General features: G+C 46.5%; 4 protein-coding genes and 2 non-coding genes across 15 annotated transcripts; 2 read left to right on the forward strand and 4 right to left on the reverse strand.

The window, feature by feature from the left end:
- Positions 1-23,921: 23,921 nt before the first annotated feature.
- On the reverse strand, positions 23,922-24,063 carry LOC120972991 (small nucleolar RNA Z247). The gene has a single exon (XR_005767120.1). It is a non-coding gene; the product is annotated as a small nucleolar RNA Z247 (small nucleolar RNA).
- Positions 24,064-24,587: 524 nt separating this feature from the next.
- On the reverse strand, positions 24,588-31,977 carry LOC109758761 (E3 ubiquitin-protein ligase UPL2). 10 transcript variants are annotated; one of them, XR_012201474.1, is made up of 10 exons: positions 31,531-31,974; positions 30,304-30,399; positions 30,029-30,217; positions 28,413-29,908; positions 28,265-28,308; positions 27,618-27,779; positions 27,445-27,507; positions 27,296-27,315; positions 26,367-26,455; positions 24,588-24,917 (listed from the first exon to the last, which is right to left on the reverse strand). It is a non-coding gene; the product is annotated as an E3 ubiquitin-protein ligase UPL2 (transcript). The 10 variants fall into 10 exon arrangements; XR_006663799.2 differs by adding an exon at positions 26,546-27,207 and having other exon boundaries at positions 30,304-31,972; XR_012201471.1 differs by adding an exon at positions 26,546-27,207 and having other exon boundaries at positions 27,296-27,507; positions 31,570-31,969.
- Positions 31,978-45,396: 13,419 nt separating this feature from the next.
- Positions 45,397-47,579, forward strand: LOC109758781 (actin-depolymerizing factor 7). The gene is made up of 3 exons (XM_020317646.4): positions 45,397-45,575; positions 46,712-46,977; positions 47,075-47,579. The coding sequence occupies exons 1-3, from the start codon at positions 45,573-45,575 to the stop codon at positions 47,223-47,225; spliced, it is 420 nt and encodes a 139-aa protein (XP_020173235.1). The 5' UTR covers positions 45,397-45,572; the 3' UTR covers positions 47,226-47,579.
- A 340-nt stretch (positions 47,580-47,919) lies between these two features.
- Positions 47,920-50,482, reverse strand: LOC109758782 (uncharacterized). Its single transcript, XM_020317647.4, has 4 exons — positions 50,066-50,482; positions 49,472-49,849; positions 48,428-48,693; positions 47,920-48,340 (listed from the first exon to the last, which is right to left on the reverse strand). Exons 2-4 carry the CDS (start codon positions 49,805-49,807, stop codon positions 48,172-48,174), a joined length of 771 nt encoding a protein of 256 aa, XP_020173236.1. The 5' UTR covers positions 49,808-49,849; positions 50,066-50,482; the 3' UTR covers positions 47,920-48,171.
- Positions 50,483-54,202: 3,720 nt separating this feature from the next.
- On the reverse strand, positions 54,203-55,574 carry LOC109758766 (chalcone synthase 2-like). The gene is made up of 2 exons (XM_020317633.3): positions 55,403-55,574; positions 54,203-55,203 (listed from the first exon to the last, which is right to left on the reverse strand). The coding sequence occupies exons 1-2, from the start codon at positions 55,557-55,559 to the stop codon at positions 54,203-54,205; spliced, it is 1,158 nt and encodes a 385-aa protein (XP_020173222.3). The 5' UTR covers positions 55,560-55,574.
- Positions 55,575-69,431: 13,857 nt separating this feature from the next.
- On the forward strand, positions 69,432-70,216 carry LOC109758783 (histone H2A.2.2). Its single transcript, XM_020317648.3, has 2 exons — positions 69,432-69,717; positions 69,812-70,216. Exons 1-2 carry the CDS (start codon positions 69,514-69,516, stop codon positions 70,064-70,066), a joined length of 459 nt encoding a protein of 152 aa, XP_020173237.1. The 5' UTR covers positions 69,432-69,513; the 3' UTR covers positions 70,067-70,216.
- Positions 70,217-70,617: the final 401 nt, after the last annotated feature.

Raw genomic sequence — 70,617 nt, forward strand, 5'->3', positions numbered from 1 at the left:
GAAGGGTTTCGGAATATTTGGGAATTTATAGTGCAAAGAGGGGGTGCGGGAGGCCACCTCTACAACCTCCGCGACCCTGATTCGGTCTTGCGGTGGCATGGGAGTGGGAGGCCTTCAGCAAGAGGGGTCAGATCTCGACTCCCCACTCAGGTGAGCGACGGACTCCATGACTGGCCTTTCATGTGGAGGCGTCAGAACTCATCGGAGACCGTACCCTGCAGGATTTCTGAAGAGCACCTCGCCGGAGCCAAGTCTGGTCACCAGAATGGGAGAGATCCCCTGTTTTGCAGTGGAGATGCTTTTCTAGGCCCCACAAGTCAGAGAGCGTAGAGGCAAGGAGATGGGTGTGTTTCCGAGTCTGGTCCAGAGTGTTGAGGTGGAGCGGCCACGTGAGGAGGAAGATGATGCCATCAAGGCATACTATGGACAGCTGTGGGGGGATGGCTTAAATCTAAACCCTAAAGCCCCCTCTGTCCTAGTCTGGATCGAGAAATCCCAACTCCTCCGTCGCAACTTCGCCGCCACAGACTGCCACCCTGCTGGAGATCCGGGCCGCCACCACCCACCGGTGAAAACCTTGGTCCTCTCGGAGAGTGAGTGGGAAGGAGTACCGCCCAATTTCTCAGATCTCGTTGACATGGCAGAGGCACAGGGGCGTCGGCGAGGGCGCGGCAAGCGCGATGACACCAGGAACCAGAGGAGTGTGGATGGGCACCAGAATCAGTCCGACCGCATGGATTTTGGTCAGAGCCATTGGTCGCAGCAGTTTGATCCGCAATTTGGGTGGCCGCCGCAGCAAATCCCGTTTGGATTTGGCCTCCAGGGTGCTCCTCCCCCATGGTTCCCGGGTCCTTTCATGCAGCCACCCATGATGAATCAATGGGGGGGCCCGGAGAACTGGGGGCAAGGACAGATGCAAGGAATTGTAGGGGGGCAGCAAATGCAACAGTCTCAAGGCCAACAATTCGAAGGGTCACCTGCAAATCAGATGCAGAACCAGGGTCAACTAGGGCAACAGATCTCGGGACAGAAGAGTAGCAAAGCCAACAAAGGGAGCAATAACTATGCACAGCAGCAGAAGAAGAACAAGCCACAAACCAAGAGCAAGACAATTGGTAAAGGCAAAGAATCTTCAGATACTGACTACAGTGATGTTACCTGCTACACCTGTGGGGAACCTGGGCATCATAAAGCTCATTTCCCAACCCTCCCTCATGCTTCATTTGCAAAATGGTGACACACAAGGTTGAGGAATGCCCAGTCAGGAAGAAGCCAAGGAATAATGCCAAATATGCTGGGAGTGCAGCTTCAGGCTTGGGATTCTTCAGGATTGATGTACCTGACATGAATGAGCGGCATGTCGGGAATGTGAAGAATGTTGGTATAGTGTATATTGAAGCTGGCCAAGTCACAAAGGAGGAATTAGCCCATAACTTTTCTGCAATCTATAATACCAACTGGCCATGGCACATCAGGATGCTGGACAGTTGGACCTTCCTAGTAAAATTTCCACCACATATCCCAGTAGCCATAGTAGCTGGATATCCTAACTTTGGTCTGCCTGAGATTGAAGGGGTGTCAGTGAATGTGGAAGAGTGGAATGGGGAGATGGAACACCATGCAGAATTACAAACGGTGTGGCTCCAGTTAAGAGGAGTTGCACCCAACTGGGCAGAGTGGTCAGTGCTAGAACAGTTTGCATCAGTCCTAGGCACCTTGGTTGATGTAGACTGGCAAGTAAACTTCAAATCCTCCTTTGAAGTGGTGAGAATCAAAATCAGATGCAAGGACTTCACCAAAATTCCAGCTGAGAGAATTTTTGGGATAGGAGATAATTGTACAAGATCAAAACTGTGGTGGAACCTCCCGTGGAAGAAGGAGAGGATGAAGACCTCCTAGATGAAGATAATGACAATAGCAAGAAAAAGGAGTACAGGACAACAACAGCAGTGGGGCTGGAGCTGGAGGCTCCAATTCAGCCCCTAAAACCCCTTCTAATCAAACCAAGGGAAGTAGTACCAGTTCAAAGGCTTCACAGCAAGTCAGGCAGAATGTGTTGAGTTATCTCCACCAGCTACAAGACCCCATTTCCTTGGATGAAAGTTTCAAGTTGCTACAAGAAATGGAAAATGGTGAAGAAGATGAGGAAGACAGCAACATTATGCTTGATGACCAAACAAGTGAAGTGCAGGGAAGTGAAGATCAAGATGAGGTAGTATTCAGTCCAAGTCTCACAAAAGCTACAAAACAGGTTCCTCTCCATCAAATGTGGGGCCCTGTTTAGGCACACATGAGAAGCACTAGAGTGAACATTGGTGATAGGACTATGCTGGAAATAGCTACGGGATCCAAAAAAGTGCAAAACCTTGAAGAACCTAGTGGAAACTTCAAATGTACTATCAAGAAAAACCATTTTGATAACTTTTATGACCCTGTATTTATTTATGTAGCAAAGAAAGTAGGTATAGAGGTTACTAAGCAAAAAACTTCTTATGCTAACATAGTAACTAAAAATCATCCTCTCGAAGATCCTGAAGGGCTCGGACAAGGAGAGATTGAAATGGTGAATAACATTGTTGAAAATAGAGATGTGATTAGAGATCAGGGCCTGGGCAGACTTGTAGGGTTAAGGTGCCCAGATACTGAAGTAGAGTCTCCTAGTACACCTGAAGGGTTGAAAGTGGTCTTTTCTATTGCAAAAGACCAGAGTCAAATCTGGTCCAAAATCTATAAACATAGGCGGGGCAAGCACCCCAAGAAAGTCTTTTTTAGATGAATTGTCTTTTTTGGAATATAAGAGGGATCACTACACATGGAAAGAAACCCTGTATAGTGGACACCCTCAACAAAACTAATGCTAGCATAGTTACCTTCCAGGAAACTAAGAAAGAAGAACTTTCTGCTACTTTCCTGAAGTCTATTAGTGGTAGTAAAAATTCCCAATGGCACCACCTCCCAGCAGTAGGGTCAGCTAGGGGGGTGTTGGTTGGAGTGGATGCAGATATGTTTGATATCATGTAGTGGAGCTCTCTCAAATTTTCTGTGTCATGTAACCTTAGAGTTAAATCTAGTGATGTTTGCTTTAGAGTAGTGGTTGTTTATGGTTCTCCATATGAAGAGTGAAAAGATGATTTCATCTCAGAGCTGCATAGCTTATTTGTGGATGATCAACTTCCAACTCTAATAGGGGGAAACTTTAATCTGGTTAGATACCAGCATGATAAAAGCAATGGTAATATTAATCACCATTGGGCTGACAAGTTTAATGCTTGGGTAGAGATCTGAGTCTACTCGAGATTAAGATGTCAGGGAGGAAATTCACTTGGGCTAACAATCAAGGTGACCTCATCATGTCTACAATAGATAGGATCTTTTGTACTACGGAACTAGATGTCATCTTCCCTTTGAGCACATCCCAAGCTCTCCCTAGAACAGTTCTGCTCTGGGATTCAGGCATTGGGAGCATCCCTAGGACATCTAGCTATAAGTTTGATAAATGGTGGCTATTACACCAAGACTTTAAAGAGCTCGCTATCAAAAATTGGATTGCACCAGTTAAGATGACCAAGCCTATAGATGTGTGGCAAGAGAAAGTAAGAAGGTTTAGAAGATTCTCTAAAGGTTGGAGCAAAAACATAGAAGCTGGCATTAGAAAAAAGAAGAATGAACTTACCAATGAATTTGATATGCTAGATATCAAATCTGAAACTACACATCTGTCTGATGTGGAGAATAGTAGGATGCAGAGCATTCTAAGAGAACTTCAAGCTATCTGGCTGAAGGAAACTAAGGCTAGACAGAGATCTAGAGACAGAGAGATCCTTGAAGGGGATAGAAATACTAAGTACTTGAATGCAGTAGCTAATCAGAGGAGGATAAAAACCCTGATACATGCTCTTGATGGTCCTGATGGTACCACATGTGACATCAATGAGATGCTGAAAATAGCCTCTGGCTTTTACAAAGATTTGTTTAAAGAAGAGGATAGAGACGGCTTCACCCTAAGTCATGATTTCTTCTCCCCAGAAGAGAAAATCTCTGATGACAAAAATGAAGCCCTCCAAGCCCCATTTGCTAAGGAAGAAGTAAAAGAGTCCATATTTGGTTCATACTCTAATGGAGCTCCTAGACCAGATGGCATCTCCTTCCTCTTCTTGCAGGAATTTTGGGAAACCATCAAACATGATGTAATGACATTGTTTGAGGATTTCCATTCTGGTAATTTAGACATTTACAGGCTTAATTTTGCCATGATTACACTTATTCCCAAAGAGGAAGATGCCACTAGCATGAGAAAATTTAGGCCTATTAGTCTATTGAACTGCATTTTTAAAGTCTTCACTAAAGTGCTAACTAACATACTTGATGTCATTATGAATTTCCTGACCTCTAATAATCAGTCAGCTTTCATTAAAGGGAGGTTCATCCTTGAAAGTGTAGTGACTGCTCATGAGGTCTTGCACTCCACTTACCACTGTGATAAACCAGGCCTGGTGCTTAAACTAGATTATGAGAAGGCTTTTGATAAAGTTAATTTAGACTTCTTGATGGAAATCCTTCAAAAGAGGAACTTTGGTCTTGTATGGATCAATTGGATCCATCAGATCACTCATATGGGGTATGTAGGTGTCAAGGTGAATGGAGTGGAGGGTAACTTCTTTGTAACTAACAAAGGATTAAGGCAGGGGGACCCTGCTTCTCCCCTGCTCTTTAATCTAGTTGTAGATGTTTTGACCAAAATGCTTGTTAAAGCATCCTCTCATGACCTAATTAAAGGGCTGGGCTCTGATCTCATCCCTGGAGGGGTCATCTGTTTGCAGTATGCTGATGATACCATCCTCTTCATGGATGATGATAAGAGATAAGCCTCTAATCTTAAGAATGTCCTAACCTGTTTTGAAAAAGTCTCAGGTATTAGAATTAACTGTGCAAAAAGGGAACTAATTCCTTTAGGTGTAGAAGAGGGGGATGTAGCTTCCTTTGCTAATATCTTTGGGTGTACTAGGTACTTTTCCCATAAAATAGCTAGGAATCCCACTGCATTATGATAAGCTTGGAAGAGAGGACATCCAACCTCTTATAGATAAAATCCTGAGGAGGATGGCTGGATGGACGGGAAAGCTACTATCTTATCCTGCTAGGCTTACTCTCATAAAAGCATGTCTAGCTAGCATTCTAGTCTATCTGATATCCTTCTTTAAGTTCCCCAAATGGGCCCTGGACTTAATTAATAGTCAACTGGCCCATTGCCTATGGAGTGATTTTGAGGGAAATAGAAAACTCCACTTGGCTAATTGGCACTTGGTCCATATGAAGAAAGAGCATGGAGGCCCAGGTGTCCCAAACATCAAAGATGTTAACCTTTGCTTGTTAGGAAGCTGGGTTAAAAGATATGCACAAGACAATGGGAAAATCTGGAAAACCATTATAGACAACAAATATATTAGGAATGTCCCCAATATATTTGCTAGCCAGCCACAAGCACCCTCAAAATTTTGGCAAGGTGTGATGTGGGCCTCTAAAGCCTTAAAATTTGGCTATAGATGGAAAATAGGGAGTGGGAGAAAAAACAGATTCTGGGAGGATATCTGGTTTGGGACCTCACCCCTTTCTGTGCACTTTTGGCATTTGTATTCTATTTCTCACCAACAATGTGTGACATTATCTGATGTCTGGGATGGGGAGAGTATCAAGCTTACATTTAGGAGAGTTTTTACCCCTGCTATGATGGAGTATTGGTACTGTCTTGAGCAAATCATTAAAGAGACTGCTCTCTCCGATGAGGAAGATGCTATGATCTGGCAGTATGAATCAAAAGGGGAGTATACTACTAGCTCTCTCTATGCTATTATAAAGTTTAGGGGGGTGCAGCCTGTCTATATTCCATTTATTTGGTCTATAGTTGTGCCACCCAGAGTGCAAGTTTTTCTGTGGTTGCTGGCCCACAATAAGCTGATGACCAAAGATAACTTGCTCAAAAGAGGGATAGAAAAACCTCCAGAATGTGTGTTCTGCTCTGAGCATGAAACAGTAGACCACCTGTTTTTCGAATGTGTGGTTATGTGTGTTCTGCTCTGAGCACGAAACAGTAGACCACCTATTTTTCGAATGTGTGGTTGCTAGGAAACTCTGGAGTGATATATCAACTTTCTTTTCTATGGATTTAGGGGCTAACTACTTCTCCATTGCCAGATTTTGGCCGACTAACAAGAAACATGCAGCTATGAATGCTTTTGGGGCTTGTGTCTTGTGGAGCTTGTGGAAAAATAGAAATAATCATGTGTTTAATAATGTTGTCTAGTCTGACTTGAAGCAGATATGGTGGCAAGTCTGGAGGATGCTCAAAAGATGGGTGATACTATACAAAGGGGAGTCGTTGGAGATGATGCAGAAAATCTCGCTCTGGATATCCAACATCCTAGCTGCACCCTTCCAGTTGACAGTGGGGTGACGGGGGGAGAGGTTGACACTGAAGGTGTCTCCCAAACCTCTATGCTTGCCAAACTGTCACTGAGGACGGGGGAGATCTATGGAAGCAGAGCAGCCATGTTGTTGCTCGGCTTCAAGGTGCTCCAACGAAGAAGACTACTCAGACCACAACAAGCCCAGTTACCCCTCTGGATCTGCCTGCCTCGCCGACCCAACCGCTCAAGAAAATGAGGAGTGATGTTCTGGAGCGGGTCAAGATGGTGAGCCTGATGCTGGTCGCAGAAGACAAAGCGAGGTTGGCCGAGACACGTTGGACCCGGTGAAGGAGCTGCTTCAACGATGCTGCCCCCTGTGTTAGCGAGAAACTAGGAGAGATTTTCACCTAATGTATGATAAAGTGTTAAGTAGTTGGGCTGGAGGCCGAGGCGTTCTCTTTTCTTTCGTTTTTATGGTGTTTGTGAACCTGGAACATGCTCGATCTAGGAGCGTGATGTAAGATTGCTTGGTTTCATTTGCTAATGGAACCGGGGGGCCAAAATCCCCTGATGATCTAAAAAAGAATTACGTAACTCAAGTCGTCTGCGTCCGGTGGCCGGGCGTAAGTGCCCTGTAAGTTAGCTCGGAATGCGTCTTCAAGGTCCTCCCAGCTCCCTATAGAGTTTTCAGGGAGGCTATTCAACCAGTGTCTCGCTGGTCCTTTAAGTTTCAATGGCAAGTACTTTATGGCATGGAGATCATCTCCTCGAGCCATATGAGTGTGGAGAAGGAAGTCTTCGATCCACACTACTGGGTCCGTAGTCCCGTCGTATTGTTCAATATTTACGGGTTTAAACCCTTCTAGGAACTGGTGCCACATCACCTCATCTGTGAAGCACATTGGGTGCGCGGTGCCCCTGACCCGAGCTACGTCGCGTCGAAGATCGGTTGATCTTTGAGTTCGGTATTGATCCTGAGCTCTGTCGTTCCGATCGCGCCAGGCGTGTCCTCTTGATCCGTAAATAGACCTGATCTGTCCGGCTCTATTGGCTAGATCCTGACGAGGGTCGTATTTGTAGCCCGGGGGAGCGGGTTGGTGTTCAGCTCCGTCAGCCGTCCTGCCGTGTCCTTGAGGTGGATGATTGGGTTGGTCTGCTTGATTGTACCTTGATGGTATGGCCGTGAGAGCCTCGTCATCAAATTATGGCAGCAGCTTGCGCTCAGGATATCTCTTGGTTTGTCGCTCGTAGCCATATCCCTCTTCGGCAGCCAGGACTTTAGTCCACCTGTCATTGGGGGTGTCCTGTTCGGCCTTCAACAGCTGATGTTTCTTTTTGAGGCTTCGGGCAGTGGCAATAAGCTGCCGCTTGAAGCGCTCTTGTTCCAATGGCTCCTCGGGGATGATGAACTCTTCAGAGAGGGGCGGATAGTTACTATCTTCAGAGTCGTTGAGGTCTTCAGGGTTTTCGGGATTGAACTGGCCCTCCTGCTCCTCCGATCTGTATTGCTGGTGTTCAGGGGCGGCGGGGTTGTTGAGTTCATCAACGTTATCCGGGCTGTCATCCTCCCCGATGCCAGTGTTACTTTCCTGGCCCGACGTGATCTAGATTGGCGCCGCTGTCGTCGGCGTTTTGGTGGTTCTTCAACGGGCTTATCCTCACCTTGTTCGGGAGTGCCGTCGTCATCCTTCTTGGGAGTACCCACCATGTAAACATCGTAGGTTGAGGTGGCAGTCCATCGCCCGGTGGTGGGCGGGGTTCGACTAAGTTCGGCTTCGACGTCTTCGTCCATGCCGCTTGTTTCCTCAGAAGCGTAATCTAGCATGTCGGTTAAATCCTCAACAGTGGCTATGAAGTGGGTGGTGGGTGGGACGCAAAATTCCCCGAGTCTGGCCTCGAGATCGGGCTGAGCACGAATCGGAGGTAGATTCTCAGTGATGGTTAGAGATTGGATCCGGTCCAGCACCTCGTTTAGTAATGCAAGCTTGGGCGGGACCGGTGGTACTGGGGTCCGTGGGACCGCACTCAGGATCAAAGGGCCCGGGTGTGTCCGGCAGACATCGACTCCGGATGTCCGGATGCTGGAGTCGAGCTCCTAACCGGAAGGGAGTCCGGATTGGCAGTAATGAGTCCGGTCAAGGTTGACTCCTGGTTCACGGATGATGAGATCACGTCCGAGCTCGAAGCTGGGTTCGTGATGAGAGTAATGGGCTTGGCGGGGTCTGACTCCCCGTTTCGGATGGTGAGAACAGGCCCGGGCTTGGGGCTGGTGAAGTGAGAGAGTCGGCCCATGGACGGGGCCGGACAGTAGGTCCAAAGACGTCCCTTCGGGGTCATTGGGCGCGCTGGGCGAAACCACGAACCCTTCAAAGATCAGATCGCCTCGAATATTGGCGATGTAATCCAGGCTTCCGAACCTGATCCGACAACCAGGGCCAAGCTGTCGACCTGGTCTAGATGACCGGTCGAGTTGGCGCGTAGGACGAAACCGCCGAACGCGAAGAGCTGGCCGGGGACGAAAGCCTCCCCGGAGACGATGTCGTTGTTGATGACAAGGCGAGCCATCGATCCTTTCAGCGACCACACAGCTGAACTCTCAATAAAAGCACCAATGTCGATGTCAAAACCGTGTCCATGCACCTCGGCGTCCAGGAGCTGTCGCGGCAACGAGAGAAGGTGGGAGGCGCGGGGTACTCGAGCCACGGCGTGTTGCCGCCCTCGATGTACTCGAGGACGGCCTCGAGCGTACGCCCGGGGACGCCCCACCACTGCCGCTGTCGGTGTCAAAACCGGCAGATCTTCGGCAGGGGGTCCCGAGCTGTGGATCTTGGATCAATGGGGAACAGGAAACATGGGACATGATGTTTACCTAGGTTCAGGCCCCCTCTAAGAGGTAAAACCCTACGTCCTACTTGATTATATTCAATGTGGATGATTACAAGAGTTGATCTACCTCGATATCGTAGTAGCTAAACCCTAGGGGGGGTAAGCCTATTGTTGTTCTGCTATCCTCTACGGGCTAAGCCCTCCGGTTTATATAGACACCGGAGGTCCTAGGGTTTGCACATAGTCGGTTACAGAGAAAGGGATAATCACGCCAGGACACCAAAACTTGCCTTGGAGAAGACATTAAGATGGCAAGGACTCCTATCCGGACACAAGGTTGGCCTTCTGCTCCGTACTCAATGCGGCCCAGCAATCCGGCCCATACCAACTAGGCCGGTCACCCGAGGACCCCCTAGTCCAGGACTCCCTCAGCCACCGCCCATCGGAGTTGAGGCGTGTAACACCCCTAGTGTCAAGCTACAGTAATCCTCTACTAATGAGGCCATGTCACCACTGTTACTGTTGCTAATCTCGCTTAGGTTCAAATCCGTTTGAATTCAAATTTAATTTAAAGTCAAAATTTGAAGTTTTCATAATGACGAAACTAAAATGTGCAAATGTGGCAAATAATTCATAAGTATTATTAGTGAAGTAACAGAATTTTTATAAAATGTTTAAGTGCTCAAAATTAAATGAAACAATGGCTTAAACAATTATGTAAATTCCTTTTATAATTTCTAAAATATCAAACTATTTTATTTGAGGCGCAAACTTTTTGTGGCAGAGGGTTAAACTAAAACATTGATTTAGATGTTGGTCTGCTTTTTTTTATTAATCTAAAATAGTGTAAAAATATAAATAAAACAGTAAAACAAATAAACAGAAACGTTAAAAGAACAATAAAAGCAAACGTTAAAAAAATGAAGAGAAAAGCCCCTCCCCTCCCCTGGGCCACTTGGCCCAGTTGGCCTGCTGGCCCAGCAGCCCACCTCCATCCCTCCTGTTACCTCGCTACAGTGAGGGCAGGGGGCGTGGAGGCCATCCGTCGGCCGACCGACGCCGTGGAGGCCATCTGCCGGCTCCCCCTCACCTACAAGACCACGGCGCCCCTCCCCCTCGAACCCTAGGACGCCCCTGCCTCTTCCCCCTTCCTCCTTGCGCCGCGCCTCGCTCTCCCTCGACGCGCCCGCTCGCCCGAGCTCGCGTACGCCATGGCTGTCGACGCCATCGCGGCCACCGTGCTCCCCACGCCGTACGAATTTGTCTCGAAGCATCCTCGTCGTCGTCTCCTTCGTCCCCGGCCATTGAATCAAGCCGGGAGGGCCTGTACGCTCGCCATCAAGCTCGAGTCATTCGCGTACATCGCCGGCCGCCATCGCCGATTGCCTCGTCTCCGGTCCACCTCAGGCCTCCTCGTCACTTCCGTTGGAACCGTTGTGAGCTCTTCTTCCAAAACCCCCTCTCCCCCTGTCGATTTCGTCGCCGTAGACGCCGTCCCCGAGTTCGTCCGAGCCCCCCGCGTACGCATACGCGTACGTGCGTGCGCGCTGTGCTACTCCTGTGCCGCTGCTTAGCTGCTGCGTCTGCTGATGCTTTGCTGCTGCCGCGTTGCTTGCTACGTTGTTGCTGCTTGGCCGCGGCCGATGCTCGCTCTCGGGTGGTGCGCTGCTGGTCCGTTTGCTGCTGTCGGCCGCTCCGGCGCCCTGCTTGCTGCTGCCGCTAGTGCTGATAGTGCTGCTGCCGCTCCTACTGCCCACTAGCTAATGCTGCTGCTGCTACTTGCTCATGCGGCTGCGTTGGTGGTGGTGGCCATGGCCATGGCCGTGTGTTTTGTGTGCGTGTGTGCAAATCTCTACTCCTAAGGAGCAGTTGGTAGTCTCGCTTCCAGGTTTTTTTTAGTCCCACCTTTCATGGTTTTTTTTGGTACCTCCTCCCACCTCTGACTTATCCACCAGAAACCGAAAAAACCTCCTCCTGAGGCCCCAACCCGCACCCATCCACGTACCAAAAAATAGACCTACGAAGGTTAACCAACGAAAAAAGACCTACCAAGATTAACCAGCGAAAAAAAATCTAATGGAGGAGTTGGTAGTCCGGTACGGTTTATTTTCAACACTTTCCTAATGACAAAAGATCACGGATCTAACTTTCCTAGCTTAGCCAAATCAACGAATATCTTTCATAAATGCAATTTGCTTTAGGAAACAAATAATAGATTCTTTCCTACCTTAGCCAAATCAACGGATCTCTTCCATTAATGCAATTTGCTTTAGGAAACAAATAATAGATTCTTTCCTACCTTAACCAAATCAGTGAATTTCTCTCATTAATGCAATTTGCTTTAGGAAATAATAATAGATTTTCAGGAGACAAATAATGGGTTTAATACGGTTTATTTTCAACACTTTCCTAATGACAAAAGATCACGGATCTAACTTTCCTAGCTTTGCCAAATCAACGAATCTCTTTCATAAATGCAATTTGCTTTAGGAAACAAATGATAGATTCTTTCCTATCTTAGCCAAATCAACGGATCTCTTCCATTAATGCAATTTGCTTTAGGAAACAAATAATATATTCTTTCCTACCTTAACCAAATCAACGGATCTCTTCCATTAATGCAATTTGCTTTAGGAAACAAATAATAGATTCTTTCCTACCTTAACCAAATCAATGAATTTCTCTCATTAATGCAATTTGCTTTAGGAAATAAATAATAGATTTTCAGGAGACAAATAATGGATTTAATACGGTTTATTTTCAACACTTTCGTAATGACAAAAGATCACGGATCTAACTTTCCTAGCTTAGGCAAATCAACGAATCTCTTTCATAAATGCAATTTGCTTTAGGAAACAAATGATAGATTCTTTCCTACCTTAGCCAAATCAACGGATCTCTTCCATTAATGCAATTTGCTTTAGGAAACAAATAATAGATTCTTTCCTACCTTAACCAAATCAGTGAATTTCTTTCATTAATGCAATTTGCTTTAGGAAATAAATAATAGATTTTGAGGAAACAAATAATGGATTTAAAGAAATTCATAGGTAAACCATCTCTACTACTTATTAAACAAGAAAACATGTACATCGCTAAGTGTACCCAGCCTAACGTACACATAACAACATAGCTCAATTATAACCACACGATCAGAATCACTTAATTTAATCTAATCCAGAGCCAAAAACGCGCTTAGCAATTTACCTAGGCGGACGAAAACTCTGCCGTACCAAACGTTCCGCGCGCCCCGCGTCGACCCCGGTACATCGTTTCCTAATCCAAGGAAAGGAAAACACAATCCGATATCGAAAGATCCCTGAATGCAGGTGAGCGACGCGGTCAACACGGGGAGGCGGCGGCATCTCGAGGGAACGGTGATGGCCAAGTTGTGGGCTCCGGCGGGGCTGCTGTGGATCTGGCGGATGGCAGCAGGATCGGGTCGACGACGGACGGCTCCGGCGAGAGTCGAAGGGACGACGGCGGCGGCTGAGCTCCTCCATGGCCTGCTGCGGTTCCAGGGAGAACAGAAGGAAGGGAGGGGAGGAAGGGCACGGCCAGCAGGCTCTCACCTCTCTTACCTCCATGCCGCCGTCGACACGACCCCCGAGCCTAGACCACGACCCATGCGACGGGACCCCGCTGATGCCGGCGGCGGTGCCGGGTTCCATGATCTATTCGACTTCATGTGTCGAATCATCAAGTCCGCACCAGCACTCCACCGGGCCCCTCAGTGGGATCGGCGTCCGTATCAGCTCCTGCCTCTGCAAGTCAAGGGGTAGGCTGCTCGATCGCATCTCCAAGAGTCCCTCGCCGCCACAACGCCTGCAATCGCGGACGGCCGTACCTGTCGACGGGAGCGGCTGAGCAGGGGACATCCCGCCGATCCGATGGCGGAAGGGCGAGATAATGGGCAAGTCTACCTCGGGTTGAATCTGGACACCAGCGAGCTCCTTGCAGTAAACCAGGTGCTGGACTTTTGCGTTTTGTTTATCAGGTTTGCACTGTGTGAATCACGCCGGTCCGGCTCTCACCCCTCTCTGACCTCCATGCCGCAGTTGGGCGCTCCTTCGAAACAAGATTATCGTGTCCAGGTATACAGTCCGCCACAAAACTCTCCCGTGCAGTGGGCGTACAGAAGGTACCTTCCTCTCCTGATTTTGTATATGGCAGTGTAGTACTATGTGGTTAACTGAAAACGAAGAGTAAGCAAATTAGTTCCTGTCAGAACAACTGTAGCCGGCATCGCCGCCGTCGCTTATGGAGCTCCACACCATTCCCCAATTGTACGAGAGCATGTTCAATCTTCGCCATTCTATACTATGTGCAAATGGTCAACTCTTTTCCAAACAAGAAGATATGAGGATTAGGCATATATGCCCCATAAGGTAGCTATATTCATGTGTTGTAGTGTGGATTATGGTCACGCTCTGTCTTGGACTGCAGATAGCTAGGTTAACAAAAATGGATACTCTGCATATTTTCTGAATTTTTAGTAAGGTCTACATGAATAAGGTTAGCAGTAGTTCTGACTTGGGGCACTGGTTAATTCTTCACATGCAGGAACGTGGAGAGATGGTGGGCTCCAAGCCCATGGTGATTTTATTGTGCTTGCAGCTTGAGATGTACTTGGTCCAAATGAAAATCATCATTTTGAAGGGTTAGTAGATGATGCACGTATATAGTTAGATCTTAATTTTGTTTATTATTCAAAATGCTTGTACCCACTAGATTTCATTTTTTTACCTTGAAGGAGTATTATATTACTATTATTTGGAATCCACCTTGATCCTCCACTTCTATTTTTCCTAGGCAACTTCGCATGGAATTAGGATCACTTAATAAGGTTCTGGTTTCTTTTTCAAATTCACTTGCTTTATGCATGAACCTATTATAGACTTGTTGGTGTTGATTTGCAGTAAGAGCAAATGTAATATTGTTCTCATCAATTTCTTTCATAGCATGTGTAATGCGTTATAACATCAGTTTCATTGGATTGGAGAAGGTGATAAACATGCAACCATTCTTACTCGATGATATGAATACTTCAGGAGCAATGGTGGCATTTGTTTGCACATTAGTATTCCATTATGTAGTAAAGGATATGGTCTGGTAGTCATTCTTTATCGTTATAGTTATTGTCAAATGGTGGAATATTGCTGCCTAGCAGCTCTGGTTCATGCGTGTGTGAAAAACAATGTAAAACCATTTTTGTTGCTGTAGAATCTCATGAGTCGTATGAAAAAGAAGGCTAGGATATTTATATTTTTTAATTGTCCAGCTGCTTGTGTTACAGATCTGGGCATACCTTTTGTTTGAGATAAATTTGGGCATAAATTGTCACAAATAAATGGGTGGCGTTGGGTCAAGGTTCAGGAACCCAGGGGCATCATGCTTCTTTTGAGCCACATGGGGAGAATTACATCCATGTATTAGAAAAACTAGGTGCCCGCTTAAACAGAAAAAATACAACTCTTGCTGACCGGGAGCTTCATGGTAGTGGCTAGAATTTAATCAGAGATCCATGTACAGGTTGATTGTTATGAAACCATGCGATGGAATCTTGATGTTGACAATGTCCAGAAATCTGATTCGTCAGAGACAAAATCCAACCTTAATTCCCCCATTCAGATCATGAAATATTGGGGTTAACAGTTTGCGATGTAAGATGGGTTGAGATCTGCTATACGTTAACTTTCTTTTGTTCAAATGTTTTCTTTTGTTTTGAAACCTTAATGTTTTCTGTTGTGGGGTGACAATGTCTGGGTTTATGCTAACAAGCAAGAAAAAGGTTATATGCAATGAGTTCCCAATCTTGAAATATTGAAATATTGAAGCATATCTTGGAACGATGGAGTTCCCAATCTTCATGGTAGATGATGGGACACTGGATGCTGAAGTTGCTTATTGTCTCGCGTAGAACAATAGCATGTCCTTATTTTTTGCTATGTTTTGCCCATGTTGATTACGATGGCATTGTTTTGAACATTCTATCTGTGTTGATAAAAAAGGAGATGATTTGGTATGCCCTCCTTGCAGAGGATCGAGCCTGGTCGGTTGGTTCTTGGTTGGGTGTTGTTGAGACGATCCAAGCCACCAGCAATTCGAGCTTGTCTTCATGGTGTGTAATTATATTTAGGTAGACAAAATCCCCTGATGATAGCCCAAAAAGAAGATTCGGCGTGACATGGAGATAAAGTGTTGCGTGCGGCAGGAAAGAGACAAATATATTCAGAAATCCAAACCACCAGGATGACAGTTGCGAGATGGCGATTGGATGGTGCTGACACATCTTGCTAGCGAGGAGGCTGTTTGCCGAAATTGGACTTTGGATTGTTATAAAATTTCAGTTTAGACCAATTCTTGTTAAACATAACATGTTATTGTGACAACTATTATGAAAAAAATTGATTTAGATAATCAAAATGATGAAGAAATTCCTAAACTTACGTGCGCTGCACGTGCACCCTTTCCAATTTGAAGGGCTGCTTATCGGTTTTAAATCTTGAAGTTTGCACGGTCACTAATATGACCATGCTATTTTAGAGTGATAACCTTCATTTCAGGCAGTAATGAAACTTGAAATGCTAGTTGACTAACAGTAATAAACACCAAGAATACTGGTTGATGTTAATGGGAATTATGATTAGCGATGATTCATTTTATGCTCTGGTGGAACGGGTCAAGCCGGTTTGCGCGGTGAGTATTGACCATTACTTATTTTCATACTAACTACATATATTGTTTGTGCAGGATGGATATGAGTTGAGAAAGCAGTTTTTATTATACTTGCTAAAACATCGTGGGAATGAAGCTAAAGACAACTTTCCGTATATTGTGAAAGAATTTCTTAAGCGTATAACCTAGATATTGATAATTTTATAATAGATGTTTAGTTGGAACTCCATTAAGTTTGTTACATTGACATGCCGTTAATTTTTCTTTTTGGCAATTTACATTGCAAAAATGTACTTTAATTATTAAATAATTGTGTCTGTGTTATATTGTCCGTACGTGTGAAATTTAACATGCATTATCTTTATATAACTCTTGCAAACTATTTCAAGAGCCCGTGGCAACGCACGGGCATTGTACTAGTTAGCTTAGGGGCTAACTACTAGTTAGTTTAACTATATACTAACCTATGACAAGTGGACCCCTAGACTAATTAATCTAATTAGATAAAATATTTTAGTTGCTGCCTATGACATGTGGGTCCCTGGAGATTAGAATAAATAGCCAAAATAAAGCTGCAGTCCATGACAGCTGGGTCCCGCTGCCACTGTTCACTTTGACCGGTCAACTCTGACTGGGTTGTTGACTGGGTCAACTGGACCCCCTGGACCCACTGTCAGCCTCCGGTGGCCCTGCCGTGTGCACTCTGCTGGGTGCACATAGCGATTTCACCTTTTATTTCGAATTAATAACAATTTCAGAATATTGTTTAAATCTTTGAAAAATCATATAAAATAATCTATAACTCGGATGAAAATGTTTTATACATGAAAGTTGCTCAGAACGACGATACGAATCCGAATACATGGTCCGTTTACCTGTCAGATGCCTCTAACTATCTGAACATGGAACATTCCCCTCCGGTCATTTGTCAGACACAGGTCCGGAACCGGGAAAACATTCCCGGTTGACTTCCCTCTTCGCCGGTATCGTGTAGCACCGCGTTAGAACACGTCTAGCTCTGTCTGTTGTCCTGTTATGCACTTGCTTGCTATGTATTTACTGTTTCTCCCCCTCTTCTCTTCGGTAGACCCCGTGACGATGCTGATGCCCCTGTGATCGACTACATCACCGACGACCCCTCCTTCTCGTCTGAGCAACCAGGCAAGCCCCCCCCCTTGATCACCAGATATCGCCTATTCTTCTCTATACAACTTGCATTAGAGTAGTGTAGCATGTTACTGCTTTCAGTTAATCCTATTCTGCTGCATAGCCTGTCATTGTTGCTACAGTTGTTACCCTTACCTGCTATCCTACTGCTTAGTATAGGATGCTAGTGTTATCATTGGCCCATGCTATACTACTGGGCCGTGATCACTTCGGGAGGTGATCACGGGTATATACTATATACTTTATATACATGACACATGTGGTGACTAAAGTCGGGTCAGCTCGTTGAGTACCCGCAAGTGATTCTGATGAGGGGGCTGAAAGGACAGGTGGCTCCATCCCGGTAGAGGTGGGCCTGGGTTCCTGACGGCCCCCGACTGTTACTTTGTGGCAGAGCGACAGGGCAGGTTGAGACCACCTAGGAGAGAGGTGGGCCTGGCCCTGGTCGGCGTTCGCGGATACTTAACACGTTTAACGAGATCTTGGTATTTGATCTGAGTCTGGCCATTTGGTCTATACGCACTAACCAACTACGTGGGAACAGTTATGGGCACTCGGCGTCGTGGTATCAGCCGAACCTCCTTTTGACGTCAGCGACTGAGTGGCGCGCGCCGCATTGGACCGTAAGCTCGCGCTTGTATTAAGGGGGCTAGGTCTGCTTCCGGCCGCGTACGCAACATGCAGGTGTGCAATGGGCGATGGGCCTAGACCCCTGCGCGCATAGGATTTAGACCGGCGTGCTGACCTCTCTGTTGAGCCTAGGTGGGGCTGCGACGTGTTGATCTTCCGAGGCCGGGCATGACCCAGGAAAGTGTGTCCGGCCAAATGGGATCGAGCGTGTTGGAAAATGTGGTGCACCCCTGCAGGGAAGTTTATCTATTCGAATAGCCGTGTCCCTCGGTAAAAGGACGGCCCGGAGTTGTACCTTGACCTTATGACAACTAGAACTGGATACTTAATAAAACACACCCTTCCAAGTGCCAGATATAACCCGGTGATCGCACTCTAACAGGGCGACGAGGAGGGGATCGCCGGGTAGGATTATGCTATACGATGCTACTTGGAGGACTTCAATCTACTCTCTTCTACATGTTGCAAGATGGAGGCTGCCAGAAGCGTAGTCTTCGACAGGACTAGCTATCCCCCCTTATTCTGGCATTCTGCAGTTCAGTCCACCGATATGGCCCTTTACACATATATCCGTGCATATGTAGTGTAGCTCCTTGCTTGCGAGTACTTTGCATGAGTACTCACGGTTGCTTTTCTCCCTCTTTTCCCCCTTTCCCTTCTACCTGGTTGTCGCAACCAGATGCCGGAGCCCAGGAGCCAGACGCCACCGTCGACGATGACTCCTACTACACCGGAGGTGCCTACTACTACGTGCAGCCCGCTGACGACGACCAGGAGTAGTTAGGAGGATCCCAGACAGGAGGCCTGCGCCTCTTTCGATCTGTATCCCAGTTTGTGCTAGCCTTCTTAAGGCAAACTTGTTTAACTTATGTCTGTACTCAGATATTGTTGCTTCCGCTGACTCGTCTATGATCAAGCACTTGTATTCGAGCCCTCGAGACTCCTGGCTTGTATTATCATGCTTGTATGACTTATTTATGTTTTAGAGTTGTGTTGTGATATCTTCCCGTGAGTCCCTGGTCTTGATCGTACACGTTTGCGTGCAGGATTAGTGTACGGTCAAATCGGGGGCGTCACAAGGCGGCCGGGGGGTTCGACGCCGTTCGTGGCAGCGAGCTGGTCGGCGTGGCGGCGTTCGAAGTACGCCGTCCACAACGTGTTGCTGTTTGGGGCGTACCACGGCGCGTTCTGCGCTCTCCGGCAGTGAGGACCGGATGCGCACGATCTCGGACGGCGCCGGTCGACGGCAGCGGCACCGGGACTCCGTCGGTGCTGAGCCTCCACAAGCCCGACACCCACATGTACGGTGGCGCCGGGTAGTTTGCCTCATAGAGGGGGCGGGCCATGGCCTCATGCAAGTGGTGGCGGCCAAAACCGTTGGCCGCCGCTGCGTCATAGGGGTAGCGCTCAACCATGGGAGTGAGGTCTTCGCGGCGGAGGAGAGAGGCAGCGAAGGAGGGAGGAGTCGCCGGCGGGGAGAGGGGGAGGTTGCGGGGAAGTTCCACGGCGAGGGGTCGGGTTTTATAGCGGCAATGAGCCGGGGGCGGGCCAACCGCGTGTGGATGCGTGGCGGGGGAGCGGGGAGGTGGCGGGACGCGCGGCGGCACGCCTTCACTGCGCCGCCCGTGAATGTTGACCGGCGGCAGACGGCGCGGCAGCCTTGCAGCGCGTCATTGATTCCCCGCGGGAAACGAGGCGATGAGGTTGACGTCGAGACGCGCAACCACTGAAAAGGCGGGTCCCCCCCGTATTCGCGCCAAAAACGATTCACCTGGCGCCCCCGAGCGCCCCACAGCGCGCCGGGTTCAGCCTGGGTCCGTCGGCGCCAATTTCGGCCCTAACCGGTAAAAATTGGGCTCCTGGGGGCGTGACTGGGCCGGTTTTTTTCGCGCCGGCGCCAAAAAATGGGTTTGGGGAGGCCTGTTGGCGGCGCGAGTGGAGATGCTCTAAGGAGCTGGCCTTGGACATTCCCACGGGAAACCTCGGCATCCCACAGCAGACCTTGGCCTCGTTGGCGCAAATATTTATCGGCAGCACTAGAATATTTGGCACACGATAATGAATGTCGTTTGTTAAATAGTACAGCATATGAATAGCACAACATTGGGGGAAAGGAATGAAAGATTGGTTGAAGCGTATGCCTCTGGCAGGGATGCGTTGCATGTTATATAGATCGACAGGTTTACAAGATATGGTAGTTCGGTTGGTGTTGGATTGATCCTCAAGAAAGCTATGCAGAGATGAGGATGAATCCTAACAACAGCAACTACCTTATTACAATGACCCACGCAACACATAATCCTACCAGACGTATATACGGTTTATATTCATACCGTCTATATATGTACAATACTTTCTAACACGCCCCCTCAATCACAACTTCACCAAGTTGAGATTGCTCTTAAAGTCTTCCAATTTCCGCCATGATAAGGCCTTGGTAAAACCATCAGCAACTTGATCACCTGTGGGTATAAAACGAATATCTAGTAGCTTGTTAGCTACTCTTTCTCGAACAAATGATAGTCAACTTTTATATGTTTAGTTCGTGCATGGAACACTGGATTTGCTGACAGGTATGTGGCACCAATGTTGTCACACCAAAGACGAGCAACTGGTGAATGAGCAACTCCAAGTTCACGCCGAAGAGCTTGGACCCAAATAATCTCAGCAGTTGCATTAGCTAAGGATTTATACTCTGCCTCAGTACTTGATCTTGAAACAGTAGCCTGCTTACGTGCACTCCAAGAAATCAAGTTGGGACCAAAAAACACATAGAAACCTCCTGTTGATCTTCTGTCATCAGGACATCCTGCCCAATCAGCATCCGAGAAAGCACTAACAATATTGCAAGTTGACTTGGTGAATTTTAGCCTGTACTCATAGTACCTTTAAGATATCTCAAAATCCTTTTAACTGATGTCCTGTGTTGAGAGGTCGGAGAGTGCAAATACTGACAAACTTTGTTTATCGGGAAACAAATATCAGGTCTTGTCAATGTCAAATATTGCAAAGCACCTACCATACTTCTATACCTTGTTGACTCTTCGGCCCCCAAAGGCTCTTGACAGCTTTTCAGATGTTGAGAGAGGCATGTTTTAAACCTTGCGACTTATCATACCTGCATGTTTCAATATATCCATGACATATTTTTCTTGGGTCAGTAGAATGCCATCTTTCACCTTCTTTACTTCAATTCCCAAGAAATAATGTAGATCTCCTAAATCCTTTAAGGCAAAATCTCTCCTCAAATCTGCCAACAATGTTACAGTTGCATCTTGTGATGAGCTAGCAACAATAATATCATCAACATAGACCAACATAAAAATAATAATCTTTCCTCTTCTATAAAAGAACAAGGAAGTATCCCCCCTTGATGGTTTAAAACCAAGTGCTTGAAGTTTGTCACATAACCTGGAGTACCATGCTCGAGGTGCCTATTTTAGACCATACAAAGCTTTGTCAAGTTTGCAGAGATGATTTTCCTTGCCTTTTATCTCATAGCTAGGTGGTTGTCTCATATAGACTTCTTCCTCTAGAACACCATGAAGGAGCGCATTCTGAACATCCAATTGCCTAAGACTCCAGTTACTGGATACTGCAACAGAAAGAACAAGTCTGATAGTAGCTGCTTTAACAATAGGACTAAAGGTATCCTCATAGTCTATACCATATCTCTGTTTAAAACCCTTTGCTACTAGCCTTGCTTGTATCTATCAATTTGACCATCTGCCTTTCTTTTAATCCTATAGACCCACCTACAATCAATAATGTTTTTATTTTTTGTTGGTGGAACTAAATGCCAAGTCTTATTTTTAATAAGAGCATCATACTCATCATTCATAGCCATTTTCCATTTTTTGTCACTTAGAGCTTCTTGCAAATTACTTGGCTCACCAGTGGTTGTCAGACCTCCAAAACGAGGTTTTAACTTGTCATACCTGACCGTACCGTCTGTACGTATCTGAGGTTTCACAATACCATGTTGTGATCTTGTTACTCGAGTTGGCACACCAGGTGCTACTGCAGGATGCGGTACAGAAGATCTCATAGGGGAGGAGGCAGCCGCACAGGATCCCGTGTCGGATCCGTCAGTGGCAGAGGATCTCGCGTCCTGTCGCTCCAGAACCGCGCCGGACGCGCCACACGCCGCTCCCGTATGGGATTCCTCCACGTGGCCGCCGGTGAGAGGGGGTCGCCGCTCGGATTCATGCGGCCCATCCCGAGCCACGTGGTCACCAGAGGTTGGCCCGCCTGGGGAGACAGGATCTCGCGGGCCAGCCCGCGACGCGCGGCGTTCGCTCGACGGAGTTTGTGAGCCCGAGGAGGATTCGCCCCCTGAGCCGCCTGCGCCACCTGCGCCTGCTGCTGCCTTGGGATCAGTTGCCGCAGCACCTGAATCAACCTCGCGTTCAGCGCCATGCTTGTCTTGTTATGGCTGCATAAAATCATGAATAATGGCTAGATTTTCTCCATGATTAGCAACAGAATTAGTATGAAAATTAGCCTGCTGATCAACTACACGTTCGCCCTCGTGATCAATAGGCTCAGAGAGAGTTGTGTTAGGAAGCAATAAGACCTCAGAGCGAAGGGGGGTGCCTGCATTTGGATTTAAGGAGGCAAAAGGAAAAACTGTTTCATCAAAAGTAACATCACGAGATATGTAAACTCGTCCAGCAGCAACATCTAGGCACTTGAAACCTTTGTGAAGATTGCTATATCCAAGGAACACGCACTGTTTAGAACGGAATTCTAATTTTTGGGAATTGTATGGACGAAGATTAGGCCAACAAGCGCACCCAAAAACTCGAAGGGAATGATAATTTGGTTGTTCTTGAAACAGACGAGTTAATGCGGTTTCAAAATTAATCACTTTGCTTGGGGTGCGGTTGATCAAATATGTGGCTGAAAGAAAGGCTTCATCCCAGAATTTTAAGGGCATAGAAGCATGAGCTAAGAGGGAAAGGCCTACATCAACAATGTGTCGATGTTTCCTCTCAGCAGAGCCATTCTGCTGGTGAGCATGGGGACAGGAGACATGATGGGTGATTCCTACTTGACGAAAGAAGGAATTAAGACGCTCATACTCGCCACCCCAATCTATTTGCATAGTGATAATTTTTCTATTGAACAACCTTTCAACAAGAGTTTGAAACTCATGAAAAAATTTGAACACTTCAGATCAGTGCTTAAGAAGATATATCCATGTGAATTTACTGTAGTCATCAATGAATGAAACATAATAGTTTTTCGTATTGATAGAATCACGGGCAGGCCCCTATACATCAGAATTTTTTTGCTCTAAAGGAGCTTTGGATACACTGATTGAACTAGGGTAAGGAAGTTGGTGATTTTTGCCCATTTGGCATGCATCACAAACACCTTCTTTATTCAACTCACTACTTGAAAAGGGAATATTATTTTGGCTAAGGACATGACGAACTATGGTGGATGAAGGGTGTCCTAGCCGGCTATGCCACCTTTCAGTGGACATCTTATTGACGCCAAAAACTTGCTTGCTTGAACTTAACGGAGCCGATGAAAGGGGGTAGAGACCACGTCTACATCTGCCCCGGAGGAGGGTTTTCTTCGTTCCCTGTTCCTTAACGAAAAAGAAATTTGGGTGAACTTCAAGATAAGTATGATTGTCAGTGGACAAACGATGAGCAGAGATCAGATTTTTGGTGGCATCAGGTACATGCAAGATGTCTTTTAGATGAAGATCACGAGTGAGAGTACGAACAGTAGATTGACAAATATGACTAATTTCCATAGCTTCTCCGTTTGCAGTGTGGACTTGTTCGTTGTCGTTGTACTTGTTGCGAACCGTCAGCTTGTCAAGTTCGCTAGTGATGTGGTCAGTGGCTCCTGGATCAAGGTACCAGTTTGTGTCCACCCCATAGGACGAAGTGGTGGCTGACCCTGCGCTCTTGTCGTTCTTGGTGAAGGAGATGTCGAAGCGACGGTAGCACTCGAGGGCGGAGTGGTTTGGCCTCTTGCAGATCTGGCAGGCGGCCTCAGGAAGATCATCAACTCCTCCATTGCCATTGCCGCTGCCTCCATTGCCACGGCCTCTGTTGCCGCGGCCTCCTCCTCCATTGCCGTGACCACCATTGCCGTGGCCACCTCCGCCTCGGCTGAAACCACCACGGCCACGGGAGACAGCATTGGCCGAGGACTGGGAGGAGTGGTTGCCACCTTCGAACATAGCAAGGCGTTTTTCAAAACCAATCAACTGAGAGTAGAGTTCAGCTACCTTGATTGGTTCGGTCCTCGCAGCACAGATGGAAGAGACAAACGAGATGTAGTCTTAGTCTAATCCAGCAAGGATGTAGGAGACCATGTAATCATCGTCGAGTGGCTTTCCTGCTGAAGCCATCTCGTCGCCCAGCGCCTTCATGCGCCCGATGTAGTCGGCGATGGTCGCGGTGCCCTTTTTGGTGTTGGAGAGGGTGATCCGCGTGTTGACGATGTTGGCCTGCGTCTGGGAGAGGAACATCTCCCTGGTGGTGGTCCATGCCGCCGTGGCCTTGGTGCAGTGAGCGACCTAGATCATCACCGGTGCTGAGATTGAGTTGAAGATGAAGCTCAGCACCTGTGAGTCTTGCGCCAAGGCGATGAGATACGCCAGGTTCGGCACATCAGTTGGCTTGCCATCCTTATCAGCAAGCTTGGGCTCCGGGAACGGGTGATCGGGATTGAGGTGATCGATCAGTTGCGCTCCGCGGATGGTGGCTAGGGCTTGTGCGCGCCATACTAGGTAGTTGCCTCGGTGAAGCTTGTCAGCGATGGGAATGAAGGGAAAAGCGGCGGCGGCGGAGCTGGAGCTAGCCATAACTAGGGTTGGATGTCAAAGAGGAACTAGGCTCTGAATACCATGAAAGATTGGTTGAAGCGTATGCCTCTGGCTGGGACGCGTTGCATGTTATATAGATCGACAGGTTTACAAGATATGGTAGTTCGGTTGGTGTTGGATTGATCCTGAAGAAAGCTATACAGAGATGAGGATGAATCCTAACAACCGCAACTACCTGATTACAATGACCCACGCAACACACATAATCCTACCAGACGTATATACGGTTTATATTCATACCGTATATACATGTACAATACTTCCTAACAAGGAATGGAGAGAAAACCCTTTTTTATTTTCAAGAAGGATGTCCATAGCACCTCTCGGCCGAGCTCACACAAGTCGTCTGTTCAAACTGCCTGTGGAGAAGGAACAACCATCTCAAGTTAATTAGCAAACAAGAAAAAATCCCGAAACGATGAGCTAGCAGGCAAGTAATATACCAAGTGGACATAATAAATAAAGAATAAAAATTAGTAGAAAAGTGATTCCATTAGACTGTTTTGAAGCGTGCCACACTTCTGCCTTGGCTGTGGGAAATGTTTCATGGAGGCGAGAGGTGTGTGAATGAGGGGCAGCTGGCTCAGAGCTTCTCCCAGGAAGTCTAGGTACTCTCAGAAATCGTCAACAAAACAAAGCTTGGGATCAAGCAGATGGGTTTCATCAGAGTCGGCAACCAGGGGGAGCACTATCATTCGTGATCTATCTCCCTCCAAGGCGGGCGCTGCTTGTATCTGAGCCAGGGGCGATCAAGGAGGAAGTCACCAGCCCCATGAAGGAAGGTGCAATAGATGGGAGTGGTGGCTAGAGGTGATGGGCAAGAACAAGGTCTGCTCGCCTACCAAAAAGGCAAGCATGGCTGGAGCGGCGCCAGGACATTCTAGCCAAATAAGGTGCAAGTATGTGAAAAAGCCCAGGCCTCAGGAGGCAGGACAGGGAGCACCCTTAAAACAAAAGCAAAATCCTACCTCCAAAAAAAAGGAGTGTGAGGAGGGTGTGGGTGTCGGTCCAACATGGTCTTGTTTGTGGGCGTGATACAAGATACAAAAGTGTCTGCAGAAGGAGTGAAAAGACAACGAGCCGTTGAAGGGAGTGACACTGCGAACCTAACTAAGAAAACGCTACCAAGGAGGAGCAGGCCCGCCGGGCACAATGAGGATCTTGGTTTGGAACTGTCAGGGTTTGGGATTGACCCCGACAGTGGGAGAATTCAGGGACCTAGTTCGGTCCTTCAACCCCAGGCCGGTGTTTCTATGCGAAACCAAGAAGAGAGCACCGGCGATGGAGAGACTAAGGTGGAGTTTGGGTTTCAAAATGTCTATGCTGTGAATTGTTATGGAAAAGGAGGAGGTTTGGCTCTATGGTGACGGGACGGATTCTCAACGGATTTCAGACCCTACTCACAGTACCACATGGACATATATATTCAGGGGGAGGGGAGAAAGTGGCGGTTCTCAGGGATCTATGGAGAACCTAAAGCAGAACTCCGTGACAAAACCTGGAGTATCATCCGGTATCTATGTGCACAGTCTGACTTACCTTGGCTGTGTGGAGGAGATTTTAATGAGGTTCTACAAGCTTCAGAGCAGCCAGGTCGATCAAAATGAGAGAAATCCCACCCATATGGAAAGATTTTGGGAACATGTGGAGGTCTGTGGGCTTCAAGACCTTGGCTACTCAGGGTATCCTTTCACTTGGAATAATAGGCTAATGAGGAGAATGTCCAAGTGAGATTGGATAGAGCCTTTGGGAACGCTGCTCTCTTAAGGGATTCAGGAACAGGAAATGTTACGTATGCTCTTGCTTACCTTCTACTGACTTGTCTTGCATACCATCTGCTGATGGCGGTCCGGAGCGCCTCTCAGCTAAGTCTACAGAAACCTTCTGTTGAGAATGCCTGCAGAGGATCAACATAGTTTAACTCAAGATAATTAACAAACAAGAAGCTTCTGATATAAGTTCCAGCTAGCAGGCAAAGAAAATATACCAAATGGGCATAAACAAGAACAGGTAGAAAAGTGATTCTGTTATAGTACTATTTTGAAAATGTAGACATAATTGCTTCCTCGGCTCCATCCTCCAGCGCACCAAGAGCAGTTCAACACCTCCAGCCACTCTGTCGTGGCGACCACCATCAGCTGATCCGTGGACCGGTGTCGTGCAGGCATACTGGAGCACCTGGTCTTCTGGGACCACAACAGCCACCACAGGCATACACCACGTCCGCGCCCCTGCACCACCCATGCCCTGGCACCAGCCTTCCACCAACTGACTCTGCGGTGTTCTACCAGCCTGCACCGCCACCAGCTGCACCAACTCCACCGTCTGTTCCGACATGTACGACTGCACCAAGCTGGGACCAGGTGGCTTTTCTTGCTGCCATGAACTACACCAGACAGGGCATTGGAGCTGGCTGATCTTCAACTCACGTGCTTCGGCACATATGTCTGGCACCCCTGATATGTTGTCATATGCCTTCTCATCTTCCATGTATTACCATTGCCAGTGGTTCCTCTGTTCCAGTTTCTTGCATTGGCAACTCCTTTATTCATACTTCTACTAATCTATTCATTCTACGAAATGTTCTTGTCCCACCATCACTAGTTAAAATTCTCATCTCTGTTCAGCAATTTACCATGATAACCATGTCTGCATAAACTAGTTGCTACCATAAACATGATCCTACTAAAGCACAATAGAAACGGTGCAGTGGATAACGTTCATCCTAAGTACTCACCTCTCGCTGTCTTCCTTGATCTTTGGAGACATTACATCAAGTACCAAAAGCGCAGCCCGCCAGTTCCAATTCCAATCATAAAGACAACCACGTCATATTTAAGTAATAGACCAGGAGCCTAAATTGATTCGACTTCCAAAGTTTCTGACCTTAAGCAGCTCCAGATCAGTGCCCACCTTACTGATCTCCTACTGGAGATGTGAGATTGTCGCCTAAACGCAGCACAAAAATATGTCAAGGTTGAACCAAATCAGGCGAATTGGCACTAAATGGAGATATGAATATGATTCATCAATTCGGGGCCAGAAAGATGAGGAGAGACCTCGAGTGCCTGTATTTGACGCGGCTGGGATGGAGGCCTGCACCTCGCCCCCATGCAGCTCCGTCTCCACTACCTCCCGCACGCGCTTTGTGGGCTCGAGCTCCACCATAGCCACGTCGGCCACTGCGATCATGTCACCAAGGCAGCGCTTCAGACCCGACACTGTGGAGGTATATAGTTTAGCTCAAGATAGTTGTCAAACAAGAAACTTCTGATGTAAGTTTCAGCTGGCAGGCAAAGAAAGTATATCAAATGGGCATAAACAAGAAAAGGTAGAAAAGTGGCTCTGTTAGACTATTTTTCAGAGTTAAACATAACTTCCTCGCCATCTTTATATGGTTGTCGAAAGGCATCTTAATAATACTGTCAAAGATTAAAACATGACAAACATCACATGATTGCCCTTACTGCAGGTTTATGTGTTAAAGCATATTTTAGAGTTCCTCACTTCATGTATCACTGTAATTTTAAGATCCACATATATTCCTATTCGAGCCATCACGGTAGTTTGAAGACATAGACCCAGCAACAGCAATGGTCTTTTATACAATACAGAAGTACACAAAAGCTGCAGCCCAGCCACAGCTGATTGCATATACAGGGAATAGCATGTAATCATCGCAGGGAAACAATAAAAGAACACATACCTGTCCTTGCATTCATTTCAAGCATCTGTCTCAAGAACTCGTCTCTGAAACAACCAACGCAGGCACACATATAAATTAGTTTCTACGATAAATATAATCCTACTAGAACAACATAAACAGTGCAAAAGACAAAGTGCATCCTACTCACCTCTCACTGTCTTCCTTGCTCTTTGGGTACACATATAAGAGCTACAAGATGGCATAACCCAGCAGTTACTGATGACAGGAAGCATCATGAAGATCAAGTTCCTTCAATGCAGGAAAGCATGTAGATCCTTGTGTATTATCTCACTCGTAACAGTAACTGACGAGATGTAAATATCACCACCAAACTTGCCAACATTCTGGAATACAAGGGAATTATCATTGGAGCTTTGAAAGCAAGCAGGATTTGCAGGAGAATATGTAGCAGAACCTAATGCCTTGAGCAAAGCCTTAATCGGCAGCTTCTGTGAGTAGAAATGGTCATCTTCCAATTTCAATGTATCACTAGCAATCACTGAAGTAAGACTGTCAGCAACGCCAATAACACGCTGCACCTCCACATGTAACCTCTGAGACAAAAGCTCTACACCACCCAAATCTTTAAACAGGGAAACAGCAGGGCTGCTGTAGTCCATCAGCTTCTGAAGGGTCTTTACTGCCAAACTGACAAGATGCATGTGAGAAGGATCCTTATCTTGCAGGAGAGAGGGACATTCCTGAACCCCTGGTGGTCCCATAACTCGAAGATGACAGCACATGAAGCAAAAAGAACTGCAAAAAGGCATCAACAACTGAAGGAGATGAAGTATCACTAGGGCTACTGAGGGAAGATGCTGCTTTCTGCACAACACTGAGCAAGACCATGCAGTTTCCACCAGCAGAGATGATACTTAATTCACTCAAGTATCCCAGCTCACTCATGAGATGTTGCATATGCTGCTAACTGTGCTCCCAGTACAAGCTTAGCCAATGCACGGATGGACCCAGGAACATTATCTTCTGAGCGAACAAGCCGGATTAACTCATTTGTGTACTCTGGCTCATTTGTCAAGAACGAGTTAGTTCGTCATGGGCATCACTGGATTGCACAAGAACAATGGAAGAAAGAAGACTTATACGACCATATAGCCTGCATGTCCTCGGGGAATTAAAAGCATGTGCATATCTTATCCTTGTATACAAAGCAAACCAGTGCTCTAGAGGCACATTAACTTGTCAATACATTGCTTCAATATGCCCAAGTCATCCTCCTTCTGAAGGTGCAGGTCTGGGATATGTATCACACAAAGATTAGATGACTTGTTCATGTCATTGGTCTGGTCAGAATCTTGGACGGGTGCCAAATTATACTCAAAATGAAGAGTGGACTCAAGACGATTTTGTGTGCCATCATATTTGTTGTCCATGTCTGCTGGGAATAAACACAAACCCTCCAGCTGATTTCGGTCATTTCCCACAACACGCGAATACAAAGCCTAGACCTTCCTCCTTGCTACCCCATCCTTGGGACAATGGTAGAAGAGCTGCTTATAGCTCCACTGTTGATAGTTTTCCATTGATATGTAATTTTGAAGGATTTATCTTTACCACTGAAGCAAGAGTTTCCAAAGCCGCAACAAGTACTTCAGGATCTGATGATGCCAGCAGATTCTTAAAATGCTGATACAAGGAGTAGAGGGCAATGATCAGTTTAAGTGGAATAAAACCAAGGGTCTGAAATTCCCATCTTTGGGACATTAGTAAAGAGTTCAAAAGCACATAAAAAGAACACCAGCTTACCTCAAGGCCAGCAAAAGATGTTTTGTTCTGGCAATCTTCCAACACAATTTGCATAACTCTCAAAATCTGCATCAACGGTTCACACTCAGTCATATCATCAGACAAGAGAAGATCCTTACTAGAAGAGATGCATGTCTTGAAATACGTATCAAAATGCATAAACAGAGGCCTCCAATGGTGAAAATTTCCCTGCAACCAATTGTTAACAGTAAGCGGGTAATGAAAAAAAGTGTAAACATAATGGAAATCAAATTCAGAAGAAGGAAAACTGTCACCTTATTGAACTCCCAACAGAAGCCTGATACTGGTATGGCAATGTCATGTAGTGGAGTATTGTTTACACGATCAATAAATGCTTTAAATTTTGCTGGCTGCAAAAAATAGAACGTGATTTATAACCAATTTATAACAGGTGTTCCATGATATAAGATGAATTATGTATATAGGCACAGAGGTGTACATATCCCAAAAAATCGTACCGCGGTCAAAAAAAATCATTCAAGAAACAAACATGCTACCTTCCTATCATACCTAACCACTTGATCCTGAAAATGTGGGGGAACTATTGCACCTTTCCAAGAGTATGATATCCACAATCCACTTACGCATTTGTGTTCTATTCTAATAGAATAAGAGCATAGTTGGCCATTGCTAGCTACAAGCTGAATAGGCGATTGAAGTCAGTTGAAATAGCTCATAACAAGTGGCCCTCAGATATTAAAGCATACAATTTAACCTCAGACATTAAAGCGCAAGTTTACCTCATAATCTAATTTGAGCAAGGTCCCTAGTACTTAGACCATCTGATATTCTGGCTACACCCTAAACTATATAAACTTTCAGATTTGAAACGCAGTACTGACAAACTCAACTTTACCGGGCACTGATGACTCTGCAAAATCAAAATATGTCTTCTAATCAACTGCTCAATCAGGAAACAAAAGAAATACTAACAAACATATTATCTTTTCAAGCAATTATTATTGGAACCTATACTACCTCTGAAACATGTGTAACATCACTACATCAGTGAGTTAGAAGTCGCTAGATTATTTGAACCAAATGTGTAACCTCAACTGAAATGCTGATAACATGTACACGAAACCAAATATAATAACCCCCAGCTATAAAAGCAACTGGACTAGTATATTAAGCCATCACCATAGAAGCTTCTAGCAATACCATTAACACATGTTAGGTGTACAAATCACAAGCAGAAATAGCCGTGTTACACAATAGTGCTATAGCACTACAGTCAGCAAAAACAGGATGAGAAACCCCATCATATCAAGCAATGTAATGTTGCATTCAGCATAACAGGTCCCCTTTTCTTAGACATTCGCATTTGCATCACTGCACTTCATAGATATTTACTTGTTTTCTGGAACCCATATAGTAGCACCATAATAACATGACAGCAATTGAACAGGACAGGACAGCAATCGCATGGCCTGATCAGATGAGTGAACAGCAAAAATTTACTGGTCTAGCGGCGAGCGCACCAACGAGGGCGCCGAGGCTACCGAAAACTGGCCACCGACCTCGCCGAGGCGGTCGTCACCAACTCCGTCCAGGAGTTCGAACCGGGAGCCACCGAGGGGAGGCGGGGGTCGCGTCGGCGAGCGAGGTTGAGGTCGCGGCTTGTCGTGGCGGTGGCGCGCGTTCGCCCCCATGCTCCGGTCCGCGTGGTGGTGCCGCGCGGCCACCCCCGCGCTCCGGTCGCGTGCGCCAGGCTGCAGAGAGCACGAGCACGAGCCAGGCCTGCGTGAGGGTGCGCGCGGGAGGTTGGAGGCGGCGGCGCACGCGGGGGAGGAGGGGGTGGGGGTGGAGGCGGCGCTCGCGCGAGGGGGGAGGCGGCGCAGAAGGTGATTGGCGGCGGGGGGGCACACCGGCGTGAGCCTGCGAGGTGGCCGGGGTGCGGCCGACTACTGGGGGAGAGGCAGGTGGGTGGGGAAGAATTCGGTCTTCTCGGTTCTTTTGTTCGGTCTTTTTGGTCAGTCAGTTCTCCACCATTCCGGTCTTTACAGGATAGTGTTCGGTTCCGAAGAAACAGACCAAATTTCATACTACAGCTCAAATTCAATTCATAGTTGGAAGAGCATGTGTGTATTCAACCACAATTGTGCCATAAACATCCAGAGAAGACCAGGGATTGTGTTAATTGTGCCATAAACTTTTAGAGTATTGTTATGCTCATTCGGTCTATCTGGGTTTTCCGGTCATCCAAATAAGAAGAGCGATTCGACCAAATTTAATTTGGTTTTTTAGTTTTGACGACTGGTTTTAGTTCGGTCTTGGCGGGTTCGGTCTCGGTCTTTTCGGGTTCGGTCTTTGGTCATTGGTTTTTATGTCCGGGCTTAGACGGGGATAGGTGAGCGAGGGAGAGAATGTCAGCCACCCCCACATGTCGGGCCCACCGAAAGGCTACACTGGCAAGGGGGGCCCACCTGACAGTGACACAACGTGCCCCAAATGTGTGACGTGCACCAAGCTCCGTTACAGACTTACAGTGGCCCTGAATAGGTCAACACGGTGACGGTGTTGAGAGCTACTACTTAAGGCCAGTGCGACCGAAGGATGGGCATCCAAATACAAAAGGAGATACCAAAGCAGAGAAGTGCGGCCCAAGACTTATAATGTCGGCGAACTTGTTCTGCGCCTCCCTGAGAAGAAGAAGGATAAGCTCAAACCAAAATGGGAGGGCCCCTTCATCATACACGAAGTTCTCACAGGAGGAGCCTATCGCCTTCGTAATGCATCGGACAATCGCCTCGAGGCGAATCCTTGGAACGCTGCTCGGCTCCGAAGATTCTACGCATAGTTGGGACACATCCTTTTCTTCGTCCTTTTATTTTCCTTCTTTTTCTCTCCTCTTCCCTTTTTTTCCTATACCCTTCCCGGTATATGTTCGGATATGCCGAACTATTAGGGGTACACATCTTTAAATGTATACACCTCACTATGACTGGGGGCTTCTTTAACGAAGCTTATTATCAAAAGCTTGGAGCTTACATTAATATGTCGTTTGTTATATACACTTTTTGCCATTATATGCACCTTTATGACTTAAGTTTTTGCCAAGCTGGGTTGCCTCGCTCCTGTGTTTACACCCTACGTTCCCGATTGTTCGGCTAGGGTGTAAAGGGAGCACCTCTGCGATTGTTACAACCGGGTAATCCGGACCTGTACCTCAGAAGGGTGAAGTCGAAAGCTAGCGTTCTTAAGAGCATAATTGGTCGGCAAGCAACGACAGTTTGTTACGTTCCTGTAACTATTTGGAAAAATAATGCGGGACCGGTTCCCCGTAATTCGGATCAAAGCCCTAGGCACGCGCAATTAAAGCATGCCAACCCAAGGAAAGGAACCCTTAACGGAACTATTCTCCTTGGAAGATGTTTCTTACTACGTAACATAACATACCTCCCCGAACTAAATTTTTGTCTGTTCGAGCAATATGACTGGATTGCCTGGTTTCCGGACATAATGAATGTTTCTTACATTCCACAATAGTATTCGGACACACTCCACCTTCTTGGCTCGGAGGCTGAAGCTGAAAGTCTGCAATGACATATTTTAACATGTTTGATCGGAGATAAAAATTCAAGCTTAGAGGTACATTAATACATCAAAACAAACACCTACTCCTTATCTATACCATCTATAAGACTGTCTAAACTACAGTCTTCTTGCGAGTACTTCGCAGCTATCATCACTTGGTCGTATACCAAGTTCACGGGAATCTCCTTTCCGTCGGGCCCTCGAGGTCCAACTCGAGCCATATGATTTGGATCGAGTCCGGTGTAGCACGTTTTCACCATCGCCCACGCCTCTCGTGCACCTTCCCGGCATGCAGACGCCTTCCATAGCTCGAAACGGCGCCGGGCACCTTTGAACAGGTTCGCCAACCCCTCCATACTTTTCGGAGGGGCATCGGACGGCCATAAAGCCTTCACCATACTTTTCATAGCTTTTCGGGCTCGTTCATGCATCACGGATAGTTCCTTCAGCACGTCGCCTCAAAATCCGGATACTTCCTCCTCAAGTCAACAGGTTAACAGACCTGCAATAACAAAGTTGTGACAATCCGGACTATGGGATGATCTACGTCCCTTAGATGTTTTTAAAGGTCATACCGAATATGCCGCCTTTCAAATTCTTATTTTCTCGCTCTGCGGCCGATAACTGGGCTTTTAAGCTCTTTATCTCTTCGGCTTGTTTATCCTTTTCCTCCTCAAGCTTGTTCTTCTGCTCAGCGGTCATTGTGGCCTTTTTCATCTCTGCAAGCTTCGTGGAGGTGGCATTTAGCTTTATCTGGTTTGACTTCAGCTCATGAGACAATACGTTGTTTTTCTCCCTGAGAACCTGCAGGTTGTAACGATCCTTAAATAGGTTGGACTAACCTCTTCAAGTTTTGGGGGCTACATGCATATATCTATTAAAATTGCTCAAAACATTACCTGCATATCCTTTGAAAACTGTTGAGTAATTCCCGCCAGTCCATCTCGGGCGGCTCGGATATATGCATCCACGGAGCTGAGTGCGGTAAATTCCTGTTCAGAGAAAGCTGGGGCGCGCATGGCCTCTTTCAGTCGACGGTGATTCATTACGCTCTCTACCTCGGAATTCATGATGGATACGTCATCAGAATCCTCTTGAAGAGGCGGAGCCGGCACTGTATCAGCCTTCGTCCTAGTGGACGAGTCCGGTGCCGGATTAGCTGACATCCGGCTAGCAGGGCATTTTCCCACGGTTTGCCGCACACTCCTCCTAAAACAAAGGTAGAGGAGGAGTTTAACAATCTGATCTCATGCTTAGGCATATATCAAAGGACATACCTCTTTGAAGGAGGTGAAGGAAATATGCCCTAGAGGCAATAATAAAGTATTATATATTTTCTTATATCATGATAAATGTTTATTATTCATGCTAGAATTGTATTAACCGGAAACATAATACATGTGTGAATACATAGACAAACAGAGTGTCACTAGTATGCCTCTACTTGACTAGCTCGTTAATCAAAGATGGTTATGTTTCCTAGCCATAGACATGAGTTGTCATTTGATTAACGGGATCACCTCATTAGGAGAATGACGTGATTGACTTGACCCATTATGTTAGCTTAGCACCCGATCGTTTAGTATGTTGCTATTGCTTTCTTCATGACTTATACATGTTCCTATGACTATGAGATTATGCAACTCCCGTTTACCGGAGGAACACTTTGTGTGCTACCAAACGTCACAACGTAACTGGGTGATTATAAAGGTGCTCTACAGGTGTCTCCAAAGGTACTTGTTGGGTTGGCGTATTTCGAGATTAGGATTTGTCACTCCGATTGTCGGAGAGGTATCTCTGGGCCCACTCGGTAATGCACATCACTATAAGCCTTGCAAGCATTGTGACTAATGAGTTAGTTGCGGGATGATGTATTACGGAACGAGTAAAGAGACTTGCCGGTAACGAGATTGAACTAGGTATCGAGATACCGACGATCGAATCTCGGGCAAGTAACATACCGATGACAAAGAGGAACAACGTATGTTGTTATGCGGTCTGACCGATAAAGATCTTCATAGAATATGTAGGAGCCAATATGGGCATCCAGGTCCCGCTATTGGTTATTGACTGGAGAGGTGTCTCGGTCATGTCTACATAGTTCTCGAACCCGAAGGGTCCGCACGCTTAAAGTTACGATGACAGTTATATTATGAGTTTATATGTTTTGATGTACCGAAGGTTGTTCGGAGTCCCGGATATGATCACGGACATGACGAGGAGTCTCGAAATGGTCGAGACATAAAGATTGATATATTGGACGACTATATTCGGACACTGGAAGTGTTCCGAAGAAGTTTCGGATTAAACCGGAGTGCCGGAGGGTTACCGGAACCCCCCGGGGAAGTATTGGGCCTTAGTGGGCCTTGAGGGGAGAGAGAGGGCAGCAGGCAGGAGGTGGCGCGCCCCCTCCCAGGAGGAGTCCTAGTTGGACTAGGAGAGGGGGGCGCAGCCCCCTTTCCCTCTCCCTCTCCCTCTCTTTCCTTCCCCCCTTCTTTTCCTAGTAGGACTAGGAAAGGGGAGTCCTACTCCTACTAGGAGGAGGACTCCCCCCCTCTCTTTGGCGCGCCAAGGGCAGCCGGCCTCCCCCTTGCTCCTTTATATACGGGGGCAGGGGGGCACCTCTCTACACACTTGATATACGATATTTTAGCCGTGTGCGGTGCCCCCCTCCACCATATTACACCTTGATAATACCGTTGCGGAGCTTAGGCGAAGCCCTGCGTCGGTGGAACATCATCATCGTCACCACGCCGTCGTGCTGACGAAACTCTCCCTCAACACTCGGCTGGATCGGAGTTCGAGGGACGTCATCGAGTTGAACGTGTGTGGAACTTGGAGGTGCCGTACGTTTGGTACTTGATCGGTCGGATCGTGAAGACGTACGACTACATCAACCGCGTTGTGATAACGCTTTCGCTGTCGGTCTACGAGGGTACGTGGACAACACTCTCCCCTCTCGTTGCTATGCATCACCATGATCTTGCGTGTGCGTAGGAAAAATTTTGAAATTACTACGTTCCCCAACAGTGGCATCCGAGCCTGGTTTTATGCGTTGATGCTATGCACGAGTAGAACACAAGTGAGTTGTGGGCGATATAAGTCATACTGCTTACCAGCATGTCATACTTTGGTTCAGCGGTATTGTGAGATGAAGCGGCCCGGACCGACATTACGCGTACGCTTACGCGAGACTGGTTTCACCGTTCGGAGCACTCATTGCTTAAAGGTGACTGGCGGGTGTCTGTCTCTCTCACTTTAGTTGAACCGAGTGTGGCTACGCCCGGTCCTTGCGAAGGTTAAAACAGCACCAACTTGACAAACTATCGGTGTGGTTTTGATGCGTAGGTAAGAACGGTTCTTGCTAAGCCCGTAGCAGCCACGTAAAACTTGCAACAACAAAGTAGAGGACGTCTAACTTGTTTTTGCAGGGCATGTTGTGATGTGATATGGTCAAGACATGATGTGATACAATTTGTTGTATGAGATGATCATGTTTTGTAACCGAGTTATCGGCAACTGGCAGGAGCCATATGGTTGTCGCTTTATTGTATGAGATGCAATTACCATGTAATAGTTTTACTTTATCACTAAGCGGTAGCGATAGTCGTAAAAGCAATTACTTGGCGAGACGACAACGATACTACGATGGAGATCAAGGTGTCGCGCCGGTGACGATGGTGATCATGACGGTGCTTCGGAGATGGAGATCACAAGCACGGTGCTTTGGAGATGGAGATCACAAGCACAAGATGATGATGGCCATATCATATCACTTATAATGATTGCATGTGATGTTAATCCTTTATGCATCTTATCTTGCTTTGATTGACGGTAGCATTATAAGATGATCTCTCACTAAAATTTCAAGATAAAAGTGTTCTCCCTGAGTATGCACCGTTGCGAAAGTTCTTCGTGCTGAGACACCACGTGTTAATCGGGTGTGATAGGCTCTACGTTCAAATACAACAGGTGCAAAACAGTTGCACACGCGGAATACTCAGGTTAAACTTGATGAGCCTAGCATATACAGATATGGCCTCGGAACACAGAGACCGAAAGGTCGAGCGTGAATCATATAGTAGATATGATCAACATAGTGATGTTCACCATTGAAACTACTCCATCTCACGTGTTAATCGGACATGGTTTAGTTGCTTTGGATCACGTAATCACTTAGATGATTAGAGGGATGTCTATCTAAGTGGGAGTTCTTTAGTAATATGATTAATTGAACTTAAATTTATCATGAACTTAGTACCTGATAGTATCTTGCTTGTCTATGTTGATTGTAGATAAATGGCCCGTGATGTTGTTCCGTTGAATTTTAATGCGTTCCTTGAGAAAGCTAAGTTGAAAGATGATGGTAGCAATTACACGGACTGGGTCCGTAACTTGAGGATTATCCTCATTGCTGCACAGAAGAATTACGTCCTAGAAGCACCGCTAGGTGCCAGGCCTCCTGCAAGAGCGACGCCAGAAGTTATGAACATCTGGCAGAGCAAAGCTGATGACTACTCAATAGTTCAGTGTGCCATGCTTTACGGCTTAGAACCGGGTCTTCAACGACGTTTTGAACGTCATGGAGCATACGAGATGTTCCAGGAGTTGAAGTTAATATTTCAAGCAAATGCCCGAATTGAGAGATATGAAGTCTCCAATAAGTTCTATAGCTGCAAGATGGAAGAGAATAGTTCTGTCAGTGAGCATATACTCAGAATGTCTGGGTATAACAATCACTTGATTCAACTGGGAGTTAATCTTCCGGATGAGTGCGTCATTGAAAGAATTCTTCAATCACTGCCACCAAGCTACAAGAGCTTCGTGATGAACTATAACATGCAAGGGATGAATAAGACTATTCCCGAGCTCTTCGCAATGCTAAAGGCAGCGGAGGTAGAAATCAAGAAGGAGCATCAAGTGTTGATGGTCAGTAAAACCACTAGTTTCAAGAAAAAGGGCAAAGGGAAGAAGAAGGGGAACTTCAAGAAGAACAGCAAGCAAGTTGTTGTTCAGGAGAAGAAATCCAAATCTGGACCTAAGCCTGAAATTGAGTGCTTCTACTGTAAGCAGACTGGTCACTGGAAGCGGAACTGCCCCAAGTATTTGGCGGATAAGAAGGATGGCAAGGTTAACAAAGTTATATGTGATATACATGTTATTGATGTGTACCTTACTAATACTCGCAGTAGCACCTGGGTATTTGATACTAGTTCTGTTGCTAATATTTGCAACTCGAAACAGGGGCTATGGATTAAGCGAAGATTGGCTAAGGACGAGGTGACGATGCGCGTGGGAAATGGTTCCAAAGTCGATGTGATCGCCGTCGGCACGCTACCTCTACATCTACCTTCGGGATTAGTTTTAGACCTAAATAATTGTTATTTGGTGCCAGCGTTGAGCATGAACATTATATCTGGATCTTGTTTAATGCGAGACGGTTATTCATTTAAATCAGAGAATAATGGTTGTTCTATTTACATGAATAATATCTTTTATGGTCATGCACCCTTGAAGAGTGGTCTATTTTTAATGAATCTCGATAGTAGTGATACACATATTCATAATGTCGAAGCCAAAAGATGCAGAGTTAATAATGACAGTGCAACTTATTTGTGGCACTGCCGTTTAGGTCATATCGGTGTAAAGCCCATAAAGAAACTCCATACTGATGGAATTTTGGAATCACTTGATTTTGAATCACTTGGTACTTGCGAACCGTGCCTCATGGGCAAGATGACCAAAACACCGTTCTCCGGTACTGTGGAGAGATCAACAGATTTGTTGGAAATCATACATACAAATGTATGTGGTCCGATGAATATTGAGGCTCGTGGCGGATATCGTTATTTTCTCACCTTCACAGATGATTTAAGCAGATATGGGTATATCTACTTAATGAAACATAAGTCTGAAACATTTGAGAAGTTCAAAGAATTTCAGAGTGAAGTTGAAAATCATCGTAACAAGAAAATAAAATTCCTACGATCTGATCGTGGAGGAGAATATTTGAGTTACGAGTTTGGTCTACATTTGAAACAATGCGGAATAGTTTCGCAACTCACGCCACCCGGAACACCACAGCGTAATGGTGTGTCCGAACGTCGTAATCGTACTTTATTAGATATGGTGCGATCTATGATGTCTCTTACTGATTTACCGCTATCGTTTTGGGGTTATGCTTTAGAGACGGCTGCATTCACTCTAAATAGGACACCATCGAAATCCGTTGAGACGACGCCTTATGAACTATGGTTTGGCAAGAAACCAAAGTTGTCGTATCTTAAAGTTTGGGGTTGCGATGCTTATGTGAAGAAACTTCAACCTGATAAGCTCGAACCTAAATCGGAGAAATGTGTCTTCATAGGATACCCAAAAGAGACTACTGGGTATACCTTCTATCACAGATCCGAAGGCAAGATATTCGTTGCTAGGAATGGATCCTTTCTAGAGAAGGAGTTTCTCTCGAAAGATGTGAGTGGGAGGAAAGTAGAACTTGATGAGGTAACTGTACCTGCTTCCTTATTGGAAAGTAGATCATCGCAGAAATCAGTTTCTGCGACACCTACACTAAGTAGTGAGGAAGTTAATGATAATGATCATGAAACTTCAGATCAAGTTATTACTGAACCTCGTAGGTCAACTAGATCAAGATCCGCACCAGAGTGGTACGGTAATCCTGTTCTGGAGGTCATGTTACTAGACCATGACGAACCTACGAACTATGAAGAAGCGATGGTGAGCCCAGATTCCGCAAAATGGCTTGAAGCCATGAAATCCGAGATGGGATCCATGTATGAGAACAAAGTATGGACTTTGGTTGACTTGCCCGATGGTCGGCAAGCCATTGAAAATAAATGGATCTTCAAGAAGAAGACTGACGCTGATGGTAATGTTACTGTCTATAAAGCTCGACTTGTTGCGAAAGGTTTTTGACAAGTTCAAGGGATTGACTACGATGAGACCTTCTCACCCGTAGCGATGCTTAAGTCTGTCCGAATCATGTTAGCAATTGCCGCATTTTATGATTATGAAATTTGGCAAATGGATGTCAAAACTGCATTCCTGAATGGATTTCTGGAAGAAGAGTTGTATATGATGCAACCGGAAGGTTTTGTCGATCCAAAGGGAGCTAACAAAGTGTGCAAGCTCCAGCGATCCATTTATGGACTGGTGCAAGCCTCTCGGAGTTGGAATAAACGCTTTGATAGTGTGATCAAAGCATTTGGTTTTATACAGACTTTTGGAGAAGCCTGTATTTACAAGAAAGTGAGTGGGAGCTCGATAGCATTTCTGATATTATATGTGGATGACATATTACTGATTGGAAATGATATAGAATTTCTGGATAGCATAAAGGGATACTTGAATAAGAGTTTTTCAATGAAAGACCTCGGTGAAGCTGCATATATATTAGGCATTAAGATCTATAGAGATAGATCAAGACGCTCAATTGGACTTTCACAAAGCACATACCTTGACAAAGTTTTGAAGAAGTTCAAAATGGATCAAGCAAAGAAAGGGTTCTTGCCTGTACTACAAGGTGTGAGATTGCGTAAGACTCAATGCCCGACCACTGCAGAAGATAGAGAGAAGATGAAAGATGTTCCCTATGCTTCAGCCATAGGCTCTATCATGTATGCAATGCTGTGTACCAGACCTGATGTGTCCCTTGCTATAAGTTTAGCAGGAAGGTACCAAAGTAATCCAGGAGTGGATCACTAGACAGCGGTCAAGAACATCCTGAAATACCTGAAAAGGACTAAGGATATGTTTCTCGTTTATGGAGGTGACAAAGAGCTCGTCGTAAGGGGTTACGTTGATGCAAGCTTTGACACTGATCCGGACGATTCGAAATCGCAAACCGGATACGTATTTACATTGAACGGTGGAGCTGTCAGTTGGTGCAGTTCTAAGCAAAGTGTCGTGGCAGGATCTACGTGTGAAGCGGAATACATAGCTGCTTCGGAAGCAGCAAATGAAGGAGTCTGGATGAAGGAGTTCATATCCGATCTAGGTCATACCTAGTACATCAGGACCAATGAAAATCTTTTGTGACAATACTGGTGCAATTGCCTTAGCAAAGGAATCCAGATTTCACAAGAGAACCAAGCACATCAGAAGACGCTTCAATTCCATCCGGGATTTAGTCCAGGTGGGAGACATAGAAGTTTGCAAGATACATACGGATCTGAATGTTGCAGACCCGTTGACTAAGCCTCTTCCACGAGCAAAACATGATCAGCACCAAGACTCCATGGGTGTTAGAATCATTACTGTGTAATCTAGATTATGGACTCTAGTGCAAGTGGGAGACTGAAGGAAATATGCCCTAGAGGCAATAATAAAGTATTATATATTTCCTTATATCATGATAAATGTTTATTATTCATGCTAGAATTGTATTAACCGGAAACATAATACATGTGTGAATACATAGACAAACAGAGTGTCACTAGTATGCCTCTACTTGACTAGCTCGTTAATCAAAGATGGTTATGTTTCCTAGCCATAGACATGAATTGTCATTTGATTAACAGGATCACCTCATTAGGAGAATGACGTGATTGACTTGACCCATTACGTTAGCTTAGCACCCGATCGTTTAGTATGTTGCTATTGCTTTCTTCATGACTTATACATGTTCCTATGACTATGAGATTATGCAACTCCTGTTTACCGGAGGAACACTTTGTGTGCTACCAAACGTCACAACGTAACTGGGTGATTATAAAGGTGCTCTACAGGTGTCTCCAAAGGTACTTGTTAGGTTGGCGTATTTCGAGATTAGGATTTGTCACTCCGATTGTCGGAGAGGTATCTCTGGGCCCACTCGGTAATGCACATCACTATAAGCCTTGCAAGCATTGTGACTAATGAGTTAGTTGCGGGATGATGTATTACGGAACGAGTAAAGAGACTTGCCGGTAACAAGATTGAACTAGGTATCGAGATACCGACGATCGAATCTCGGGCAAGTAACATACCGATGACAAAGAGGAACAGCGTATGTTGTTATGCGGTCTGACCGATAAAGATCTTCATAGAATATGTAGGAGCCAATATGGGCATCCAGGTCCCGCTATTGGTTATTGACCGGAGAGGTGTCTCGGTCATGTCTACATAGTTCTCGAACCCGAAGGGTCCGCACGCTTAAAGTTACAATGACAGTTATATTATGAGTTTATATGTTTTGATGTACCGAAGGTTGTTCGGAGTCCCGGATGTGATCACGGACATGACGAGGAGTCTCGAAATGGTCGAGACATAAAGATTGATATATTGGACGACTATATTCGGACACCGGAAGTGTTCCGGAGAAGTTTCGGATTAAACAGGAGTGCCGGAGGGTTACCGGAACCCCCCGGGGAAGTATTGGGCCTTAGTGGGCCTTGAGGGGAGAGAGAGGGCAGCAGGCAGGAGGTGGCGCGCCCCCTCCCAGGAGGAGTCCTAGTTGGACTAGGAGAGGGGGGCGCAGCCCCCTTTCCCTCTCACTCTCCCTCTCTTTCCTTCCCCCCTTCTTTTCCTAGTAGGACTAGGAAAGGGGAGTCCTAGTCCTACTAGGAGGAGGACTCCCCCCCTCTCTTTGGCGCGCCAAGGGCAGCCGGCCTCCCCCTTGCTCCTTTATATACGGGGGCAGGGGGGCACCTCTCTACACACTTGATATACGATATTTTAGCCATGGCCAGATCCCATCTAGGGTGGGGGGCGGCGGCCAAGGGGGGGGAAGGGGTGCCTTGCCTCCCAAGGCAAGTGGGAAGCCCCCCCACCCTAGGGTTCCCAACCCTAGGCGCATGGGGGAAGGCCCATGGGGGGCGCCCAGCCCACTAGGGGCTGGTTCCCTTCCCACTTCAGCCCACGGGACCCTCCGGGATAGGTGGCCCCACCCGGTGGACCCCCGGGACCCTTCCGGTGGTCCCGGTACAATACCGGTAACCCCCGAAACTTTCCCGGTGGCCGAAACTTGACTTCCTATATATAATTCTTCACCTTCGGACCATTCCGGAACCTCTCGTGACGTCCGGGATCTCATCCGGGACTCCGAACAACTTTCGGGTTTCCGCATACATATATCTCTACAACCCTAGCGTCACCGAACCTTAAGTGTGTAGACCCTACGGGTTCGGGAGACATGCAGACATGACCGAGACGCCTCTCCGGTCAATAACCAACAGCGGGATCTGGATACCCATGTTGGCTCCCACATGTTCCACGATGTTCTCATCGGATGAACCACGATGTCGAGGATTCAGTCAATCCCGTATACAATTCCCTTTGTCAAACGGTATGTTACTTGCCCGAGATTCGATCGTCGGTATCCCAATACCTTGTTCAATCTCGTTACCGGCAAGTCTCTTTACTCGTACCGCAATGCATGATCCCGTGACTAACGCCTTAGTCACATTGAGCTCATTATGATGATGCATTACCGAGTGGGCCCAGAGATACCTCTCCGTCACACGGAGTGACAAATCCCAGTCTCGATCTGTGCCAACCCAACAGGCACTTTCGGAGATACCCGTAGTGCACCTTTATAGTCACTCAGTTACGTTGTGACGTTTGGCACACCCAAAGCACCCCTACGGTATCCGGGAGTTGCACGATCTCATGGTCTAAGGAAAAGATACTTGACATTGGAAAAGCTCTAGCAAACGAAACTACACGATCTTTTATGCTATGCTTAGGATTGGGTCTTGTCCATCACATCATTCTCCTAATGATGTGATCCCGTTATCAATGACATCCAATGTCCATAGTCAGGAAACCATGACTATCTGTTGATCAACGAGCTAGTCAACTAGAGGCTTACTAGGGACACGTTATGGTCTATGTGTTCACACATGTATTACGATTTCCGGACAATACAATTATAGCATGAATAATAGACAATTACCATGAGCAAAGAAATATAATAATAACCATTTATTATTGCCTCTAGGGCATATTTCCAACATTTTTTTCACGGGATCAACGGGCAGGCAAACATGGGGACTTGGGATTGGAAGTTGGGGATGAGGCGGGCCCCACCCGACTGAAAATTTGGGGGGGGGGGGGGGGGGGAGAGGTTAGTTAGTTGAAAAAAATCAAGTAAAAAGTCTGCAATCGTCCGTGCGTGTAGGTTTATTGTTCTTTTAGTAGAGGTAATGCAAGCGTATACTAGAGCAAAATCATTTCATCCTAGCAAACGCGGCATTTTCACGATCCGGCAGACCCTCCGGTCCGGTGCGCCGCATCCCTCCTTACCGCATGCAGCAACTCGGTGAATGCAATCATCATGCAGATGGCGAGCGGAGCGGACAACAGGAGCAGTGTCCATGCTAGTTTCGGGCCATTGAAAACGTGGTCGGTGCACAGCCGCCACAAAAAGCCCCCCCCCCCCCCCCCCCCCCCAAGACAGTGAGTGGGATCACAAGTGTCCCATGCCATTTTGGTAACGTGTCACTGTTTTACCCCTTTTATTATATTTTCATCTGAAGAACACGGCTAGCGAGTAGTACTGATTACTGAACAGTGACTGGCCAAGAGCTGTTGGCTGTTGCAATGCGTGAGTTTGGGTCCTTGAAACGCGGATGCGATGCGTGGGCCCACCCGGCCGAGGGCCCAGCGAGCGCACGGGTGGCCACCGCGGGCGGTGCACGAGGACCGAGCGCAGCAGCGGCGCAGCCCAGACCGACCGAAGAGAATATCTATCTCTGGCGCGCGGGGCCCCGCCCGCGGTCGGTGCCCGCCACCGGAAAAGAGAGAGAAAATGGCGCGAGGAGGAAAAGAAAAGAAAAGAAAAGAAAATATGCCGCGAACCGCGCGTCCATCCCACGCGACTCCCTCGCACAAATACCACCACCACACCGCCCCCCCTCCTCCCACCACCCAAGCCCACCCCCACCCCCTCCCCCTCCCCCAGCAGCCGCCGCAAGAGAGAGCAGGGACGCACCGAATCCGTCTCTTTCTTCCTCGCGGGGTCGTCTCCGACTCCGAGGCCTCCGACATGGTAAACATCTTTCTGTATCTCCCCTCCATGTTCTTGGTCAATCTTGCTTCTGCCGTCGCGCACAGTACCCATCAGCAGTGCGCCGTAGATTGTTTTTTCCCCGGAGAAAATGCGCAGTGCGAGGCTATCAAATCCATTGCCGATGGACGCTCTCTTTTTTCGATGTAGCAGTCCTTCAGTTTTGGCCTCATGGCCAAGAACCAATACTATTTAGTTTTAAAGTATTATTATTAGTTGTGTTGTGAATCTACAGACGGGCCTAAGCTTTAGATGGATGGTGACACATGCCCTCATTAGTTATTTCGGCACCTCAATTGTTAATGGTGGCGCTTTAGTTTCTAGAGACGTTGTTAAGTTGTCGGTCAGGATTAGGAAACCCCAAGTATGTGTGAGATGGCCAGCCTGTAGAGTTTATTATTCGTGGTCATGTAGTTTAATGGATCCAACTGTGGTGTGTTTTGTCCAATGATGAGATATGGAAAGTTTGCAACTGGGATCTCTCATGGATCTTTCGATCTGCGAATAGCCTGTTTACAATTCCATGATGGACATTAGTGCTCGTTGTTGCTTCCCTAAAAGGAATGGCGACCTTCCTTTTAGAAAAGGAAAAGGAAAAGGAAAACAATGAAACGAGATTATTTCAGACAAAGATCCGAGAGGAGAAATCTCATTGCGCATTGAGCATCAGCATGATTTATGGTCCTTGGTCATGACTGTTCTACACTCGTTGTCTGTAATCATATCATTGTTGGATGTGGACCCGCAAATTGCTTTATTAGCTTGTGTCATGTTGATGTTCCGCCAGCTGAGGTTCAAATACACTGAACAGTCCCATTTAGTGGAATTCCGTTTGTTCGAAAGCCACTGTCCTGGCAGGCGTTGGCAATGAATCGGTTCGGTCCTGACAGGCGTTTGCGATGAATTGGTTCGGTTCAGACGATTGCTACTGGCAACCAACTACACCTAATCTCACTCTTTAGAAAGGTGCAGCTAATTGTAGTTGCCATGTTGCAGCAGCGCCACCTGTTAATCAGCTGTCCGCATCAAACATTTATTCAGATGTACTACTGTTTTACAAGTGCAGAAAGAGTGTATTCCTTAATATCATGACTAACTGTCCTGCGCTTTTACTGTAGGCGAACGCTGCGTCGGGCATGGCTGTGGACGACGAATGCAAGCTCAAGTTCCTGGAGCTGAAGGCGAAGCGAACCCACCGCTTCATCATCTACAAGATAGACGACAAGAAGAAGATGGTTGTTGTGGAGAAGGTCGGCGAGCCTGCCCTGAACTACGAGGATTTCGCTGCTAGCCTCCCCACCAATGAATGCAGATACGCGATATTCGACTATGACTTTGTCACCGAGGAGAACTGCCAGAAGAGCAAGATATTCTTCGTCGCATGGTCAGTGATGCCTCCCATCTGTTCTTTGATTCACCGCTCACTCTTCACAACGCGCAACTGTGTAGTAACAACCGATTCATTCTGAATGTCCATGCAGGTCTCCTGACACTGCACGTGTGAGGAGCAAGATGATCTACGCGAGCTCCAAGGAGAGGTTCAAGAGGGAGCTCGATGGCATCCAGGTGGAGCTCCAGGCGACAGACCCGACCGAGGTCGGCTTTGATGTGATCCAAGGCCGTGCCAACTGAGCACCATGGCTGTGCTGCTGCTTACCTTAAGTATGAGCCTCCGATGAGGATTTAGCGCGCTCGCCGAGGCTGGTCATGAGCTGTTTACCATGAGGCAATTGTGATTGAGTTGCCATTATGTACCACCTAAGGAAGATGTAAGCCATGACTGGCGCGACGACAAATGTATCCTTTCTGGTTGTTGATTCGTGGATCCTGAGATCAGTTGCATCTTCATGGTAGAATTTTGGTAGATTCTGTGTTGTGAGCTTTCATACTAGGATCACTGGTTCTTGAAACTAATGATGCCATGATGTCCACTGAGGCTTATTATCCAACACATTTTGATGATAAATCCAATCCAGAAGTTTCTATTAGCATGCCTCATCCTCTGCTTCAAGTATCCAACTGATTTTGCAAAAAAAAAAAAAAAAAACATCTCACTGACAGGAGTGAATTTCAAACTGGCAAATGACAGTAACCTAGGTTAAACATCAGATGCTAAGTTTCATGGGGATGATTTGCAACATTTGTATGTAGATATACATCAGGACGCAATGATTTCAAATGTTTTTACTTGAACATCCATCTGAAGATGGATTGGGCAGGGGGAATAATGTTGTTCTGATAAATACTGATTTTGAACACTGCCTCCAGCAGATCAGTTTAAACATAACTACTATGGAGAACTGGCCACGACCAGCAAATCTTTAGATAAGGCAGCAACTGTTGTGTAGTAATAGATTGATGGTAGTTTTGTCCAGCAGAACATACATAGTTACATACAAAAACCAGTCCAAAATTCATGACGATTGCTACGAAATAACGCTAGGGCAGAAGTTCTCTAGCACATCACGTGCAATGGGAGATACATGGTGATAACAACACACATGATTTATTTATGTACAGCCATCCTATTTACATAACAGAGATGCTACTGCAGAGTCTGGAGTCTCCCGCGGGCGTTTCAGGAGGCCTCGGCGGTGGAGAAATGCATTTTAGCAGCCGTCTCGAGCAGGAAGCTGCTTCCGCATTTGGCCTCTTGGCTGCTGATGCCATAGTCCAACATCTCGGTCTCAAGCTTGCCGGGGTCGGCTGGAGCCTCCCTACCAATGGAGGTGCCAAGGTCCTCCAGTCTGCCAAGCACAACGTGAAGAAATCAACAAACTTTGTCTACAGTTTCACGGGGGAGGTTAACAGCAGCGATGTTCTAGCGATCTTACTCAGGAGTCTGGAGCACAGCTTGATTTTGGGCAGCGTTGCTGGTTTTTTTCTTGTTCCTGGCCTTCCGCTTCTCTTTCTGTTTGGTCTTGTCCTTCTTACGGGGCTTGGGCCGTCGCTGGTAACTGTTGTTCACAGAATGAGAAACGGATGAAACAGGGGGGTCATACACGTCGGCCGCCCATTTGATGTGGCGATCCTCTGCTGGTAAAGGAATCCCATTCTTTTGGCGGCTTCCTTTGATAGCAGGGATGAGCTTCACAGTTGGCTGCAGAGGCAAGAAAAGGAAGAGGTTGGTTAGTTTCCTCATTACGCAATACTAATAGCAACAAAACTATTTCTGGCTTGCCGACAAATAACGTTCCATGGAGCACATGTAACTTGTCAACATGGGGTTGATAATTAGTGAGTTGGTTCACGTGAACGAAAAGCGATACTGGTTGTCTACACTTCCAAATCAATGACTATAACCGACAATTGTAAAGCATACCCCAGTTGTTCAGCAATACCACAACTGCAGAAACGAACACAACGATTTATGCAAGTCAACATTGTATTATTGTCTTGTGGTGTCATACTTGCTGTTACTTCCTTGTAACGGAAAGAACAGGCCGGCCTATTGCATTACATGCAGTTTGTGAAATTATACACAGTAAGCAACATGTCATCCATACCTCTCCACACTAAATATCAACACATGGTTTATAATGCTCAAACAAATACAACAAAGAAGCAATAAATTAATTAACATTCTTATAAATCCCTAAGCACTGAGCCTTGAGCCTCCAAAGAATGTGATGACAGGTCAGAAACCTGGATAGTTGTTTCAGTAGTTGAGCATATCATTACCTAGCTTAAAACCTGTACATACTAGCAGCTAGTTGGGAACTAGCTCGCTGCTAGATTTTAAAATCATGATCACAATGACTGACACAACACAGACTAGATGTTCATGTCTACTAGTATAGTAGGAAATGGATCGAAAGCATGATACTACTTGTGGATCTTTTGGTAAATGATAACACATTTCAGCATGAGTTACTCACAGGCAAGGACGCGGAGCGCTGGTAAGTGTGAGCGTCCTTCGGCGCGTCATCCGCGTCACAGCATGAATCTTCCTGTCCGGCCTCAGCGGCAGATGACGGAAACGTTGCGCACTTCTGGAGGTCTTTCTTCATCCCCGAGCCGGCCGACTTGGAGAAAACCGTGCACACTCCAGCCTCCAAAGAACCATCAGCATTCTCCTCCTGCAGCGAAGCTCCATCCAGGGCAGACTGTTTCCCTGGAGAAATGTCAGTGCCGCCAGCGACGGCGGAAGAGGTACCCGTACCATCAGATGCCACTGCTGGCACAGTCCCAAGATCACAGGAATGATCATCCATCAAGCAGCTCGGCTTCTAGAACAGTAATAACAAGCTACACACCTGCGTCCATTAGAGCACAAGACGTCGTGAGCTGCCTGAATAAGAATACGATAAACTACTAGCACCCAGTTCTATTGCCCCTATTCATATTAAGAGTTCCATAGATCCTAAATGAACGTTAAACGACAGTAACTAAAAAGATCTATTGTAGTACAGGATGTCGTGTTGTTACAGATTTGGCGGGATTAAAAGAGAGGGGATCGGTCAGCGGCATACCCCCGGTCCCGGCGCCGGCGATCCAATCCCACACGACCTCGCGAGCTTCGCACGACAGTGACCAGAACAAGAAAAGTCTAGCTAGGGGAGGAGGAGGGAGGAAGGGGGAGGGAAGGGAGGGGGGAGGAAGGGGACGGCAGGCAGGTTTGGGGCGCGCTAGGAGGAGTGGATATTGGGGTGCCAAGACCAGGGCTTGAGGCGGTGGGAGCAGCAGATGGCGGAGGGGAGGAGGGCGCCGGCGTCGTCGCGGAGCAGGGGCGAGGCCCCCTGCGCCGTCCGAGGCATCGCGGACCCAACGCCGCCGGCGAGGGCCGTGCCCGGCAGATCTGGGAGGGGAGGACGGGGAGCAGTGGTGGGTGGGCGGAGGGATTGGGGATTTTTATTTTCTTCGTTCTCTCGTCGCGAATGCGAATGGAAGTCAAGTCTTCTCCAGGGAGCTCATAAATAGTGGCGGAGGGGGGGAGTGAGGGAGAGCGCGGTGTGGATAAGGGGGGGACACGTGTGATGGCTTGTCGGCTTCTGCGTGCGCCCCGGGGGAATCTGCGGGGGATCATCGGGCCGGCCCGTGCGTATCGGGTGCGGCCCCGTTGTAGAAGCGAGTCGGGCTACATTTATAGCCCGCCAAGAGGCCGCGGCCCGCCGGCACCCGGTGACCGGCCCTGGGGGGCCTTGTCGGGGCGGGCCCAGGGCTTCAATCGAACCGCTTAATTTTTTCCGGCCATTATAAGCTGTCCTACACCAACTTTTCCTGATTCAAATGTATATAGACGCATTTCATCATGTTTATTATGTCTGTTCGCTCATTTCAGTATGTGCGTAGTTGAAATATCTTGTATTTGTGAACCGAGGGAGTACAACTTTGAGACGATGTGTGGTTTGGGCATTGCTGTTTACCCACCCACCCAGGTTCTAGAATTTGTGATCCGCAAAAAAAAAAAGGTTCTAGAATCCCTGCATCATAGTGAAAGAAGGGAACCAAGCTAGTGTCACGCATTTGGGACGCACCGTCACGGGTAGATGACTGGGTGGTTTAATTTAGTGGAGAGCGTCAAGAGTGTTACTACTCATGATTCCTACCCTGGTGCTCCGGGCTAAGGGCCAGTTTGGTTCACTTCCCGGGCGTTGTGCGCCTGGCCTGGGGCCTCCCTGGGAGCTGCCTGGCTCCTGTTTGGTTCGAATCCTCGTGACCAGGGAGCCAGCCTGGCCGCTAAACCAGGCAAACGTTTTTGGACGCCTGGGCTTGCCTGTAGCAGCAGCCTGGGTTGTTTAATCATATGGCTCAAGAAACGAGGTGTCAGGGTAGAAAACGAATCGCTGTGTCAGAGACAAAAATGACTTTTTAGCGCTCACCAGTCCAGGCCGTGAAGAAAACAGGGCACTTCTATGCTCGGCTGACCAGGCAGATTTTTTGAAGTTCTCAGGCACATGCCATGCAACAATATATCGCAGGCGTGGTGTCCAGGACACCAACCAAACTGGCTCTAAGCGCGTGAGTATGGATGATCTTTTCATGTCTTTGATGTGCTGGAACTGAACCTACTCACCATCTGTCTTTTGGTGGTGTTGTAGCACGGCAACTTCGGGGTCTTGTCTCTGATGCTTTCAGTTTAGACTGGTTGTGAGTTTTAATCGATTGGTTTGTGGTGAACTGGCTCACATAAACTTTCGATGCATAACATGGGTACGAGTGCAATGACCTGGTCTTTATGGACTTCTCAAATTGGTCCGTGCTTTTAGGGCCTATTCTTAGAAAATCTAGGAGGAGGTGATTGCATGGTTCCTCGCCGGAATTGCATGATGGCACTACAGCGGTGTGGTTCAATGCACTTTTGTACGAGGACTTAACACATATGGGTACCCTTCGCGCGTGGGGAGAGGGGGGCATGCAAGCGGCATCATGTAGGAGTACACCATGTGTGCCGCTCCGTGATGGCTTTTGTCCGTTTATTTTTCATCTTTCTTCCTTTCTCTTTGGTGTCCCTTTATTAACACTTGCTTTCTCATCTTCTTTTACCTTATATTTAGGTTTTGTGTGTACTGTCCATTTCATGTACGTCTACTGGTACTTAGTGCATACTCACTACCCGGGACAGGGTACATGTATGTTAAAGGGGATTTACATATACGCTACGCGCAGGAGTACATTTGACCACAATGAGTACCATTGCACTGGGAGTACACATGTGACAATTACGTGATGTGTGGATTATAAAGCTTTGTACAATGCAAGGTGCTTAGAGAAAATAAACCAGACTTTTCTTAAGCACCGCTACTTATTTGTACAGGATAGACGCTTAATTAGGCATCTCTTCTGTAGAAATAGGCACCGGTGCTTCAGAAAAATCCGGTTTATTTTTCTAAGCACCTAACATTGTACAAGGCCTAAGTACGCTACATAGGGAGTATAGGTGCACTACACGTGGGTGAGTACAAATGCACTACCAAGAGGAGTACTAGTACACTACGTGGGAAGTATAAGTACATTATCACGGGGAGTGGAATTAGCTGCATCGAAAAAAGTTCATCGAAACCTATCAACTTGGATCTAGTTTCAATGATATTGATGTGGTGGATGCAACAATGAAAAAAATCGTAAATTTTGGATGCTTGGATCGAAAGATATTTCAGATTGAAATTTGAATATAAAAAATATGTATATATAGAACACCCACAAATCCTAGATTTGTCCACCAAATCTCCTTGGTGACGACAAGTGAAGTGGTGCACATGTGTTGCCTCATACGTGTCGTCACGGGAGGCATCTGAATGTAATCTTTGCAAAAGGTACCCATAGCTAATGGTCAAAAAGCTTAATCGATTTAGCAGATTGTCTCTAGGGGGGAATCAAGGGGAGAGGAGCCCCGAGATATTTTAATTAAGAAAGAAGATGTGGGATACTAAATTCAGATCAATCGTTGTAATAATCCAAATGATTAATGCCAGATTCAAATTCGGATCTGCCAAGAAATGCCACCAGGCTCACACCACTGAGTTAAGAGCATCTCTAGCAGACCCCGCAAAAAAGCCTCGATCCGCAAAATAACCGCCAAAATTTGGATCGGCGCGGAAAATCCCGGCCGAACACACCCCGCAAACGCGGCTGGCACATAAAAAATTTGAGGGGCGCGGCAAAATCTTGACTCCAACCCGCGAATACGCCCCCCCCCCCCCGGCCCGTCGGTGCCCTGCATATAGCGGGAGCGGTTGGTGGGGAGGACATTTCAGCCTGCGCTTTTCCCCACCTACCACCTCCCCTCGCCCCGCTGTCGGGCCGCCGCCCATGATTCCGGCGAAAGTAGCCGGCGGGATCACGCCGAAAGGCCGCCATACGCACGAGGTTGCCCTCCGCCCCCCCCCCCCTCCTCCATCGGCGGGCCTGAAAGTTGCAGATCTGCGACCCTTCGTCGCGGGTGGCCGGTTTTGGCTTTTCCAACCGCCGGTGGCTGCGCCAAGCAATGGAATGGTCGGGGAGCACCTCGCGCAGCCTCGGCAAAGTCCCATCGCCGCATGCAGGTACGGGTTCGTCCTGTCATCGCCGCCGACGGTTTGCCGACATGGATTCGGCCGGCTTGTTTGTTTGGCCTTTTGCTTCTGCTTTTACGGCTTTTTCACTTTGGTAAAAATCCAAAAAAAACTCCTAAAATTGGTTCAGCTTTTGGCTTATACCAACATATAACAATATTGATTCATAAGTCAAAAGCCAAAGCAAAAAAAACCCTATTTAGAAAATTTTGTGGCTTTTTTGCTAAAATGGAAAAGCTGCAAAAGCAGAAGCAAAAGCCCAAACAAATAGGGCCTTAAGCTTAAACGCCTCCGTTTTTCAAAGCCACAATCACACTTAACATGAAACTGTAGAGCCGTAATTCGGACATGCTGTTTTTCGACAAAGGATAAATTTTATTGACTCAAAATGAAGCATCAAGTAGATACAAAACATAATGAATACACATCGGGCCTCTGCATAGCTCGGATGCACAAAGCCAACATCAATCAACACACATAAAAGCACGTTGACAAATAGCAAAACCATATAAGACCAACGCTATGCCAAAGCGAGGAAAGAAAACTGAAGCGGTCAAAGGCGATCGACAAACTATCCCAATGATGGGCCTTGTTGGTTGATACTTGATATTGTCCTCATGGGGCAGTGATGGGGACGCTGTGGAGCACGACGGTCTCAATGGTAAGGCCAGGGCCGAAGCCGAAGAGCACGCCCCAGTCCAAGCCCTCCCCAGTGGTGGTTTGGCCTTCCTCGGCCGAGCGCTTACGCATCCCGTCCAAAATGAAGAGGACGCACGCGCTGGACATGTTGCCGTACTCAGAGAGGACGTGCCTGGTGGCATGCATCCGCTTCTTGTCGAGATTGGCCTCCGCCTCCACCATGTCTAGGATCGCCGGCCCACCAGGGTGAGCCACCCAGAAGATGGAGTTCCAGTCGTTGATGCCCAGCGGCGCGAAGGCGGCCACTAGCGCGCTCTCGATGTTCTTCGAGATGGCCAGGGGCACGTCCTTGTGGAGCTGGAAGGTGAGCCCTAGCTCCCGGAGCTGGCCTTCGATGAAGCCATCCGTGCCGGGCACTATGGTCTGGCTAGCCGACACCAGCTGGAACAACGGCCGCTCCATGGGGACGTCAGGGTCGGCACCGACGATCACCGCGGCCGCTCCGTCTCCGAAGAGCGCCTGGCCGATCAGCGAGTCAATGTGGGCTTCCGAGGGGCCACGGAAGCACATGGCGATGATCTCCGAGCAGACGACGAGGACGCGCGCGCCACGGTTGTTCTCCGCGAGGTCCTTGGCCACGCGCAGCACCGTGCCTCCGGCGTAGCAGCCCTGCTGATACAGCATGACGCGCCTCACCGATGGCCGGAGGCCAAGCAGCTTGACCAGCTGGTAGTCGGCGCCCGGCATGTCCACGCCGGAGGTGGTGCAGAACACAAGGTGGGTGATCTTGGACTTTGGCTGGCCCCACTCCTTGATCGCCTTCTCCGCCGCCGCCTTCCCGAGCTTCGGGATCTCGGCAACCAGGATGTCCTGGCGCGCGTCCAACGACGGCGCCATGAACGAGCCAATGTTTGGGTTCTCCTGGATGATATCTTCGGTCAGGTGCATGTACCTTTTCCGGATCATCGAGTTATCGCCTGCACACACTCACCGTTGATACATGTCAAAAGCATCCATTTTGCGGAACCAAAAGCATTGCATTGCATGTGTTTGGCCGTTAAGAGAGTAGTGAGGGTAGTAGCCGTTTTGCATGCATTGGTGAAGAACATACTTACTTCCTCCGTCTTATAATATAAAAACGTTTTTAACACTCTAGTATAATAAAATACTACTTACACATGCGCTTGAACTTCTTCTTGAGGTCGACGAGGTGCTCGCTCTTGGTGACGCGGAAGTAGTAGTCCGCGTAGTCCGCCTGGGACACGCAGTTGTCTGGCGTCGCCGTGCCGATGGCCAGCACCGTCGCCGGGCCCTCCGCCCGCTGCGTCCTCATCACCTCCTCCACCGTCACCGCCGTCGTCTCCACCGGCGCCATGACTAGAGTATAGCTCGCTTGCTAGCTAGCTAGTGTCGTAATTACTGTCGGCTCTGATGATCTGCATTGCCGGATCGCCGGAGGAGATATATATAGTACCAGGTACGAGAAGGATATTCCATCTGAGCTAGCGGCCAAGAGCAAACAAAGGAGTAACAGCAGACAAAAATGGCATCCGGCCGAGAGCAGACGAAGACGGCGAACTTGATCAAGAGGACAATTCATCTGTTCTGGCCGAGTGCTGACCACATCGGCGATTGGCAGCGTTCACCAAATCAGCTATCAGGATGCTTTTCTCTATGTGTAAGCAGGAAAGCTTCTCATCTTAAAACTATATATAGGTTTCGTTGTGACTCTTTCTCTCCTGCTTTCAGCCTTATTTTTTGTATATAAAAAAGGTACAGCGCCTTGTACTAAGTTGGTGGAGGTGCTACAGGGCAAAGAAGAGAATATCCGTGTGAATTGACACTATGGATTGGCTATGAGTTTGCAAGTAGCTCTCTTGAAGCAATGGCAGGCTTGCAATTTTCATAACAAACTGCGATTAATTTTTATCAGAATTATTATTTGTTCATTTGAAAGAAAAAGAAGCAATAGTAATTTTTTAAACCGTGGCTTGATTCAACTGTTGGTAGAGGATGGCTGTAATACATGCGTGCTTTGTTTTATGCTTCGACATTGGAGATATGCATCACTTAGTGTTTCACGGTCGATTATGGTAATCCAGCTCATTCAGACTGTTTTACTATTTGGCTAACAAACTTATCTATAGTTTCGTAGCTATTTTCCATGGCGAATTATAAAATAATCACACCACGACACAGTTCAATAACCGCAAATTAAGCCTAATATATGTATGCAATCATGAGATCTTTGTGGTTATGTATTTCTATCCAACTTGACTTTTTAAGTTAGAACTGACTAGTATTTCTTTTTTTAAAACTTCATAGTTAATTGAAGTTTTGTTTGCTTTTCCGGTTGGTGACTAGTTATTGAGTATTTCCTCTCCTTTTTAGTATTTGAACTATGAGGGACTATGTTTGTCATGAAGTGGTACCTTTTCCAATTCAACACAAGATTACCATCCTCAAATCGTTGCAAAATATTGTTAAGAACTTAAGATTACACAGGAAATTATCCAACATGGTTTTAGGAACAGAAAAATCATCCATAAATATCTATATAACATTTTCAAGGAATTCTATAGCAGTCAATAGTCATACATTTATAAAATGTCGCAAATGCATTACATAAACACAAGTGCACCATTCTATAAGCCACTGTTAAATAATAACAATAACAATAGTTTTCTCTTGACTTTCGTGATAAATAAGTATTTGAGAAAATACATAATAACCATCAACGTAACAAAAATATATCTAGTTTTTGATCAACAAAATGTGGTAAATAATAGTGGTCTTCTCTTGTTGATTTATTTAATTTTTGTAATCAATGCAAAATTATTTTTTAGTTCCCTGAGGAACAGTGGGCACAATAGTGGAGGGGCGAGGAGGGTGGGGCCATCGTGGAGTTGGGGTCAGCCCCCCATAGGAAGGCATCATGGATTTAACAGTGTGAGCAAGGGTGCGCTCGGCGAATTTGGGATTCCCTCGGTAGGTATTGAGGATATTGGTTTTCCTTCTCTTCAAGCAAATGGAGACGATGCAAATTCGGGTCTTTTCAAGTTTTTACATTGGAGAGCATTGTGGATAATGGGAGACATGTAATGATTGGGCGTTAATATGTGTCGCCCGTTCCGAGTAGGACGCTTGCGTCGCCCACATGTGACTCCCTATGGGTCGGACTAGGGTACAAAGGGAAACTCCTCTTGCAAACGATGGTGGGTTAAATTTGCTTGAGGGTTAGGTTATTTTTTGTTATTTTTCCATTTGATATTTTTTATTTTGGTTGGTTTAAATTTGATTGAAAAAATATTCACAAACTATTTTCAAATTCGTGAACGTTTATTAATACTGTGAGCTTTTTTACAATTCGTGATTTCTTTAAAAATTCATGAATCCTTTCTAAATCATGAACTTTTTCCAATGAACCAGAAAAAAAAACTGCACCGAACGACAAAACGAATACGTGCGAACAAGCGAAAGAGGAGTAGTGACATGTGTCCCAATAAGATCGCTAGTGTGCGCCAAGTATGTTTCCTTGCGCTCAAGGCGCCTAATTGGACCTCTCGAAAAAGAGTCCTCGTCTTTTTGTTTGAGCAATTCCTCTTCTTCTTTTTTTGAGAACTTCCTCTTTTTTATATAGGGTTATTTTTTTCAGGAAAATATAGGGTTATTAAAAGAGTCCTCTCTTTGGAGAGCAACTAGTTAACGAGCGCTCCTTCGGGAGCCTCGCAACGATCAGCGCCACTTGGCGTGCTCTCAGGCATTCGCCATGTGTCGCGCTCTGGACGCTCCCTTCGGATTTTTTATTTATTTTTTCGCACGCGTTTTCGGCTTTTAAACGGTTTTTTGGGGTTTTTTCGATGTTTTGGTTTTCCCTCGGTCTTCCTTAGCTTTTTGATCAAAAAAAAATTTGCACGAAAAAACGCATTTTCTTTTTTTCTCTTTCGCGAGAGGCACGGTTGTGCTTTAGCGAGAGTCACGGCCGTGCCTTTCTGAAACGGAAAAAAAACGTGTTTTCTGTTTTTTTTTCTTTTGCGAGAGTCACGGTTTTGCTTCCGCGAGAGGCATGGTTGTGCTTTCGCGAGAGTCACGGCCGTGCCTCTCGAAAAGAGAAAAATACGCGTTTTCTGTTTTTTTTTTCTTTCACGAGAGTCACGGTTTTTGCTTCCGCGAGAGGCACGGTTGTGTTTTCACGAGAGTCACGGCCGTGCCTCTCAGAAACCAAAAAAACGGGTTTTCTGTTTTTATTATTTTCACGAGAGTCACGGTTTTGCTTCCACGAGAGGCACGGTTGCAGTGGCGGAGCTACAAGAAATATACTGGGCAGGCCAAGCTAATGAACAACACACAATATTTTAAAATTTGATCCATATACTATTTCAGTAGGCATAGTCAGTATGGAGCAGCATATTTGTTCTCATTGATTACAAGCTAGACGCACACACATATTTATGTACATATATACTAGTACTAAACAAAAGAAGCCATAGTAGTTTACCATCAGTCATGGTCATCATGGTGTTACATATACCACAAATCAAATATGCTCTATTTCACCCTGAAGGTTCATAATTTCTGTTGACCGGGTTGCATAGCAGTCAACAGCAAATATGCTCGCCGCACACTATCTCTTTGCTCTGGTGGATATTGCCAAATTTGTGGGCGCAATCCTGGGTCTCGCTGCAAGAATTCGATACCTCTAAATAGCCTGTTGATTTTGTTGAAGCCCATTTTGGTTCTGCTGCTGCAGTTGTTCCAATTCAACCCAGGGTAGAGAAATAGGATGATCTGCTGGTGATGGATGATCCTCCTCAACTTCATTCAACTCATCTCTTTTTCCTCTTAAATACCAAATCAATTCTTTGTTGGCTAGCTTTGCCCATCGCAAAGCTGACACCTAAATTACAATTTGTAAAGATCAAGTGACTGAAAATTGCTAGCTATGTGAATTTTAGATTTGCTTTGACCCCGCCCCATGCAGGTGAAATTGGGGAAACAATACAAGAGAGAGATTTACCTGTGCAGCTGTGCTATGGGTCTCCTGCAAACACAGCAATAATGCTGGACTTGGACTGGTCGTCCGTCGCAGCGGCCGGTAGCTCAATTTGTAGCAGCCGCTCGTTGCTCTGCTTGCCGCTGCTGCTGGGTCGCCACTGGCCGGCTCGCCGGCGTGGCTAGCGCCGCCACATCAGATGAAGGACGCCGGGATAGATCGCCACTGGGCAGAGTTAATTGGGGCTAGCTCCGACTTGTTGTACCTACCCCAGCTGCTGGAACTCCGCCGCTGTAGCTGTGTTCTGCTTTGTTGGGCTGTGCGTTTGGGCTGCCAATCACGTGGCCATGTGAGCTGGACAAAGAACATATGTATATAAATTTTTTTTTGCGATTTTGCTGGGCGGGCCACGGCACGGTTTTGCCCGTGAGTAGCTCCGCCAATGCACGGTTGTGATTTCACGAGAGGTAGGGGGTGCCTCTTTCGGAAAAGGAAAAAACCCGTGCTCCCGATTCGGTTTTTTCGTCCGGTTTTTTTCGTGAAAAAAAAGTTTGTCAAAACCTATCAACATGGGATCTAGTTTTAAAGATCTCGACGCGAGGAATCCAACGGTGAAAACGGTTCGAGATTTGGACGCACGGTTTAAGAGATAAAACGTTTTGAATAAACGGATCTACGAAAAAAGGGAAACCTCCCATGTTGCGACAAGTGACGCGCTGCATGTGCGCCACTTGTCGCGACCTGGGAAGGTGGAGTGTTCTTTACAACGAGTACTCCTTAATTATACTGATTTCGCTTTCTTTGGGGCTTAAGGCGCCAGTTGGCGAACCAAAGCCCAAGGCGTCGCCCGCATGGACCTGGCCCAGTAAAGCTCGCTCTATCGCTTGCTTTTTTTCGCTTCTACCTTGCTACAGTAGGTATATTGTTCTTAGTTCACTAAAAAGATTTTTAGATAAAAAATAGCTGGTTCTATAAAAATATTTCATCAAATTAAAAAAACCTGAATCAAAAAAATCAAGAAATTTTAAAAAAATGAAAATTAAAATACTCTTTGTCAATTTTGAAAAATGTAATCGGATTGGAAAAAAGTGCATGAATCTGTAAAAAACATGATTTAGTAAAATGTTCACTGATTTCAAAAAAATTACAAGTTTGAATAATGTTCACAATTTAAATTTTTTTGTGGAACTAAAAATATTTAATATTTTTAAAACTTCAGGGATTTGAAAAACGCGTAATATGAAAGTGATCACAAATTTGGGAAAGTTTGTGACTAGTAAAATGTGTTCCCTAAATTAAAAGAAGTTCAATTTTTTGAAAATATATTCACATATTAGGGGAAGGTCCTGAATTTTAGAAGAAAATATTGAATTTTGATAAAGTTTGAATTTGGAAAAATTACATTTTTGGAAAAAAATTGAATGAAAAAATATTCATGAAATTTTAAAAGGTGAATAGGAAAAAAGGTAAATAAAAAATAAAAAATCAAGTGCAAAAACGAGAAAGTCCCAGCAGGAGTAACCACAGGGAATCTTCTAGATCATTCACAAATCTTCTAGTAGGGTGAAAAAGAAATACATGGGCCGACACATTAGAAGCAACGAAGAGTGGGAGTGTGAGCGCCACATACAAAAAAGTTCTTACTGACGAGTGCTCCTAATCAGCGCTTAAGGCGCTCAAATCACCATGTAGCACCCACGCTGAAGCCAACGAGCCCCGCCGAAAAGCCGCTCGCCTGGTCACGCTAATGGGATTCGTTATATCACTCGGTCGCCAGCTGGCACAGTTCGTAGCCCAAAAAAACTAGCTGGTTAGTTCCATCGAAAAACAAATGTTTGTTGATTCCTTCAGGGTAATCCTTACTCGCCACTTTGACCATGACCTGCCCTTGATACTTACTTTTCTATAAGAAGTAGAAAAAAATATTTAAAAATCACGAAAAATAATTAAAAAAAAGTGTTTACAAGTTAAAAAATGTTCGTGGATTTTATAAAATGTTCATGAATTCGGAGAAATGTTCATGAATTCGGAGAAATGTTCATAGATTTGAAAAAGTTTGTCAATTAAAAACAATCATAGTTTTTCAGAAATAAGTCCATGAATTTACAAAAAACGTTGGCCAAAATTGAAAAGGATACGCAGTCGATTTTTTCGAAAATTTAAGAAAAAATCACATATTTGAAAAAAGGTCCTTCAATTTGTGAAAAGTTCATGAATTTGAAAATATTTCATGTATCAAGCTGCGAATAGGGTTTTCCTATTTGAGGGAGCTTCTATAAACTTCTAGTTTGTATTTCTTCAATTTTTAATCTTTTATTTATTATTATTTTTATCATGTTTTTACAAAATTCACCAACTTTTCTTAAATTCATGAATATTTCTACATTTCTGCGATCCTGGTTTTGGGTAGGCCGGACCATTAAGTATTTCTGCGATCTGAGTAGGCCGAGCGTTCTGAGTAGGCCGGCCCATTAAGCGTTTCCGCGATCCTGGTTTTGGAACCTTCTATGAGGTTCCGAGCCGGGTTTTTTGTTTTTGCGAACTTTTAGAAGACCTGAACCAGGTTTTCTATTTCTTTTCATTTTTTTCGTTTTTATATGCTATTCTTATTTGCTCTCCTTTCTTCTTTTTCTTTCATTTTAAGCTTTTTATTTTTTGTTTAATTCTTCTTTTATTTCCTTTTTAAAAGATTTTCAAGTTTATTTTTCTCTTCCAACAACTATTCAGAAATTTTTAAAATATTCACATTTTTTAAAATTTGTTAAAATTTGCAACAACTATTACTGTTTCAAATTTTGTTCAGATTTTTTTCACAAATCTTAAGAAATTCCCCAAAACTTTCTAATTTCAAAAAGTGCTGAATTCTTTTCAAAAAAATGAAATTAAAAAAATAGAATTTCAGATTTTTATTTTTTTCACAAATTCAATATATGTTCTGTAGTTTCAAAAAATGTTTCTGTTCTCAAAATTTGATCATGTTTTCCAAAAAAAATAGAAATTCAAAAAACTAAAACTCAGCAAAAAGAAATGCAGTCAGCATGAATCAAACCAGCAACTTCAGACAACAAGCTATAGGTGTTAGCCACTGCACCATCTAGGGCGTGTTTGGCAGCCGTAGTGACTGGGCCTGGCTAGCTCAGGCCTAATGCCATGAGCTGCAACAACAAGTCCAACCCCAACCCCAACGCCAACCCCTTCCCTTAGGCCATTGGATGGAGGGCTTTCTTCCTAGGGTACTCGCTCGGTGACCGCACCAAGTTTGAGAACACCATGGAAGTGTGCTCAAACTTCAGCAGCGTGAAGAAGGCGACATCGGAGGAGTTGAAGATACTGATTCCTGACCTAACGAAGGGCACTATGTCAGTCGACATACTTCGCCGGGCCATGAATCAAGCTAAATCCGGTGACGCTGGGCAGAGAGCAAAGTGGGCCAAGTATACAGACAGTACGGGCGTCCTCATGACCATCAGGCCGGCGTGTACTTCACCACAAATACTGTGCCTACGGAAGGGGAAGAAGAGGATGCAGTGGTGATGATTGTGAGGGCACCGGAGCCAGGAAACCGAAGCATGCCAATCGAGGTGGACTCCGGCGAGGAAGAAGAGACGGTAGTGCAGGAGAAGACCAAGACCGAGGCCACCCGCCGCTCCAATCGCCTCCAGGGTCCCCGAGGCTAAGATCTGCGCGTACTATATAAGATGAACCCTAATCCGCGTTACTATTGTACTCAATCCGGATCTGGAACCTCATATGTACCAGTAGTCATGACGATGTTATGGAAGCTTCTATGGTGTTTACCCCGATTCCCCATTCCCCTAAAGCGGATCAAATTGAAACTCGAATCGAATGCGATGTAGTAGGCGAGGAGGGGTGCCGGTGAAGGTGGCCAGAGGTACTTGCTGTTCGCCGATCTGCTACACGCCACCGCCGTGGTGAGAGTGGGGAGAGGGGAGAGGGGAGAGAGAGTGGTGAGGGTAATAATTGTCGGCGCTTCGGGAAACAACACGGCTTCTCGAGGGTGGCTCCTTGCGTGCAACCCCTATCGCCCACGTGTCTGGCTCGGGCCTGGCTCGCGAGAAACTGTCGATTCGAGCGTGCCTCGCGAGACAGGCAAAGAAGTGCTTTGAACTTCATGCAATGCAGACCCAATAGTGTATGCTGGCAACCAAACAGGCCGGATTCTTCCCGGGCGGGCCTGGTTGGCCTATATGCGGGCAACCAAACGCGCCCCTACTGTTTGTCATAAGTACATGCATACTACCGTTTATATAGGTTATCTTGTAAATTGATTTGAAACCATGAATGTGTATATTTTTGTGCAAGGTAATCCAAAATGTGTATGTCATGGGATTTACTGAATGTGTGGGTCTCTCATGTCCCTTTTTGTTAGAATTAAATCGAGGTACATAGTCGATCCACCGAGAAACAAGCAATCACAGACAATGACGACACCGAGATTTGTTAACGAGGTTCGGCGAACTCGCCTACTCCCCGAGGCAATGACTACGGGCGCTCCTGCCCGAGATACCACAACACCGGCCACCCGGGCACCGGCACAAGCCGCCGGCACCCCCTTGCGGGCCTGTCGTTATCTAGTCGTCATGGGTTACAACGTGGGGTGCCTCCTCATATATAAGAGGCCAAGGGTACAACGTGTCCGACTCTGACACTACAAGTATCCTACCCACACTACAACACCAAGTCCAAGCGTAACCCAACTAGTACAAAATATTCGACACAAACACAACAAACTCCACCTTGGCGAATATTCTCCACCACTTTGAATTTGTCCATGCGTCAAACTTTCATGCACTCCGGACTTGTGTTGTCTTCTTCGTTGCTTACCGAGAGCTACTCGACGAGTCTGCCCCAGACCCGCCGCCGCCGTGAGACCCCGCTGCTACTCCTGCAACTCCAGTCTCCGTGACTCCACCTGCAATAGTGCTCCCTTGCAACTTGTAAAGATGCGAAGCCGTCCTCCCTCCAATCATCGCGGTCACCTCATCTTCCATGATTCTCATGGTCTTGTTATCCCGATCACAACGGAATACCATACCACCATCATGAAGAACACCAAGCGAAATTAGATTCCTCCTTAGCCCTGGCACATGCTTGACCCCCCGAAGCATCCGCTCAACTCCGTCAAACATCTTGATTTTGATGTCACCTACTCCAGCAATACGATAACCTGTGTCATCGCCCACATAGGCTAAACCAAACTCACCAGACTTGTATGAAGAGAACCACTCCTTGTTGGGTGTCGCATGAAAAGAGCAAGCTGAATCCAGCATCCACGCTTCACCTTTGGTTGACCGCCTGTCTGATACTATGAGAAGATCACTACTATTGTCTGAGTCATCACCATGAGTTGCCTTATTAGCACTTGCCCCACCATTGAGTTTTGGACAGTCCTTTCTCATATGTCCCCACTGCTTACACTTGTGACACTGTATATTCTTTTTCTTTTTCTTGTTCTTCCCTGCCTCATATCCCTTCCGCCACTCCTCTCCCTTGACTAGCAAACCTTCACCATGAGAGACTTCCACCGCGTTCTTCTTTGTCATATCACAAGATAGCAATGCCACAGTAATATCCTCATTCTTGACGGTCTCCTTGCCGTGCGTCAAAGTAGTGATCAAATGGTCATAAGATGATGGCAATGAACAAAGAAGCAGAATTGCCCTATCCTCGTCGTCAACCGTCGCACCCAAGCGTGCTAGATCCGTCACGACTTGATTAAAGGCGTTCATATACTCCACAAGATCTGACCCCTCTTGCATCCTCATCCCATACAACTTTTGCTTCAGATACACCTTGGTCGTCGTAGTCTTGGACATAAACTGACTTTCCAGCTTCTCCCAGATCTTCTTCGGCGAATTCTCATCCATCACATGATATATAACTTGGTCCGACAGACACAACCGTATAGTTCCGGCTGCTTTCAATTGTAACTCCTCCCAGTCATCCGCCTCCATCTTAGCTGGCTTGGCTTCCTGCAACAACGCCTTCAAGCATCCCTGTTGTGCCAATAAATCTTTCACCCTTGTCTGCCATAACCCAAAGCTTCCAGTTCCGTTGAACTTCTCCACCTCAAACCTGGTACCCGATTGTCGGGGATATACCCCGCGGCGTAAACCGGCCGGAAGTATAACCCGGCCGGACTTGGCGGTTTACTTGAGACCCGGCTGAGACTTAACGATTCACTGGCGACCCATTTGGACCTGGCGGTTTACGATTCATTGGTAATCCGGCAGGCGGGTCAGAGGAGCGACAAGACCCGGTGGCCCAACGGGCGGTTCATGAAGGCCGGTTCATACTATGGTGGGCCGGTTTAAGAGGAAAGGCGTGAGGAATATTTGTTTTACAAGGAGTTAAGACCTGGACTTGTATCCGGTTTGTATTAGAGATAGACTAGTCCTAATCCTAATAGGACTCCACATGTAACCCGCCCCTTCAACATATATAAGGAGGGGCAGGGCTCCCCAAAGGGGGACAGAGGCAAGAAGAAACAATCTCTAGGGCTAGACACAAAGGGCCGGTTTACCGGCGACTCCCTCGTGATGATAATGAGACCTAGCCACAAACAGCATGTAGGGTTGTTACCGGATGATGTTTCCCGGGGCCCAAAGCTGTCTAAATCCCTGTCTTGCGTTGCGTCTCTCGATTCCGCTCAACCCCTCTCAAGCTACCACATAGATACGTTGGCCTCACGACTAATTCCTTACACTAGGACATCTGTCGTGACAATTCCACGACACCGATGGCGCCATGATTCTTTGTACGGCTGACTGTGCGAAAAAATAACCAAGCAGTCTTCGCGTGATCCCCAAGTAGACAAACAAAACATCAAAGTACATCAACGGACCTTTTTATAACAAAAGATGGGCAAGGTCGTGATAAGGCCTTAGCGATGCCTTGAACCGGCACCCCTCCTAATAAAATAAGTCAAGCTGACCATTAGAACAGGAGACACATTTTGTCATATATGGGGTTAAAAGGAATATATGTTTACACTAAAAAATTCAATTGTATTTTGAACATTCGTTTGAAAAAATTGACCGGAAAAATGCTGGAAATTCCGGGTTTTTGTTTCAAAAACTGGCTTTTCCAGTCATTGCAGAATAAAACCGAAAAGGAGCAAAATAAATTGCATAAACCCTCGTGCGACACCTATTCGACTTTCAATCAATTGTTTCCTAGCCATCTAAGATAAATGTCTATCTGAAACAATAAAGGAAAGTAACAGCTGGTACAGTGGCTGCTACTAGGAGTGTGGTAGGTAACGTGTCAATTTCGAATGCCAGTGGGCACAAATTGTTTTTTTGGCTGTATTTGTATTTCTGTCTTTGCCACTGACAGGCGTGCCCCATGCGCAGGTATGGAGTGTGGGCCATCTGGCGTGCAGAGTTTAACAGAGACATAACGGCAAGTGAACGAAATGTACTTGGATGTACCCGAAACGTAAGTTGTAGGGCTAATGAATGCAAGCTTATATATCAAAAGCGTAATTAACTCAACTCTGAGGCCAATGCTTGTGGCAATTACAAAAAATATTTAATTCCACATGCAATGCTCGCCACATACACTAATGGTGCATAAGATAGAGAGGAAGGCCCTTTTAAAATCGCCCAAGTAAATAATTCCAGTATGCAGCCTCACCCCTCGCGCTTGCGTGCAACGCCCCTACCCTAGCCAATTAATCGCCCAATCAGCGGACGTTGCCCCAACTAAACCCAATGAACAAACACGAAACATATTATGAGTGAACTTAGAATGATGGACGTGCAATGGTGGCCCGACAGACTTTTAAACCCGAACGGATGTAGTACTCTTGTTTTAACTTTGATCTACTTTGTAAGAGAGTCTCCTCATCAACTTGTATCAATTTGATTGTGTTACTTCATATATAAAGCTACGCGAAGGGGCGGACGGTTTTCGGTGGGGGGATTGAAGTCTCGGTGGCAGAAGCCGGTTTGAAACAAAAAAACTAGGTCAGATCGAGGGAAAAAGACCGATGTAGGAGGGAGGTGGAGGAGGTTTTTAAGATAGGAGGGAGGAGAAATTTGGCATCTTGGGCAGTGTCAAGCCAGACAGGGTGTGGATTAGAGGTTCTCTAAAAGCACACACGTATGCATTTTGACGTGGCATCCACTCCTCTTACTTTTTCATACCTCTCTCCTTCACATATGCAAATTGCCATGTAAACATGCTATAAGCTTGGTACTATACTTGCTATAAGCAAACACAAGTACTAATTAGTTTCCGCATGTGGCCTCACCCCTCCAGCTTGCATGCAACACCCCTACTCTCGCTAATAAATCACCCAGTCAGCGGACGTTGCGCCAACCAAAACCAACAAACAGACACGAAACATCTTACGAGCAGACTTAGAATGATGGCGGTGTCCTTGTTTGCAGATTGCAAAGTCAAGTGTATCAGACGCAGCGGCAACACACTTGCCCATGAACTTGCAGCGGAAACCAAAAGCAGTGGAGACCAGATGATGATCGCGGAAGTACCGGAGAGACTTCGACCACTGTTGATGCCTGAATGTCCCGGTCCTGTTTGAGTAGTTCTTAACAGCTCTAGTTCTAAAAAAAGAGAAAAGAATGATGGACGTGCAATCGTGGCGGGACGGACATAACTTTGATCTACTTTGTAAGAGTCTCCTCATCTTCTTTTATGGGTTTGTTTGTGTTACTTTTGTATATTATAGCAGCGTGAAAGCCTATTCCAAGATTATTAGGAGAGGGGTAGACGGTTTTCGGTGGGGGGCTGAAGTCTCGATGGCAGAAGTAAGTGTGGGAAAAAAAATCCAAGAGATTGAGGCAAAAAGGCCGGTGCAGAAGGGAGGTGGAGGACGTTTTTAAGATACGAGGGAGGAGAAAATTTGTACTCGCTCCGTCTGAAAACATTTATCGAAGAAATAAATAAAAAGACCGATGTAGGAGGGAGGTGGAGGAGGTTTTTAAGATAGGAGGGAGGAGAAATTTGGCATCTTGGGCAATGTCAAGCCAGACAGGGTGTGGATTAGAGGTTCTCTAAAAGCACACACGTATGCATTTTGACGTGGCATCCACTCCTCTTACTTTTTCATACCTCTCTCCTTCACATATGCAAATTGCCATGTAAACAGGCTATAAGCTTGGCACTATACTTGCTCTAAGCAAACACAAGTACTAATTAGTTTCCGCATGTGGCCTCACCCCTCCAGCTTGCATGCAACACCCCTACTCTCGCTAATTAATCGCCCAGTCAGCGGACGCTGCACCAACCAAACCCAATGGACAAACACGAAACATCTTACGAGCAAACTTAGAATGATGGCGATGTCCTTGTTTGCAGATTGCAAAGTCAAATGCATCAGATCGAGTAGCGGCAACACACTTGCCCATGAACTTGCAGCGGAAGTACCGGAGAGACTTCGACCACTTTTGATGTCTGAATGTCCTGGTCCTGTTTGAGTAGTTCTAAACAGCTCTAGTTCTAAAAAAAAAGAAAAGAATGATGGACGTGCAATCGTGGCGGGACGGACATAACTTTGATCTACTTTGTAAGAGTCTCCTCATCTTCTTTTATGGGTTTGTTTGTGTTACTTTTGTATATTATAGGGGCGTGAAAGCCTATTCCAAGATTATTAGGAGAGGGGTAGACGGTTTTCGGTGGGGGGCTGAAGTCTTGATGGCAGAAGTAAGTGTGGGAAAAAAAGCCAAGAGATCGAGGCAAAAAGGGCGGTGCAGAACGGAGGTGGAGGACGTTTTTAAGATACGAGGGAGGAGAAAATTTGTACTCGCTCCGTCTGAAAACATTTATCGGAGAAATAAATAAGAATGGATGCATTTAGAGCAAAAATAAGTCTAGATACATCTATTTATTTGATAAATATTTTTTAACAGAGAAAGTACTACTACTATTTTGGGCAATGTCAAGCCAGATGAGGACGTGGGTTAGGCGTTCTCTGAAAGCACACGCATCTGCATTTTGACGTGGCATCCAATTCTACCCGAGGCTCGCAGATACCGAGAGGGCCTCGCCCGGTCACGCTCCCCACCCTCGCTCCTGATTGGCCCGTGCCCTCTTCTCGCGGATCATGCCCCCGGAGCGAACATCCACCGTCCACGCCCCCTCCATCCAACGGCCCGCGCCGCATGTCACGCGGATCGCCCCCCCGCGTCCCATCCCGCGCGGGCATATAAACCCCAGACGCGGCCGCTCCAGACTCAAACCACATCAACCAACCCCACCGAATCCACCTCTCGCCGGAGTCCCAGCAAGGAGCGAGCAAGCCAGGAAGATGGACGCCAGCAAGCTGAAGAAGGTGGCCGGGAAGAAGTTCGGCGGGCCGAGGAAGAAGTCGGTGACCAGGTCCGTCAAGGCCGGCCTCCAGTTCCCCGTCGGCCGCATTGGGCGCTTCCTCAAGAAGGGCCGCTACGCCCAGCGCGTCGGCTCCGGCGCCCCCGTCTACCTCGCCGCCGTCCTCGAGTACCTCGCCGCCGAGGCAAGCAACACCATCTTAATCCCCCCTCCCTCTCTTCGGATGAACCGCCGCCCTTCTCTCCGGCGTGGAGCGAGCTAACAAGCTTGTGCTGCAGGTGCTGGAGCTGGCCGGGAACGCCGCCAAGGACAACAAGAAGACCCGCATCGTGCCCAGGCACCTGCTGCTGGCCATCCGCAACGACCAGGAGCTCGGGAGGCTGCTGTCCGGCGTCACCATCGCCCACGGCGGCGTCATCCCCAACATCAACCCGGTGCTGCTCCCCAAGAAGACCGCTGAGAAGGCCGAGAAGACCGCCGCCAAGTCGCCCAAGAAGGCCACCAAGTCCCCCAAGAAGGCCACCAAGGCCTAGATCGTAGTAGTGCGGTGTGCTGATGGTTCCAGTGTGGTTAGATGTAGAAGCTGTTTCACTCTGTATCCTGCGCCCCTGATGTAATCGGAATCAAAGGGGAAGCCGCTTGCTTCCTCTTGACTAATGAATTATCAACTAAGCGTTTCTGAACTGAATTTGTCTCTGTTCATTTGTTCATCCATATGATTAAAATCAAGTCTGAATAAATCCCTTCACATCCATATGATTAAAACTAAAATGACTTGAATTAATTTGCACCTGCCATGTGGTCATAACAACATTTCTGAAGGAAGCAGGTGGCGTAGGCGACAAAATATTGCAGTATCTCCAATGGATGATCTGCTGGATTTCCCTTATTAATAATACTGCTGCTAAATAGATTTCCTTTATTACTACAGGGAAATCCAAATTAAAGAGGGCATGAGTCTTGAGAGTATAAATAGTAGTACGGCAACGCCAGCGTTGACAATCCGCACTCAGAGAGAAGCACATTTCGTTTACTAATCACGCGTCAAGCAAATCATGCATGTAAGGTTGATCTCGCCAAAAAG

This window comes from Aegilops tauschii, chromosome 1 (genome assembly GCF_002575655.3).
Source record: "Aegilops tauschii subsp. strangulata cultivar AL8/78 chromosome 1, Aet v6.0, whole genome shotgun sequence".
Taxonomy (NCBI): domain Eukaryota; kingdom Viridiplantae; phylum Streptophyta; class Magnoliopsida; order Poales; family Poaceae; genus Aegilops; species Aegilops tauschii.

What these genes read in the sequence shown, in the direction of transcription:
- LOC109758781 (XM_020317646.4), top strand. An exon ending in AAGATATTCTTCGTCGCATG is followed by an intron (nt 46,978 to 47,074) that starts GTCAGTGATGCC and finishes ATGTCCATGCAG; the next exon opens with GTCTCCTGACACTGCACGTG.
- LOC109758782 (XM_020317647.4), bottom strand. Translation starts at nt 49,807, where the DNA reads ATGGATGATCATTCCTGTGATCTTGGGACTGTGCCAGCAGTGGCATCT. An exon ending in AGCGCTCCGCGTCCTTGCCT is followed by an intron (nt 48,694 to 49,471) that starts GTGAGTAACTCA and finishes TTGCCTCTGCAG; the next exon opens with CCAACTGTGAAGCTCATCCC. An exon ending in GCTGTGCTCCAGACTCCTGA is followed by an intron (nt 48,341 to 48,427) that starts GTAAGATCGCTA and finishes TGTGCTTGGCAG; the next exon opens with ACTGGAGGACCTTGGCACCT.
- LOC109758766 (XM_020317633.3), bottom strand. Translation starts at nt 55,559, where the DNA reads ATGAGGACGCAGCGGGCGGAGGGCCCGGCGACGGTGCTGGCCATCGGC. An exon ending in GAAGAAGTTCAAGCGCATGT is followed by an intron (nt 55,204 to 55,402) that starts GTAAGTAGTATT and finishes GAGTGTGTGCAG; the next exon opens with GCGATAACTCGATGATCCGG.
- LOC109758783 (XM_020317648.3), top strand. Translation starts at nt 69,514, where the DNA reads ATGGACGCCAGCAAGCTGAAGAAGGTGGCCGGGAAGAAGTTCGGCGGG. An exon ending in TCGAGTACCTCGCCGCCGAG is followed by an intron (nt 69,718 to 69,811) that starts GCAAGCAACACC and finishes CTTGTGCTGCAG; the next exon opens with GTGCTGGAGCTGGCCGGGAA.